Consider the following 72,089-nt stretch of genomic DNA (forward strand, 5'->3'; position numbering starts at 1 on the left):
GAGCTGGGCCCTCTCGGCAAGGCGAATTTGTGGAAGTTAGGCCTCCTAATCCCAGTAACGGCGCGCGCCAACAAAGAAACAGACAATGACTCGCACCGCAGGCAGCTGCGTGCGCCGGCTGGCTCCGAGAAAAATTACATTGACGCTAACCTTGAGCAAAATTCCCGAATTCTTTACAGACGAATACCGCATGATAATTGCATTCAAGTTGAAACTCTGCGTACTGAGAAGAGCAAAAGGTTTACACCACATTTCACATGTAAAACCGTTTATAGAAAGATAATCTGCCTTTTAACTTTGTCTTTGCCATAAAACGTTTCACTTCACGTTACTAGTATGCTTTAGAAACTATTACCATGCAACAATGTTTTGAAGTTAACTATCCAGTCTAGAACCTAGGGTACATATTTAGACAGTAATTACCACTGCATTGTTATTGTGAACAGACGACACAGTGTTATTGTGTGTGTGCATTCTTGCTTGTTAGTTGCACGATTACATAACAAATATACGGCTTACATACTTAGAACATATACCAGCACTGCTAATGAAATTTTCATGCAACATTTTGGTTTGCTTGAGAGTGGATTCTGGATTTAAGGTACTTTCTGTGAGATACCAGATGAGACAATGGTTAGTTTATGTGACAGCTACACTATTTTGTCACGACGCTACTAATGAGCGACAATTTACAATGTTGCTTTTGTGGTGTTTCTGTTTCATATCTGCACAGTTTTTCTGTATTATTCTGGAAAGTAAAACATGTTTTAGTAGTAACTTTTGTGGTATACCCACAATGAGACAGCCTTTTCTGTAGCACAACAATACGTTACAGCACAGTACTTTCTTCATCACGGCAATAAGCGTAATAACTAAGTTATCTATACGCAAAGCATTTCACTTTTGTATATCATGAGGTAAGTACATTGACTTCTGCAGAACTTAGCTTTCGGAGGACAATAACTACGACACTTCCCAGAGATTATCTTACAGCAAGACGCACATTTAGCGCTACAGGACATGTATTTGAGTGATTAATTTTGTACTTAAAACATTTATTTTTAGAGATTTTTGAATTACAAAGAAAGTTTTTCGTGATACATTTCATTCCATTGCTGTAAGCTATAATACCTGAGGGTACAATTACAATAATCCTCAGGGGGGTACACGCCTACTTTGTGTATCATGTGTTTGGCAAGCACAAGGAGCCCTAGCTAATATGGTATTTGCTTATACAACTTTACACATCGGTACCATATTTCTCTAACACATAAATTACACAGCTATCTGATCATTTAACAGAGAAACAAACTTCTTTATTACGTTAGAGACACATGTTTACGTAATCACACCGTTGGGTAACTTCACACTTACGAAATTGTATTTTGTCTGTACTGTGTGAACTCTTCATATTTTTTCTGACCCATTGTGATACTATGAGAGCTTTGAATGATGTATTTGGTATGAGATCATGATTTTTAAAGTACGTTTGAGGCAGATGACACTATTGACATGAGCAGAGAATTTTCTTTAGGTTTTGAAATTATTGCAGAAAGCTACGACGATTTTGAGATTTGACTGAGGTGTTATGATGTTATTTTTACGACGACGATGTGTATTATGCTGTTGAGGTATGTTTATGTCAATAAGATGATGCTACCATATATGAGGAATGTGATTACGTGTTTATATGTATATGAATAATGAAAGAAGTTAAGGACTCTTGACTTGTGAAAAAGGATGTTGGAAACCGAGAATCGTACTTTAAGAGTTATGAAATGTGCGTGTAAATGCGTTAATGTATCACAATGGCGGCGAAAATTTTTTTGGACAATGTTATATTCATAGGATTTTGTTTCTACACATTTGCAACGTAAATTCTCGACCTGTGAAATTTTTATATGAGACTGTCACTGTAGCGGAAACTGCTGTCATAAATATTTCCGTGAGAAAGTTAAGTGACCACCTGCACGTGCGTCGTCGGCACACAGCTGTGTCAAACACCTGGAGAACAAGCCATTAGGGTGTGCCTTTCATCGCTAATGCGACACCCTCATTACTTGAAAACATATGATTACTCGCACTTTGTGCTAATTATTGAAATGCTTATGAATTGATGGGAAATATTCGTACATCTGCACACCTGATTATGACAAGTGTCTTTCTCTGAGAGTTGAGTGCTACTGACTTACGAAATGCCACATGACTATTGAATGATATTTTTATGCTTTGCTTTTCATAGTTGCTTATTTCATTTAATATCTGGTTTCCAGCTGTGTTGCAGCATTAGTTTTATAAAATAAACTTAGATGCATTTGCTAATGTGAACTCTTTCTGTCAACAGATCTATTAAATAATTATTTTATGATCCACATTCTTTAAAAAAGGAGCACTTGGAAAGGAAAGAACAATAAGAAGGAACTAGTAACAGTAACACATAATTTTCTTTTCAAGTACATGGTAATATTTTTTTACAATAAGTTGTTATGGTGCACCACTTTAATTACATAGACATTAAGATGTGAATATACATTTCCCTTGTCTGCATTATCGTCTTTAGTGTAATATTTTTTCTGCTTGCGCTATGTAATGTTTAGATATAAGTTACTGCTGCTGTTTGCCAGGCATAGTGTTACTGAATTTGACTTTGTGTTACTCTTCTAAGCTAGTTTTTCTTGTTTCCTGCACAGTGCCTTACATTAGTTGTAATTTATGCTACTTGCTTTGCCATTTCTATTTTTTGTCATTGCTGTTTGTGTTAATTTGTTATGTGATGCTGCATTGCCTCGTCCCTCGGTATATATATATCTGAGCTCAGTAGATTTAAGTTAGCTTAAGAGGGGGTAGACTATATAAGAAACTGACTATGGAGAATAGGTAAAGAATGCATTGCGAAGTTATATGAAAAAGATTTGGGCCCCAATGAGTATTGTACAATCAGAAATAATTAGTTTGAAAGAAATATGAATAGAATACAGGAAGGAGGTATAAATAGGACTTTTGGGAATAATGATGAACGAAGGGAGATCTCCATGCAAAATACTGCAGTAAAACAAACCCTGTCCTTTCCTTTTGTGTCATCCCTCTATATGTTTGTGTACCCTTGTGTATTTGTGTTTTTCCTGTCTTTATATGTTTAGCTGATGAGAGCTATGTTGTAGAATTTTTCTAATAATATGTTATTTTCTTTGTAAAGATGCTTAGACATTATTTATTCTGTTTTGTTTTAATGCTCATGTGTAAATTTGATGTTTCAATAGTTATTCTGATCGTTTATGTATTTACTTATGTCATTATTTTTGTAACACTGATGTATATGTTTATTTCTATTCTGTTTTAAAGCCTGTATTACTACAAATGTTATCTGTATTATTATGTTTTTAATGACGTATTTTGTATCTTTGTAATTGTATTCTTATGTTATATAATTGTAATTGACACCAGTTCATCATATTAGTAACTTGTAAGCATTCATTTCACTGCACACATTTCTGTTGGTCATAGTATATGGACAATATGTAAGAAGTAGGGACTGATAGTGTTTGCACGTGTGTTTATAATTCAGCAAGGGACTGGATAACAGCATTGCTGGTTCTAAGGACAATTCCAAAAAACTTTGTGCGTGCACAAGTAGTGGTTTATGGACTTGCTATCTTCTCTGCAAGACTCTTCGATGGTGATTGTGCACCTGCACAGTCGCAACAGATGGCTGCTGGCCATCTCTACAAGGACTGCAGTGGGTCTGCACCTCTGGTGGCCCACCAATACCATACTCTCTACCAGGACTACAGTGGGCCTGTCCACAATTTCTACAAGGACTGCAGTGGGTCTGCATCTCAGGTGGCCCACCAATACTCTCTACCAGGACTGCAGTGGGTCTGCTCTGTGATGACCTACCTACCAATATTCATCAACTTCGACTGACCTGTCTGCATGTCAAGAGTCAGCACTGTCTTTCCGTTGGAAGGACAACACTACTTCTTCAAGACTGAATGGAAATCCACTACTTCTGTGTGCAATTTTTTTTACTAATGAGACTTTGTGAAAAAAAAACTGTAATTACTATTGTGATGAACAATCTGGACTGTCTTGATGACTGTGAGAAAATTTTAGCTGTTGACCGACATGGTATTAATAAGTGTGTGCATTTGATATCTTTGTGATTGTAATTATGAAAAATTTTTTCAAATCTGTATTGGCCAGTGCCCAACACCATTTGTAAAATTTTTTGTGGGGAGCATGGGGGCTATGTAAGTAGGCTGTTAAGATTTTTATATGGCTAATGCCACATAGCGCTATATACGAAAATCACTGGCTGTGCTGTGTGCTGCCTGTGGCTAGTTTGCATTGTTGTCTGCCATTGTTGTCATGAACTGCTATAGCTGGATGTGAACAGCGCGTAGCGTTGCGCAGTTGGAGGTGAGCCGCCAGCAGTGGTGGATGTGGGGAGAGAGATGGCGGAGTTCTAAAAAATGTCATGAACTGCTGTATATATTATGAATATTGAGGTAAATACAGTGTTTGTTCTCTATTAATATCTTTCATTTGCTAACTATCCCTATCAGTAGTTAGTGCCTTCAGTAGTTTGAATCTTTTATTTAGCTGGCAGTAGTGGCGCTCGCTGTATTGCAGTAGTTCCAGTAACGAAGATTTTTGTGAGGTAAGTGATTTGTGAAAGGTATAGTTTAATGGTACTCAGGGCCATTCTTTTGCAGGGATTTTTGATAGTCAGATTGCGTTGCACTAAAATTATTGTGTGCCAGGTTAAGCACAGTCGTGTATAATTGTTCTAAGGGGACGTTTCAAAAGTGTGTTATATAAGAAACTTACAAATGGGGAGCTGTTATTACCGCCACCAACAAGACTTGAAGGAATGTGTCAGGAACTACCGTACGTCATTTTGGGAGATGAAGCTTACCCCTTATTAGAGAATTTGATGAGACCTTTTCCTCGCAGAAATTTGGACAACGAGAAGATTCTATACAATGATATGCATTCCAGAGCAAGAAAAGTTGTTGAATGTGCATTTGGTATAATGACCAATAAATGGAGACTACTGAGGAAGGAAATTGAAACATCCGTTGACGTAGCTGATCACATAGTCAAGTGCATTTGTCTACTTCATAATATTGTCATTGACAGAGAAGGATGCAATGTTGAAGCTGAAAAGTTTTGTAACAATGCTGATATGCAGACAGCTGGTGCCACATTCAACAGAAATTCCACATTACATTCGAAAACTGTCAGGAACACTTTTGTTGAATATTTCGTTAAAAATGCAACTTAAATTAATTAAAAAACCTCTCAAATAAATTTTGGAATTGAAATTACTTTGCTATTTACTGTATTTTTTTGTATCTCATTTCACAGTAAATAAAACAAATAAAATTATAAAGGAAAATAATTTATATTTGTGCGTACTATCTGAAACACACTCCTTGGTTACTTTGTTCCATAATCTGGAAACTGCATCATTACTGTCATACTAGCCGAAATTATGATACCAAATTGATGGACACAAGTTAATGTCATGTATATGTTATTCTGCATCCATTATGCAAACTATTCAGTGGCGGCAATGCCGCGAACGCTGGCAAGCTATTGTTGTAAATGCTGTAAGTAGGATGTTTATGTTTTCTTTATGTAAGTTTGCTGTTTATGTTTTCTTATTGGCAACGTTACATAGCGCTCTGTATGAAAATCACTGGCTGTGCTGTGTGCAGTATGTGGCTAGTTTGCATTGTTGCCTGCCATTGTTGTCATGAACTGCTATAGCTGGATGTGAACAGCGCGTAGCGTTGCGCAGTTGGAGGTGAGCCGCCAGCAGTGGTGGATGTGGGGAGAGAGATGGCGGAGTTTTGATGATTTGTGATACTGGATGTTAATTATGAATATTAAGGTAAATACAGTGTTTGTTCTCTATTAAAATCTTTCATTTGCTAACTATCCCTATCAGTAGTTAGTGCCTTCAGTAGTTTGAATCTTTTATTTAGCTGGCAGTAGTGGCGCTCGCTGTATTGCAGTAGTTCCAGTAATGAAGATTTTTGTGAGGAAGTTATTTGTGAAAGGTATAGTTTAATGTTACTCAGGGCCATTCCTTTGCAGGGATCTTTGATAGTCAGATTGCGTTGCACTAAAAACATTGTGTGTCAGGTTAAGCACAGTAGAGTATAATTTGTTCTAAGGGGACGTTTCATATGGCGACCCTGCCAGGATACCTCACTGGAATCTTCTGATTTTTTCTTGTAGTTTGTGTATTTAGTGTAGCTTTTGTTTATTGCTAGTGCGTAATTGTAGAGAGAATCTCCTTTGTAGTTGCAGTCTTTCATTGTTGTACAGTAAAACAGTTGTGGCATGCATGTAGCTTTGCGCCAAGTATTTCGCTGCTGCAATTAACTAGATATTATTTTCAGTGCTATGTTAATGTGTTCTCTTATTTTTGCTATTCAAATTGTGCTTTTCTGTGTTATCGTGTGAAATATTGTGGCAATAATGGCGTGTGAAAAACGTAACACTCGGCTCCAAAGTAAGCTGAGAAATGACAGTGAAGACGAAAGCAGTGTGTTGGCCCCACCATGTAATGAATTAACTAATATTCAAAGTAGTAATTTAGTAACTGTGCATAGGGAAATGGAGCGGGCGTCAAACAATGGCGTAGGCAGTGAAACAGGTAGTGAACAGGGAAGCATTATCGATCGATCGGTCGGCAACAGCTCGCCTCAGGAATCCGAAATGATAGGACACAATTTTGCAAATACTGTAGATTCAGGTTTTGCGTCCTCACCGTTTTCTCAAATGAGTCAAGACACGTTTTCTGCTTGTCAAAATGTGAATGTTGCCGGTGAAAATGCACTGCCAAAAAGCATAGAGAAACAGATTCCAGACACTAATACATTATTATTACAGTTAATGCAACAAATGGGACAAAGGCTACAAAAGTTAGACACAACGCTTGAACAAAATCAGAAACAAATGGGACAAAATCTTCAAAAGTTAGACACAATGCAACAAAATCAGAGACAAACACAGCAAAAGCTTCAAAAGTTAGACACAATGGAACAATACCAGAGACAAACACAGCAAAAGTTAGACACAGTGGAACAAAATCTTAAAAAGTTAGACACAATGGAACAAAATCTTCAAAAGTTAGACACCACACTTGAACAAACACGTGAAGATTTAACTACTGAGTTACATAACATCGAATCGAAATGTCAAAAAATCTGTAATGACGTAAATACACAAATTTGTGAGCATTTCCAACCTATTTTTTCGCGTCATGAAAATGCATTACAGAATCACGAAGCAGCCATAAAAGAACTGCAAACTATTGTTCATGAAAATCATGAGACCTTGCAAGCTAAAATGGACTCAGTTGCATCTACCGATTCGGTTACACAACTTGCAAAAACTCAGGAAAACTTAAAGGACACAGTAGATACTCTGAAAATTGGTTCAGAAAGACACATGGAGGAAATTAGTTCATTATCAGAGAAAGTAGCCGAACTTTCGGATCAGGTCACTAACTTATCTACGAAGGTAGATGATAATCTGAATGACACAAAACCGGTAGTCTTTAATGACACAGAAGAGTGCGAACAAATTAGGAAACTGAAACAAAATCTGAATCAAATTAATACGCAACACCAAAGAGAAATCCGGGAAGTACAAGAACAGCTGACACAGGTAATACAAGAATTACGTATTTCAGAGGACACTCGCGCCCCAGTACTGGAAGAGGGACATAGAAATACGGAAAAGCCACAAAATAATAACACAGGGCATTTCGGAAGTTATGAAAGAAATTGGCAATGGGCACCGAATTTTGAGATCGAGCCGCCGACACGACGTAACAATGACCGATATGCTACTCGCCGACACGATGATTTTGATTATAAGCTGTTCATTACTACACGTAAATTCAAAACGTTTAAGAACTCTGCCAACGACATTCATCCACATGCGTGGCTCCATCAATTCTCTCATTGTTTTCCTCCCAACTGGTCATTGGAGCACAGGTTAGAATTTATGTGTGGCTACTTGGAGAATGAACCAGCTGTAAGAATGCGATCGGTCATTCACGATTGTCACAGTGAAGGAGACTTTTACCACGCCTTCCTCTCAGCATATTGGTCTCAAGCTACACAAGACCGTGTAAAACATAGCATCATGATGATGAAACACTTTGAACAATCTGAATTTTCCAGTCTTGTCAAATATTTTGAAGACATGTTGCACAAGAATCAGTACCTGTCAAACCCATACAGCCCCTCAGAACTCATCTGCATTTGCTTAATCAAATTACCTGAACACTTACGGCATATTATTTTAGCAGGACGTTGCAAAGACGACATTGAAGCTTTTCAGGGACTCTTACAAGAATTAGAAATTGACACAGACAGTCGCGGGATGCGAAAACAGGAAAACAATCACTACAGGTCACATCCGTCACAATTCCGTGACGACAGAAACAATAAATGGCCACGACAAGCCTATTCTTACAACGTAAGTCGTGACCAAAACAGACACCACCCATATGACAACCACTGGCAGAGTAATAGTTACAGGGAAAGATCACCTTTCCGCGGTAATGACTATCACAGAGACAATCAGAGATACAGACAATATGGGAACCAAAACAATTATTATCAAGGGAGACAGAATAACTTTAGACGCAACGGTCCAGCACGCAGTTACGACTCAGGGAGAAATTCTCCACCACGTGACAGACAAGAACGAAACTATGTAAACTACCGACAAAACGACAGACGTGAATTTCATCAGAACTGGCGGGTTCCTAACAGAGCTGGGCCCTCTGGACAACGTGAATTTGTGGAAGTTAGGCCTCCTTATCCCAGTAACGACGCGCGCCAACAAAGAAACAGACAATGACTCGCACCGCCGGCTGCCGCGTGCGCCGGCTGGCTCTGAGAAAAATAACATAGACGCTAACCTAGAGAAAAATTCTTTACGGACTAATACTGCATGATAATTGCGTTGAAGTTGAAACTCTGCGTACTAGGAAGAGTAAAGGTTTACACCACATTTCTCATGTAAAACCATTTATTGGCAGATAATCTGCTTTTTAACTTAGTCTTTGCAATTTTCACTTCACACCACTTGTACAATTTGTCACACTGAGAAACTGTTAACATGCAACTATGTTTTAAAGCTAACTAACCAACCAGTCAAGAACATAGGTAACTTAGACAAGTAATTGCGAATGCATTGTTATTGCGAACAGACGACACAGTGTTGTTATTTATACATTCTTCCTTGTTAGTTGCACGATTATGTAACGAATATATGGCTTACATACTTAGAACATATACCAGCACTGCTAATGAAATTTTCATGCAACATTTTGGTTTGCTTGAGAGTGGATTCTGGATTTGAGGTGCTTTCTGTGAAATGCCAGATGACACAGTGGTTAGTTTATGTGACAGCTACACGATTTTATCACGACGCTGCTAATACGTGACAATTTACAATGTTGCTTTTGCGGTGTATCTGTTTTATATCTGCACAGTTTTTTCTGAATTCTTCTATAAAGTGAGACATGTTTTAGTGGTGACTGTTGTGCTATTGCTACAAGGAGACAGCCTTTTCCGTAGGACAACAATACGTTACAGCACAGTACTTTTCTCATCACGGCAATAAACATAATAACTAAGTTATCTATACGCAAAGCATTTCACTTTTGTGTATCATGAGGTAAGTACATTGACTTCTGCAGAACTTAGCTTTCGGAGGACAATAACTACGACACTTCCCAGAGACAGCAAGACGCATATTTAGCGCTACAGGACACGTATTTGAGTGATTAATTTTGTACTTAAAACATTTATTTTTAAAGATTTTTGAATTACAAAGAAAGTTTTTCGTGATACATTTCATTGCATTGCTGTAATCTGTAACACCTGAGGGTATAATTACAATAAACCTCAGGGGGGTACACGCCTGCTTTGTGTACCATGTGTTTGGCAAGCACAAGGAGCCCAAGCTAATATGGTATTTGCTTATACAACTTTACACATCGGTACCATATTTCTCTAACACATAAATTACACAGCTATCTGATCATTTAACAGAGAAACAAACTTCTTTATTACGTTAGAGACACATGTTTACGTAATCACACCGTTGGGTAACTTCACACTTACGAAATTGTATTTTGTCTGTACTGTGTGAACTCTTCATATTTTTTCTGACCCATTGTGATACTATGAGAGCTTTGAATGATGTATTTGGTATGAGATCATGATTTTTAAAGTACGTTTGAGGCAGATGACACTATTGACATGAGCAGAGAATTTTCTTTAGGTTTTGAAATTATTGCAGAAAGCTACGACGATTTTGAGATTTGACTGAGGTGTTATGATGTTATTATTACGATGACGATGTGTATTATGCTGCTGAGGTATGTTTATGATTAATAGGCTGATGCTATATGAGTTATTTGATTATGCTACTTATCTGTTATGATGCAATATTGAAGAAGTGTCGACGAATAAGGTAAGGAGTAATGAAAGAAGTTAAGGACTCTTGACTTGTAAAAAAGGATGTTGGAAACCGAGAATCGTACTTTAAGAGTTATGAGATGTGTGTAAATGCGTGAATGTATCACAATGCCGACGAAAATTTTTTGGACACTCTTATATTCATAGGATTTTGTTTCTACACATTTGCAAAGCAAATTCTTGACCTGTGAAATATTTTTATATGAGACTGTCACTGTAGCGGAAACTGCTGTCGTAAATATTTCCGTAAGAAAGTTAAGTGACCACCTGCACATAATGCGTCATGGGCACCCAGGTGTGTCAGACACCTGGAGAACAAGCCATTAGTGTGAGTGCCTCGTCAGAAGCACAGGTAGAAAAAAAAGAAAGGGAAGACCATTGTCCGCGCTACTGACATCTCCTTGTTGAAAGCATACTGTGGAGCTCGTAATTTATGATATTTACTGAAATGCCTAATCAAACGATGAGAAACATTTCACAGCTATTGTCTTGCTAGTTAAGAAAAATGCCATATGGCTTGCTTTATGTATTTATTTACACATTTTGTTTAATATCAAGTTTCTAGCTGCACTGCAGCATTGGTTAAAATAAAATTTAATATATGTACTAATATAAATATTTTATGCCTACAGATCCGGTAAATAATTTTATGATCTATCCAAAAAAATGAGGGAGCACAAAAGACATTTCCCTTCACAGGAATTGCATAAATAATTTTTTTACGATTTGGTAACTTATCTACTAGCGTAAGTTTTTGTGATGCATCACTCTAATGTTAAGATGTGACATAGGTATTAGACATGGCCATTTTAGTGTAATATTTTTTCTGCTTGAGCTTTGTCATGTATAGATATAAGTTTTATATTTTTTATATTTTTTATATTTGCTGCTGCTGTTTGCCAGGCATAGTGTTACTGAATTTGACTTTGTGTTACTTTTCTAAGCTAGTTTTACTACTGACTTATATTTATTGTTGCTGCACATTGGTTCATATTAGTTGTAATGTTGCATTGCTTGGTAATTTAGATTTACTGTAGCTTGCTTTGCGATTTTCCATTTTTTTGCATTGCTGTTTGTGTTAATTTGTTATGTAATGCTGCATTGCCTCGTCCCTTAGTTTAGCATCTGAGCTCAGTAGATTTAAGTTAGCTTAAGAGGGGGTAGCCTATAAGACAATGAGTTATGATGAATTGGAAGAAATGTATTGAGAAGCTATATGAAAATGGTTTGGGCAAAACAAAAAAAGGATACTGTACAGTGGAGAAAAACTATTTTGACAGAGGATGTGAACAGGATACAGAAAGCAGGCTTAGATAGGACTTTTGGGAATAATGAAGAATGAAGGGAGATCTCCATGCAAAATACTGCAGTAAAACAAACCCTGTCCTTTCCTTCTATTATTCCGCTATGTGTTTGTGTACCCTTGTGTATTTGTGTTTTTCCTTTCTTTATGTGTTTAGCTGATGAGAGCTATGTTGTAGAATTTTTCTAATACTCTGTTATTTTCTTTGTAAAGATGCTTAGACATTATTTATTCTCTTTTAATGCTCGTGTGTAAAGTTGATGTTTCAAAAGTTATTCTGATCGTTTATGTATTTACTTATGTCATAATTCCTGTAACAATGATGTATATGTTTATTTCTATTCTGTTGTAAAGCCTGTACTACAAATGTTATCTGTATTGTTATGTTTTTAATTATGTATTTTGTATCTTTGTAATTGTATTCTTATGTTATAATATTGTAATTGACACCAGTTCATCTAATTAAGTAACTTGTACATTACATTTCACTGCACACATTGTGTTGGTCATAGTGTATGGACAATATGTGAGAAGTAGGGACTGATAGTGTTTGCATGTGTGTTAATAATTCAGCAAGGGACTGGATAACAGCATTGCTGGTTCGAAGAACATTCCAAAAACTTTGTGAGTTCACAAGTGGTGATTACGGACTTGCTATATCATCCGCAAGACTCTTCAGTGGTGATTGTGCACCTGCACAGTCACAACAGATGGCTGCTGGCCATCTCTGCAAGGACTACAGTGGGTCTGCATCTCCGGTGGCCCACCAATACTCTCTACCAGGACTGCAGTGGGTCTGCTCTGTGATGACCTACCTACCAATATTCATCAGAACTTCGAATGACTCTGCTGTGGGTTTGCTCCATTGCGGCCCACCACCTGTCAGCATGTCAAGAGTCAGCACTGTCTTTCCGTTGGAAGGACACCACTACTTCTTCAAGACTGCATGGAAATCCATTACTTCTGTGTGCAATTTTTTTACTAATGAGACGTTGTGAAAAAAAAACTGTAATTACTATTGTGATGAACAATCTGGACTGTCTTTATGGACTGTGAGAAAATTTTAGCTTTTGACAAATATTGTATTAATCAGTGTGTGCATTTGATATCTTTCTTACTGTAATTATGAAAAAATTTTTCAAATCTGTATTGGCCACTGACCAAAAAAATTTGTAAAATTTTTTGTGGGGAGCATGGGGGCTATGTAAGTAGGCTGTTTATGTTTTCCTTATGTAAGTTTGCTGTTTATGTTTTCTTATTGGCAACGTTACATAGCGCTCTGTATGAAAATCACTGGCTGTGCTGTGTGCAGTATGTGGCTAGTTTGCATTGTTACCTGCCATTGTTGTCATGAACTGCTATAGCTGGATGTGAACAGCACGTAGCGTTGCGCAGTTGGAGGTGAGCCGCCAGCAGTGGTGGATGTGGGGAGAGAGATGGCGGAGTTTTGATGATTTGTGATACTGGATGTTAATTATGAATATTAAGGTAAATACAGTGTTTGTTCTCTATTAAAATCTTTCATTTGCTAACTATCCCTATCAGTAGTTAGTGCCTTCAGTAGTTTGAATCTTTTATTTAGCTGGTAGTAGTGGCGCTCGCTGTATTGCAGTAGTTCCAGTAATGAAGATTTTTGTGAGGTAAGTTATTTGTGAAAGGTATAGTTTAATGTTACTCAGGGCCATTCCTTTGCAGGGATCTTTGATAGTCAGATTGCGTTGCGCTAAAAACATTGTGTGTCAGGTTAAGCACAGTAGAGTATAATTTGTTCTAAGGGGACGTTTCAATGCATGTAGATTAAATAAATGAAATAAAAGTAATTTCGCATGTATCATTATAAAAAACGTAATTTTTCCTCACTTATTGTGAAATGTGAGGTAACATCTTAAAATAAAAGACGTGTGCAGTCACACTTGTGATGAAAGCAGAAGGGAGACGTGTGATGCGTGTACTGCAGAAGCTGTAGTGCTGCTCCACAGGCTCGCGCCTGCGGTCGGCTCGCGCCGGCAATATTAAACACTCGGGATGTCGCCGGCTCGGCTCCGGGAGGCTCACGCCGTGTCGGCGCGGCCCGGCCGCCAGTGTGAACACCGCAATTCAAAACCATGTGTTTGATATCGAAGCGGGCGGCGGCCCGGCCAGGCTCGGCTCGGCCCGGCCGGCAGTGTGAACGCAGCCTTAACGTCCCCAGACAGATCACGGCTTTTAACCCACTTTCATTGTCAATTAGCACCGATTTCAGCATACCAAATTAAAGTTACAATCTTACAATGGCAAAAACGCAAATATGGCAAAAACGCAAATATGGCAAAAACGCAAATCAGGCAAAAACGCAAATATGGCAAAAACACAAATATGGCAAAAACGGCAATATGGCAAAAAGGCAAATATGGCAAAAAGGCAAATATGGCAAAAAGGCAAATTTGGCAAAAAGGCAAACTAGGCAAAAAGGTAAATTAGGCAAAAACGCATATTAGACAAAAACGCACATTAGGCAAATATGCAATTTAGAAAAAACGCAAATTTGGCAATAACACAAATTTGGCAATAACGCAAATTTGGCAAAAAACGCAAATTGGGCAAAACGCAAATTTGGCAATAACGCAAATTTGGCAAAAACGCAAATTTGCCAAAAACGCAAATTTGGCAGAAACGCAAATTTGGCAAATACGCAAATTTGGAAATACGCAAATTTGGCAAAAACGCAAATATTACAAAATGCAAATATGGCAAATACGCAAATATGGCAAAAACGCAAAAATGGCAAAAACGCAAATATGGCAAAATCGCAAATATGGGATAAACGTAAACATGAGATAAATGCAAAAATGGGATAAACGAAAATATTTGATAAATGCAAATATGGGATAAACGCTAATATGGGATAAACGCTAATATGGGATAAACGCAAATATGGGATAAACGCAAATATGGCAAAAACGCAAGTATGGGAAAAACGCAAGTATGAGAAAAACGAAAGTATGGGAAAAACGCAAATATGGGATAAACGCAAATATGGGAAAAACGCAAATATGGGAAAAACGCAAATATGGGAAAAACGCAAATATGGGAAAAACGCAAATATGGGATAAACGCAAACATGGGATAAACGCAAACATGGGATAAACGCAAATATGGGATAAATTCAAATATGGGAAAACGCAAATATGGGAAAAAGCAAATATGGGAAAAAGCAAATATGGGAAAAACGGAAATATTGGAAAACCGCAAATATGGGAAAACGCAAATATGGGAAAAACGCAGATATGGGAAAAACGCAAATATGGGAAAAACGCAAATATGGGAAAATCGCAAATATAGGAAAAACGCAAAAATGGGAAAAACGCAAATATGGGAAAATCGCAAATATAGGAAAAATGCTAATATGGGAAAATCGCAGATATTGGAAGAACGCAGATGTGGGAAAAACACAGATATGTGAAAAACACAGATATGGGAAAAATCGTTAAAGATTCACGAATAATATGAGAAAGGTAAGTATGCCAAAAACCCAAGTATGGCAAAAACCCAAGTATGGCATAAACCCAAGTATGGCAAAAACCCAAGTATGGCAAAAACCCAAGTATGGCAAAAACCCAAGTATGGCAAAAACCCAAGTATGGCAAAAACGCAAATATGGCAAAAACGCAAATACGGCAAAAACGCCAATATGGCAAAAACGCAAATGCGGCAATAACGCAATGTTGTTGTTGTGGTCTTCAGTCCTGAGACTGGTTTGATGCAGCTCTCCATGCTACTCTATCCTGTGCAAGCTTCTTCATCTCCCAGTACCTACTGCAACCTACATCCTTCTGAATCTGCTTAGTGTATTGATCTCTTGGTCTCCCTCTACGATTTTTACCGTCCACGCTGCCCTCCAATGCTAAATTTGTGATCCCTCGATGCCTCAGAACATGTCCTACCAACCGATCCCTTCTTCTAGTCAAGTTGTGCCACAAACTTCTCTTCTCCCCAATCCTATTCAATACCTCCTCATTAGTTACGTGATCTACCCACCTTATCTTCAGCATTCTTCTGTAGCACCACATTTCGAAAGCTTCTATTCTCTTCTTGTCCAAACTAGTTATCGTCCATGTCTCACTTCCATACATGGCTACACTCCATACAAATACTTTCAGAAACGACTTCCTGACACCTAAATCTATACTCGATGTTAACAAATTTCTCTTCTTGAGAAACGCTTTCCTTGCCATTGCCAGTCTACATTTTATATCCTCTCTACTTCGACCATCATCGGTTATTTTACTTCCTAAATAGCAAAACTCCTTTACTACTTTAAGTGTCTCATTTCCTAATCTAATTCCCTCAGCATCACCCGACTTAAATTGACTACATTCCATTATCCTCGTTTTGCTTTTGTTGATGTTCATCTTATATCCTCCTTTCAAGACACTGTCCATTCCGTTCAACTGCTCTTCCAAGTCCTTTGCTGTCTCTGACAGAATTACAATGTCATCGGCGAACCTCAAAGTTTTTACTTCTTCTCCATGAATTTTAATACCTACTCCGAATTTTTCTTTTGTTTCCTTTACTGATTGCTCAATATACAGATTGAATAACATCGGGGAGAGGCTACAACCCTGTCTCACTCCTTTCCCAACCACTGCTTCCCTTTCATGCCCCTCGACTCTTATAACTGCCATCTGGTTTCTGTACAAATTGTAAATAGCCTTTCGCTCCCTGTATTTTACCCCTGCCACCTTTAGAATTTGAAAGAGAGTATTCCAGTCAACATTGTCAAAAGCTTTCTCTAAGTCTACAAATGCTAGAAACGTAGGTTTGCCTTTTCTTAATCTTTCTTCCAAGATAAGTCGTAAGGTCAGTATTGCCTCACGTGTTCCAACATTTCTACGGAATCCAAACTGATCCTCCCCGAGGTCGGCTTCTACCAGTTTTTCCATTCGTCTGTAAAGAATTCGCGTTAGTATTTTGCAGCTGTGACTTATTAAACTGATAGTTCGGTAACTTTCACATCTGTCAACACCTGCTTTCTTTGGGATTGGAATTATTATATTCTTCTTAAAGTCTGAGGGTATTTCGCCTGTCTCATACCAAGTGTTAGCTACGGCAAAAATGCAAATACGCAAAAATCGGAAATACGGCAAAAACGCAAATATGGCAAAAACGCAAATATGGCAAAAACGCAAATATGGCAAAATCGCAAATATGGGATAAACGCAAATATGGGGTAAATGCAAACATGAGATAAATGCAAACATGGGAAAAACACAGATATGGGAAACACGCAGATACAGGAAAAACGCAGATATGGGAAAAACGCAAATATGGGAAAATTGCTAATATGGGAAAAATGCAAATATGGGAAAAACGCTAATATGGGAAAAACGCACATATGGGAAAAACGCACATATGGGAAAAACGCAGATATGGGAAAAACGCAGATATGGGAAAAACGCATATATGGGAAAGACGCAGTTATGGGAAAGACGCAGATATTGGAAAAACGCAGATATGGGAAAAACGCAAATATGGGAAAACGCAAATATGGGAAAATTGCAAATATGGGAAAATTGCAATTATGGGAAAATTGCAAATATGGGAAAATCGCAAATATGGGAAAAACGCAAATATGGGAAAAACTCAAAATATGGGAAAAACACAAATATGGCAAAAACGCAAATATGGCAAAAACACAAATATGGGAAAAACGCAAATATGGTAAAAACGGAAAAATTAGAAAAACCGCAAATGTTGGAAAAACGCAAATGTTGGAAAAACGGAAATATTGGGAAAACGCAAAAATGGGAAAAACGTAAATATGGGAGAAGATAAACTTATGGCACAACTTGACAAGAGGAAAGAATCGGTTGGTAGGACAGTCTGAATAGACAAAAGTTCACGAAATATATGAGAAACGCAAATATGGCAAAAACGCAAATACGGCAGAAACACAAATACGGCAGAAACGCAAATACGGCAAAAACGCAAATACGGCAAAAACGCAAATACGGCAAAAACGCAAATACGACAAAAATGCAAATACGGCAGAAACGCATATACGGCAGAAACGCAAATACGGCAGAAACGCAAATACGGCAGAAACGCAAATATGGAAAAAAACGAAAAAGGCAAAAACGCAAAAAAGCGAAAACGCAAAAAAGGCAAAGACGCAAAAAAGGCAAAAACGAAAAAAAGGCAAAAAACCAAAAAAAGCAAAAACGCAATAAAGGCAAAACCGCAATAAAGGCAAAAACGCAAAAAAGGCAAAAACACAAAAAAGATAAAAACGCAAAAATGACAAAAACGCAAAAATGACAGAAACGCAAAAATGGCAAAAACGCAAAGATGGCAAAAACGCAAATAAGGCAAAAACGCAAATATGGCAAAGTCACAAATCTCGCAAAAACGTAAATATGGCAAAAACACAAATATGGAAAAAAAGCAAAAAAGGCAAAATCGCAAAAACGCAAAAGTGGCAAAAACGCAAAAAAGGCAAAAACACAAAAAAGGCAAAAACGCAAAAGTGGTAAAAACGCAATAATAGCAAAAACGCAAAAATGGCAAAAACGAAAAAATTGCAAAAACGCAATGAAGGCAAAAACGCAAAAAAGGAAAGAACGCAAAATGGCAAGAACGCAAAAAAGGCAAGAATGCAAAAAAGGCAAGAACGCAAAAATGACAAAAACGCAAAGATGGCGAAAACACAAATATGGCAAAAACACAAATAGGGCAAAAACACAAATTTGGCAAAAACGCAAATATGGAAAAAACGCAAATATGGCAAAAACAAAAATATGGCAAGTCACAAATATGGGAAAAACGCAAATATGGCAAAAACAAAAATATGGAAAAAAACGCAGATATCGGAAACACGCAGATATGGGAAAATGCACATATGGGAAAAACGCAGATATGGGAAAAACGCAGATATGGGAAAAACGCAGATATGGGAGAAATGCAGATATGGGAGAAACGCAGATATGGCAAGAACGCAGCTTTGGGAAAACCGAAATATGGAAAAACGCAAATATGGGAAAAATGCAAATATGGGAAAAACGCAAGTATGGGATTAACGCAAATATGGGAAAAACGCAAATTTGGGAGAGGATCAACTTGTATCACAACTTGGCAAGAGGCAAAAATCGGTTGGTAGGACATAATCTGAAGCATCAAAGGTTCACGAAATATTAGAGAAATGCAAATGTGGGAAAAACGCAAATGTGGGAAACGCAAATGATTGAAAAACGCAAACATGGCAAAAAAGCTAACATGGCAAAAACGCAAACATGGCAAAAACGCAAACATGGCAAAAACGAAAATATGGCAAAAACGAAATTATGGCAAAAACGAAATTATGGCAAGAACGAAATTATGGCAAAAACGAAATTATGGCAAAAACGAAATTATGGCAAAAACGAAAATATTGCATAAACGAAAATATGGCAAAAACGATAATATGGAAAAAACGAAAATATTACAAAAACGGAAATATGGCAAAAAAAAATATGGCAAAAACGAAAACATGGCAAGAACAAAAACATTGCAAAAACGAAAACATGGCAATATCGAAAATATGGCATAATCGAACATATGGCAAAACAAAATATGGCAAAAACGCAATATGCCACAAATGCAATATGGCAAAAACGCAATATGGCAAAAACGCAGTATGGCAAAAACACAAAAATGGCAAAAACTAAGATATCGGAAAAACGCGAATGTGGGAAAAACGCAGATATGGGAAAAACGCAAATATGGGAAAAACGAAGATATGGGAAAAACGCAAATATGGGAAAAACGCAGATATGGGAAACGCAGATATGGGAAAAACGCAGATATGGGAAAAACGCAGATATGGAAAAACGCAGATATGGGAAATACGCAAGTATTAGAGAAGATCAACTTGTGGCACAACATGGCAAGAGGCATGAATCTGATGGTGGGACATAATCTGAAGCATCATAGGTTCACGAAATATTAGAGAATCGCAAATGAGGGAAAGACGTAAACGAGGAAAGATGTAAACGAGGGAAAGACGTAAACGAAGGAAAGACGAAAACGATGGAAAGACGTAAACGATGGAAAGACGTAAACGAGGGAAAGACGTAAACGAGGGAAAGTCGTAAACGAGGGACAGACGTAAACGAGGGAAAGACGTAAACGAGGGAAAGTCGTAAACGACGGAAAGACGTAAACGAGGGAAAGAGGTAAACGAGGGAAAGACGTAAACCAGGGGAAGACGTAAACGAGGGAAAGACGTAAACGAGTGAAAGACGCAAATGAGGGAAAGACGCAAATGAGGGAAAGACGCAAATGTGGGAAAGACGCAAATGAGGGAAAGACGCAAATGAGGAAAAGAAGCGAATGAGGGAAAGACGCAAATGAGTGAAAGACGCAAATGAGGGAAAGACGCATATGAGGGAAAGACGCAAATTTGGGAAGGACGCAAATGTGGGAAGGACGCAAATGTGGGGAGGACGCAAATGTTGGGAAAGACGCAAATGTTGGGAAAGACGCATATGTTGGGAAAGACGCAAATGTTGGGAAAGACGTAAATGTTGGGAAAGACACAAGTGTTGGGAAAGACGCTAATGTTGGGAAAGACACAAATGTGGGAGAAGGTAAACCTTTGGCACAACTTGACAACAGGAAAGAATTGGTTGGTAGGACATAGTCTGAAACGTTAAAGGTTCACGAATTATATGAGAAAGGTAAATATGGCAAAAACCCAAGTATGGCAAAAACCCAAGCATGGCAAAAACCCAAGTATGGCAAAAACACAAGTATGGCAAAAACCCAAGTATGGCAAATACCCAAGTATGGCAAAAACCCAAGAATGGCAAAAACCCAAGAATGGCAAAAATGCAAATATGGCAAAAACGAAAATATGGCAAAAACGAAAATATGGCAAAAACGAAAATATGGCAAAAACGAAAATATGGCAAAAACGGAAATAAGGCAAAAACGGAAAATGGCAAAAACGGAAATATGGCAAAGACGCAAATATGGCAGAAACACAATTATGGCAGAAATGCAAATATGGCAAAGACGCAAATATGACAGAAACGCAAATATGGCAAAAACGCAAATACGGCAAAAACACAAATATGGCAAATCGCAAATATGACAAATCGCAAATATGGGAAAAACGCAAATATGCGAAAAAATATGGCAAAACCGGAAATATTGGAAAAACGCAAATATGGGAAAACGCCAATTTGGGAAAAATGCAAATATGGGAGAAGATAAACTTGTGGTACAACTTGACAAGAGGAAAGAATCGGTTGGTAGGACATTGTCTGAATAGTCAAAGGTTCACGAAATATATGAGAAACGCAAATTTGGGAAAAACGCAAATATGGGAAAAACGCAAATATGGCAAACCCGCAAATATGGCAGAGACACAAATATGATAAAGACAGAAATATGGCAAAGTCACAAATATGGCAAAGAGGCAAATATGGGAAAGACGCAAATATGGGAAAAACGCAAATATGGGAAAAACGCAAATATGGGAAAAACGCAAATATGGGAAAAACGCAAATATGGGAAAAACCAAATATGGGGAAAAACGCAAATATGGGAAAAACGCAAATATCGGAAATATGCAAATATCGGAAAACGCAAATATGGAAAAACGCAAATATGGCAAAAACGGAAATATGAAAGAAATGGAAATATGGCAAAAATAGAAATATGGCAAAAACTAAAAAATGGCAAAAACGGAAATATGGCAAATACGGAAATAAGGCAAAATCGGAAATATGGCAAAAACGGAAATATGGTAAAGACGCAAATATGGCAGATACGCGAATATGGCAGAAATGCAAATATGGCGAAAACGCAAATATGGCAGTAACGAAAATATGGCAAAAACCCAAATATGGCAAATCGCAAATATGACAAATCGCAAATATGGGAAAAAAATATGGCAAAACCGCAATATTTGGAAAAACGCAAATATGGCAAAAATGCAAATATGACAAAAACGCAAATATAGCAATAACGCAAATATGGCAAAGACACAAATATGGCAAAGACACAAATATGGCAAAGACATAAATATGGCAAAGATGCAAATATGGGAAAGACGCAAATATGGGATAAACACAAATATGGGAAAAACGCAAATATGGGGAAAACGCAAATATGGGAAAAACACAAAAATGGGAAAAACCAAATATGGGAAAAACGCAAATAGGGGAAAGACGCAAATATGGGAAAAACGCAAATATGGGGAAAACGCAAATATGGGAAAAACGCAAATAGGGGAGAAACGCAGATATGGGAAAAACGCAAATATGGGAAACACGCAGATATGGGAAAAACGCAAATATGGGATAAACATAATATGGGAAAAACGCAGATATGGGAAAAACGCAGATATGGGAAAAACGCAGATATGGGAAAAACGCAGATATGGGAAAAACGCAAATGTGGAAAAAACGCAAATATGGGAAAAACGCAAATATGGGAAAAATGCAAATATGGGAAAAACACAAATAAGGGAAGAGCGCAAATATGGGAAAAATGCAAATATGGGAAAAACGCAAATATGGGAGAACGCAAATATGGGAAAAACGTAGATATGGGAAAATGCAGATATGGGAAAGACTCAGATATGGGAAAGACACATATATTGGAAAAACGCACACATGGGAAAATTGCAAATATTGGAAAATTGCAAATATGGGAAAAACGCAATTATGGGAGACGATCAACTTGTGGCACAACTTGGCAAGAGGCAAGAATCGTTTGGTAGGACATAATCCGAAGCGTCATAGGTTCACGAAATATTAGACAATCGCAAATGTGAGAAAGACGCAAACATGGGAAAGACGCAAACATGGGAAAGACGCAAACATGGGAAAACGCAAACATGGGAAAAACGCAAATATGGGAAAAACGCAAACATGGGAAAAACGCAAATATGGGAAAAACCAAATATGGGGAAAAACGCAAATATGGGAAAAACGCAAATATCGGAAATACGCAAATATCGGAAAATGCAAAAATGGGATAAACGCAAATATGGGAAAAACGCAAATATGGGAAAAACCAAATATGGGGAAAAACGCAGATATGGAAAAACGCAAATATCGGAAATATGCAAATATCGGAATACGCAAATATGGCAAAAACGGAAATATGAAAAAAACGGAAATATGGCAAAAATAGAAATATGGCAAAAACGAAAAAATGGCAAAAACGGAAATATGGCAAAAACGGAAATAAGGCAAAATCGGAAATATGGCAAAAACGGAAATATGGCAAAGACGCAAATATGGCAGATACACGAATATGGCAGAATTGCAAATATGGCGAAAACGCAAATATGGCAGTAATGAAAATATGGCAAAAACCCAAATATGGCAAATCGCAAATATGACAAATCGCAAATATGGGAAAACCGCAAAAATGGGAAAAAAATATGGCAAAACCGCAATGTTTGGAAAAACGCAAATATGGAAAAAATGCAAATATGACAAAAACGCAAATATAGCAAAAACGCAAATATGGGAAAGACACAAATATGGCAAAGACACAAATATGGCAAAGACATAAATATGGCAAAGATGCAAATATGGGAAAGACGCAAATATGGGATAAACACAAATATGGGAAAAACGCAAATATGGGGAAAACGCAAATATGGGAAAAACGCAAATATGGGCGGAACGCAGATATGGGAAAAACGCAAATATGGGAAACACGCAGATATGGGAAAAACGCAAATATGGGATAAACATAATATGGGAAAAACGCAGATATGGGAAAAGCGCAGATATGGGAAAAACGCAGATATGGGAAAAACGCAGATATGGGAAAAACGCAAATGTGGAAAAAACGCAAATATGGGAAAAACGCAAATATGGGAAAACGCAAATATGGGAGAGGATCAACTTGTGGCACAACTTGGCAAGAGGCAAGAATCGTTTGGTAGGACATAATCCGAAGCATCATAGGTTCACGAAATATTAGACAATCGCAAATGTGAGAAAGACGCAAACATGGGAAAGACGCAAACATGGGAAAGACGCAAACATGGGAAAGACGCAAACATGGGAAAACGCAAACATGGGAAAAACGCAAGTATGGGAAAAACGCAAATATCGGAAACACGCAAATATCGGAAAACGCAAAAATGGGATAAACGCAAATATGGGAAAAACGCAAATATGGCAAAGACGCAAATATCGGCAAACGCAAAAATGGGATAAACGCAAATACGGGAAAAACGCAAATATGGGAAAAACGCAAATATGGGAAAAATGCAAATATGGGAGAAGATAAACTTGTGGTACAACTTGACAAGAGGAATGGATCAGTTGGTAGGACATAGTCTGAATAGTCAAAGGTTCACGAAATATATGAGAAACGCAAATATGGGAAAACTCAAATATGGGAAAGACGCAAATATGGGAAAAACCAAAATATGGGAAAAACGCAAACATGGGAAAAATGCAAATATGGGAAAAACGCAAATATGGGAAAACGCAAATATGGGAGAGGATCAACTTGTATCACAACTTGGCAAGAGGCAAAAATCGGTTGGTAGGACATAATCTGAAGCATCAAAGGTTCACGAAATATTAGAGAAATGCAAATGTGGGAAAGACGCAAATGTGTGAAACGCAAATGTTTGAAAAACGCAAACATGGCAAAATCGCTAACATGGCAAAAACGCAAACATGGCGAAAACGCAAACATGGCAAAAACGAAAATATCGCAAAAACGAAATTATGGGAAAAACGAAATTATGGCAAGAACGAAATTATGGCGAAAACGAAATTATGGCAAAAACGAAATTATGGCAAAAACGAAAATATTGAATAAACGAAAACATGGCAAAAACGAAAATATGGAAAAAAAGAAAATATTACAAAAACGAAAATATGGCAAAAACAAAAATATGGCAAAAACGAAAACATGGCAAGAACAAAAACATTGCAAAAAAGAAAACATGGCAATATCGAAAATATGGCATAATCGAACATATGGCAAAACAAAATATGGCAAAAACGCAATATGCCACAAATGCAATATGGCAAAAACGCAATATTGCAAAAACGCAGTATGGCACAAACACAAAAATGGCAAAAACTAAGATATCGGAAAAACGCGAATGTGGGAAAAACGCAGATATGGGAAAAACGAAACATATGGGAAAAACGAAGATATGGGAAAAACGCAAATATGGGAAAAACGCGGATATGGGAAAAACGCAGATATGGGAAAAACGCAGATATGGGAAAAACGCAGATATGGGAAATACGCAAGTATGGGAGAAGATCAACTTGTGGCACAACATGGCAAGAGGCATGAATCTGTTGGTGGGACATAATCTGAAGCATCATAGGTTCACGAAATATTAGAGAATCGCAAACGAGGGAAAGAGTAAACGAGGTAAAGGCGTAAACGATGGAAAGAGGTAAACGATGGAAAGACGTAAACGATGCAAAGACGTAAACGAGGGAAAGACGTAAACGGGGGAAAGACGTAAACGAGGGAAAGTCGTAAACGAGGGAAAGACGTAAACGAGGGAAAGTCGTAAACGACGGAAAGACGTAAACGAGGGAAAGAGGTAAACGAGGGAAAGACGTAAACGAGGGAAAGACGTAAACGAGGGAAAGACGTAAACGAGTGAAACACGCAAATGAGGGAAAGACGCAAATGAGGGAAAGACGCAAATGTGGGAAAGACGCAAATGAGGGAAAGACGCAAATGAGGGAAAGAAGCGAATGAGGGAAAGACGCAAATGAGTGAAAGACGCAAATGAGGGAAAGACGCAAAAGAGGGAAAGACGCAAATTTGGGAAGGACGCAAATGTGGGAAGGACGCAAATGTTGGGAAAGACGCAAATGTTGGGAAAGACGCATATGTTGGGAAAGACGCAAATGTTGGGAAAGACGTAAATGTTGGGAAAGACACAAGTGTTGGGAAAGACGCTAATGTTGGGAAAGACACAAATGTGGGAGAAGATAAACCTTTGGCACAACATGACAACAGGAAAGAATTGGTTGGTAGAACATAGTCTGAAACGTTAAAGGTTCACGAATTATATGCGAAAGGTAAATAAGGCAAAAACCCAAGTATGGCAAAAACCCAAGTATGGCAAAAACCCAAGTCTGGCAAAAACCCAAGTATGGCAAAAACCCAAGTATGGCAAAAACCAAAGTATGGCAAAAACCCAAGAATGGTAAAAATGCAAATATGGCAAAAACGCAAATATGGCAAAAACACAAATATGGCAAAAACGGAAATATGAAAAAAACGGAAATATGGCAAAAACGGAAATATGGCAAAAACGAAAATATGGCAAAAACGAAAATATGTCAAAAACGAAAATATGGCAAACACGGAAATAAGGCAAAAACGGAAAATGGCAAAAACGGAAATATGGCAAAGACGCAAATATGGCAGAAACACAAATATGGCAGAAACGCAAATATGGCAAAAACCCAAATATGACAGAAACGCAAATATGGGAAAAACGCAACCATGCGAAAAAGTATGGCAAAACCGGAAATATTGGAAAAACGCAAATATGGGAAAAACGCAGATATGGGAAAAACGCAAATATGGGAAAAACATAATATGGGAAAAACGCAGATATCGGAAAATCGCAGATATGGGAAAAACGCAGATATGGGAAAAACGCAAATATGAAAAAAACGCAAATATGGGAAAAACGCAAATATGGGAAAATTGCAAATATGGGAAAAACGCAAATAAGGGATAAGCGCAAATATGGGTAAAATGCAAATATGGGAAAAACGCAAATATGGGAAGAACGCAAATATGGGAAAAATGCAGATATGGGAAAATGCAGATATGGGAAAGACTCAGATATGGGAAAGACACATATATTGGAAAAACGCACACATGGGAAAATTGCAAATATGGGAAAATTGCAAATATGGGAAAAACGCAAATATGGGAAAAACGCAAATATGGGAAAAACGCAAACATGGGGAAAATGCAAACATGGGGAAACGCAAACATGGGAAAAACGCAAACATGGGAAAAACGCAAACATGCGAAAAACGCAAATATGGGAAAAACCAAATATGGGGAAAAACGCAAATATGGGAAAAACGCAAATATCGGAAATACGCAAATATCGGAAAACGCTAAAATGGGATAAACGCAAATATGGGAAAAACGCAAATGTGGCAAAGACGCAAATGTCGGAAAACGCAAAAATGGGATAAACGCAAATATGGGAAAAACGCAAATATGGGAAAAACGCAAATATGGGAAAAATGCAAATATGGGAGAAGATAAACTTGTGGTACAACTTGACAAGAGGAATGGATCAGTTGGTAGGACATAGTCTGAATAGTCAATGGCTCACGAAATATATGAGAAACGCAAAGATGGGAAAACTCAAAAATGGGAAAGACGCAAATATAGGAAAAACGCAAATATGGGAAAAACGCAAATATGGGAAAAACGCAAATATGGGAAAAACCCAAATATGGGAAAAACGCAAATAGGGCAAAAACGCAATTATGTCAAAGACGCAAATATGGCAAAAACGCAAATATGGCAAAAACGGAAATATGAAAAAAACGGAAATATGGCAAAAACGGAAATATGGCAAAATCGAAAATATGGCAAAAACGAAAAAATGGCAAAAACGGAAATATGGCAAAAACGGAAATATGGCAAAGACGCAAATATGGCAGAAACGCAAATATGGCAGAAATGCAAATATGGCGAAAACGCAAATATGGCAATAATGCAAATATGGCAAAAACGCAAATATGGCAAATCGCAAATATGACAAATCGCAAATATGGGAAAACCGCAAATATGGGAAAAAAAGATGGCAAAACCGCAATATTTGGAAAAACGCAATTATGGCAAAAATGCAAATATGACAAAAACGAAAATATAGCAAAAATGCAATTATGGCAAAGGCACAAATATGGAAAAGACACAAATATGGCAAAGACATAAATATGGCAAAAATGCAAATATGGGAAAGACACAAATATGGGATAAACGCAAATATGGGAAAAACGCAAATATGGGAAAAACGCAAATACGGGAAAAACGCAAATATGGGAAAACTCAAATAAGGGAAAAACACAAATGTGGGAAAAACCAAATATGGGAAAAACGCAAATATGGGAAAGACCCAAATATGGGAAAAACGCAAATATGGGAAAAACGCAAATATGGGAGAAACGCAGATATGGAAAAAACGCAAATATGGGAAAAACATAACATGGGAAAAACGCAGATATGGGAAAAACGCAGATATGGGAAAAACGCAAATATGGAAAAAACGCAAATATGGGAAAAACGCAAATATGGGAAAAATGCAAATATGGGAAAAACGCAAATAAAGGAAGAGCGCAAATATGGGAAAAATCCAAATATGGGAAAAACGCAAATATGGGAAGAACGCAAATATGGGAAAAACGCAGATATGGGAAAACGCAGATATGGGAAAGACTCAGATATGGTTAAGACACATAAATTGGAATAACGCACACATGGGAACATTGCAAATATGGGAAAATTGCAAATATGGGAAAAACGCAAATATGGGAAAATTGCAAATATGGGAGAAGATCAACTTGTGGCACAACTTGGCAAGAGGCAAGAATCGTTTGGTAGGACATAATCCGAAGCATCATACGTTCACGAAATATTAGACAATCGCAAATGTGAGAAAGACGCAAACATGGGAAAGACGCAAACATGGGAAAGACGCAAACATGGGAAAGACGCAAACATGGGAAAGACGCAAACATGGGAAAAACGCAAGCATGGGAAAAACGCAAATATGGGAAAAACGCAAATATTGGAAAAACGCAAACATGGGAAAAACGCAAACATGGGGAAAACGCAAACATGGGAAAAACGCAAACATGGGAAAAACGCAAACATGGGAAAAACGCAAACATGGGAAAAACGCAAACATGGGAAAAACGCAAACATAGGAAAAACGCAAACATGGGAAAAACGCAAACCTGGGAAAAACGCAAACAGGGGAAAAACGCATATACGGGAAAAACGCAAACAGGGGAAAAACTCACATATGGGAAAAACGCACATTCGGCAAAAAACGCATATGTGGGAAATACGCATGCCGCTACGGTCACAGGTTCGAATCCTGCCTGGAGCATGGATGTGTGTGATGTCATTAGGTTAGTTAGGTTTAATTAGTTCTAAGTTCTAAGCGACTGATGACCTCAAAAGTTAAGTCACATAGTGCTCAGAGCCGTTTGAACCGTTTTTGGAAAACGCACATGTGGGAAAAACGCACATGCGGAAAAAACGCACATGCGGTAAAAACGCACATACGGGGAAAACGCACATACGGGGAAAACGCTGATATGGGAAAAACGCAAATATGGGAAAAACGCAAATATGGAATAAATTCAAATATGGGATAAACGCACATATGGGGTAATCGCAAATATGGGAAAAACGCTAATATGGGAAAAACGCAGGTAGGGGAAAAACGCAAATATGGGAAAAACGCAGGTAGGGGAAAAACGCAAATATGGGAAAAACGCAAATATTTGAAAAACGCAAATATGGGAAAAACGCAAATATTTGAAAAACGCCAATATGGGAAAAACGTAAATCTGAGAAAATCGCAAAAAGGAAAAACGAAAATTTGGGAGAAGATCAATTTGCATCACAACTTGCCAAGAGGCAAAAATAGGTTGGTAGGACATAATCAGAAGCATTGAAGGTTCACGTAATATTAGAGAAACGCAAATATGGGAAAGATGCAATTATTGGGAAAGACGCAATTATTGGGAAAGATGCAATTATGGGGAAAGACGCAAATATGGGGAAAGACGCAAATATGGGGAAAGACGCAAATATGGGAAAAACGCAAATATGGGAAAAACGCAAATAAGGCAAAAACGGAAAAATGGCAAAAACGCAAATATGGCAAAAACGCAAATATGGCAAAAATGCAAATATGGCACAAATGCAAATATGGCAAAAACGCAAGTACAGCAACAACGCAAATATGGCAAAAACGTAAATATGGCAAAAACGGAAATATGACAATACGCAAATACGGCAAAAACGCAAATTTGGCAAAAATGCAAATTTCGCAAAAACGCAAATATGGCAATGTCGCAAATATGGCAAAAACGCAAATATGGCAAAAACGCAAATATGGCAAAAACGCAGTTATGGCAAAAACGCAGATATGGCAAAATCGCAAATATGGGATGAACACAAATATGGGATAAATGCAAATATGGGATAAACGCAAATATGGGATAAACGCAAATATGGGATAAACGCTAATATGGGAAAATCGCAAATATAGGAAAAACGCAAATATGGGAAAAACGCAAATATGGGAAAAACGCAAATATGGGAAAATCGCAAATTTAGGAAAAATGCAAATATGGGAAAATCGCAGATATGGGAAAAACGCAATTATGGGAAAAACGCAAGTATGGGAAAATCGCAAGTATGGGAAAAACGCAAGTATGGGATAAACGCAAATATGGGAAGACACAGATATGGGAAATATCGTTAAACGTTCACGAATTAAATGAGAAAGGTAAGTATGGCAAAAACCCAAGTATGGCAAAAACCTAAGTATGGCAAAAACCCAAGGATGGCAAAAACCCAAGTATGGCAAAAACCCAAGTATGGCAAAAACAAAAGTATGGTAAAAACCCAAGTATGGCAAAAACCCAAGTGTGGCAAAAACGCAAGTATGGCAAAAACCCAAGTTTGGCAGAAACCCAAGTATGGCAAAAACCCAAGTATGACAAAAATCCAAGTATGGCAAAAACCCTAGTAAGGCAAATACATAAGTATGGCAAAAACCCAACTATGGCAAAAATCCAAGTATGGCACAAAATCAAACATGGCACAAAAGCAAATATGGCAAAAACGCAAATATGGCAAAAACGCAAATATGGCAAAAACGCAAATATGGCAAAAACTCAAATATGGCAAAATCGCAAATATGGGATAAACGCAAATATGGGATAAACGCAAATATGGGATAAACGCAAAAATGGGATAAACGCAAATATGGAATAAACGCAAATATGTGATAAACGCAAATATGGGATAAACACAAACATGGGATAAACGCAAACATGGGATAAACACAAATATGAGATAAACGCAAATATGGGATAAACGCAAATGTGGGATAAACGCTAATATGGGATAAACACAAATATGGGATAAACTCAAATATGGGATAAACGCAAATATGGGATAAACGCAAATATGGCAAAAACGCAAGTATGGGAAAAACGCAAGTATGGGAAAAACGCAAGTATGGGAAAAACGCAAGTATGGGAAAAACGCAATTATGGGAAAAACGCAATTATGGGAAAAACGCAAGTATGGGAAAATCGCAAGTATGGGAAAAACGCAAGTATGGGATAAACGCAAATATGGGATAAACGCAAAAATGGGATAAACGCAAATATGGGATAAACGCAAGTATGGGAAAAACGCAAATATGGGAAAAACGCAAATATGGGAAAATCGCAGATGTGGGAAAACGCAGACATGGGAAAAACGCAGATATGCGAAATACGCATATGTGGGAAAGACGCAGATATGGGAAAGACACAGATATGGGAAAAACGCACATATGGGAAAATTGCAAATATGGGAGGAGATAAACTTGTGGTACAACTTGACAAGAGGAAAGAATCGGTTGGTAGGACAGTCTAAATAGTCAAAAGTTCACGAAATATATGAGAAACGCAAATATGACAAAAACACAAATACGGCAGAAACGCAAATACGGCAGAAACGCAAATACGGCAGAAACGCAAATATGTCAACAACGCAAATACGGCAAAAACGCAAATACGGCAAAACCGCAAATACGGCAGAAACGCAAATACGGCACAAACACAAATACGGCACAAACGCAAATACGGCAGAAACGCAAATACGGCACAAACGCAAATACGGCAGAAACGCAAATACGGCAGGAATGCAAATACGGCAGAAACGCAAATATGGAAAAAACGAAAAAGGCAAAAACGCAAAAAAAGGAAAAACCCAAAAAAGGCAAAAACGCAAAAACGCAAAAAAGGCAAAAACGCAAAAAAGGCAAAAACGCAAAAAGGCAAAAACGCAAAAAAGACAAAAATGCAAAAAAGACAAAAACGCAAAAAAGACAAAAACCCAAAAATGACAAAAACGCAAAAAAGGCAAAAAAGTAAAAATGGCAAAAACGCAAAAATGGCAAAAACGCAAAGATAGCAAAATCACAAATATGGCAAAAACGCAAGTATGGCAAAATCACAAATCTGGCAAAAACGCAAATATGGCAAAAACGCAAAAAAGGCAAAAACGCAAAAGTGGCAAAAATGCAAAAAAAGGCAAAAACGCAAAAAATGCAAAAACGCAAAAATGGCAAAAACGCAAAGTGGCAAAAACGTAAAAATGGCAAAAACGCAGATATGGCAGAAACGCAAATATGGAAAACACGAAAAAGGCAAAAACACAAAAAGGCAAAAACGCAAAAAAGGCAAAAACGCAAAATGGTAAAAACGCAAAATGCCAAAAACGCAAAAAAGGGAAAAACGCAAAAAAGGCAAGAACGCAAAATACGCAAGAACGCAAAAAAGGCAAGAATGTAAAAAAGGCAAGAACGCAAAAAGGCAAGAACGCGAAAATGACAAAAACGCAAAGATGGCGATAACACGACTATGGCAAAAACACAAATATGGCAAAAACGCAAATATGGCAAAAACGCAAATATGGCAAAAACACAAATATGGAAAAAACGCAGATATCGGAAACACGCAGATATGGGAAAACGCACATATGGGAAAAACGCTGATATCGGAAAAACGCAGATATGGGAGAAATGCAGATATGGGAGAAACGCAGATATGGGGGAAACGCAGATATGGGAAAAACGCAGATATGGGAAGAACGCAGCTTTGGGAAAAAACGCAAATATGGAAAAACGGAAATATGGGAAAAAATGCAAATATGGGAAAAACGCAAATATGGGAATAACGCAAATTTGGGAAAACGCAAATTTGGGAGACGATCAACTTGTGGCACAACATGGCAAGAGGCATGAATCGGTTGATGGGATAATCTGAAGCATAATAGGCTCACGAAATATTAGAGAATCGCAAATGAGGGAAAGACGTAAACGAGGGAAAGACGCAAACGAGGGAAAGACGTAAACGAGGGAAAGACGTAAACTAGGGAAAGACGTAAACGAGGGAAAGACGTAAACGAGGGAAAGACGTAAACGAGGGAAAGACGTAAACGAGGGAAAGACGTAAACGAGGGAAAGACGTAAACGAGGGAATGACGTAAACGAGCGAAAGACGTAAACGAGGGAAAGACGTAAACGAGGGAAAGACGTAAACGAGGGAAAGACGTAAACGAGGGAAAGACGTAAACGAGTGAAAGATGCAAATGAGGGAAAGACGCAAATAGGGAAAGACGCAAATGAGGGAAAGACGCAAATGAGGCAGAAGATAAACCTCTGGCACAACTTGACAACAGGAAAGAATTGGTTGGTAGGACATAGTCTGTATAGTCATAGGTTCACGAAATATATGAGAAACACAAATATGGGAAAAACGCAAATATGGGAAAAACGCAAATATAGGAAAAAAGCAAATATGGGAAAAACGCAAATATGGCAAAATCGCAAATATGGCAAAAACGAAAATATGGCAAAACGCAAATATGGGAAGAATGCAAATATGGGAAAAACGCAAATATAGGAAAAACCCAAATATGGGAAAAACCAAAATATGGCAAAAACGCAAATATGGCAAAAACGCAAATATGGCCAAATATGAGAAAAACGCAAATATGGGAAAAAAGCAAATATGGGAAAAACCAAAATATGGAAAAAACCAAAATATGGAAAAAACGCAAACATGGCAAAAACGCAACTATGGCAAAAACGAAAATATGGCAAAACGCAAATATGGGAAGAATGCAAATATGGGAGAAACGAAAAAAAAATTTAGGAAAAACCCAAAAATGGGAAAAACCAAAATATGGCAAAAACGCAAATATGGCAAAAACGCAAATATGAACAATTATGAGAAAAACGCAAATATGGGAAAAACGCAAATATGGTTAAAACGCAAATATGGGAAAAACCAAAATATGGGAAAAACCAAAATATGGAAAAAACCAAAATATGGAAAAAACGCAAACATGGCAAAAACGCAAATATGGCAAAAACGCAAATATGGCAAAAACGGAAATATGGCAAAAACGCAAATATGGCAAAAACGCAAATATGGCAAAAGCGCAAATATGGCAAAAACGCAAATATGGGAAAAACGCAAAAATGGGAAAAACGCAAGTATGGGAAAAACTCAAATATGAGAAAAACTCAAATATAAGGAAAGGGCAAATATGGGAAAAATGCAAATGTGGGAATAACGCAAATATGGGAAAAACGCAAATATGCCAAAAACGCAAATATGGCAAAAACACAAATATGGGAAAATCGCAAATATGGCAAAAACGCAACTATGGCAAAATCGCAACTATGGCAAAAAACGCAACAATGGAAAAAAACGCAAATATGGCAAAAACGCAAATATGGCAAAAACGCAAATATGGGAAAAACGCAAATATGGGAAAAACACAATTACGGGAAAAACGCACTTACGGGAAAAACGCAAATCTGTGAAAAACGCAAATATGGGAAAACGTAAATATGGGAAAGACGGAAATATGGGAAAAACGCAAATATGGTTAAGACGCAAATATGGTTAAAATGCAAATATGGGAAAAACCCAAATACGGGAAAAGCCACAATATGGAAAAAACGCAAACATGGCAAAAACGCAAATATGGCAAAAACGCAAATATGGCAAAATCGCAAATATGGAAAAATCGCAAATATGGCAAAACGCAAATATGGCAAAAACGCAAATATGGCAAAAACGCAAATATGGCAAAATCGCAAATATGGCAAAATCGCAAATATGGCAAAACGCAAATATGGCAAAAACGCAAATATGGCAAAAACGCAAGTATGGCATAAACGAAAATATGACAAAAACGTAAATATGGGAAGAACGCAAATATGGGAAAAACGCAAATATGGGAAAACTGCAAATATGGCAAAACCGCAAATATGGGAAAACCGCAAATATGGGAAAATCGGAAATATGGGAAAAACGCAAATATGAGCAAAACGCAAATATCGGCTAAACGCAAATATAGGCAAAACGCAAATATGGTTAAGACGCAAATATGGTTAAAATGCAAATATGGGAAAAACCCAAATACGGGAAAAGCCACAACATGGAAAAAACGCAAACATGGCAAAAACGCAAATATGGCAAAAACGCAAATATGGCAAAATCGCAAATATGGCAAAACGCAAATATGGCAAAAACGCAAGTATGGCATAAACGCAAATATGACAAAAACGTAAATATGGGACAAACGCAAATATGGGAAAAACGCAAATGTGGGAAAAACGCAAATATGGGAAAAACTCAAATATGGCAAAAACGCAAATATGACAAAAAAGCAAATATGGCAAAGACGGAAATATGGCAAAAACCCAAATATGGGAAAAACGCAAATATGGGAAAGACGCAAATATGGGAAAAACGCAAATATGGGAAAAACGCAAATATGGGAAAAACTCAAATATGGGAAAAACTCAAATATGGGAAAAGCGCAAATATGGGAAAAACACAAATATGGCAAAAACGCAACTATGGCAAAAAACGCAACTATGGCAAAAAACGCAAATATGGGTAAAACGCAAATATGGCAAAAACGCAAATATGGGAAAAACGCAAATATGGGAAAAACGCAAATATGGGAAAGACGCAAATATGGGAAAAACGCAAATATGTGAAAAACGCAAATATGGGAAAATTGCAAATATTGGAGAAGATAAACTTGTGGTACAACTTCACAAGAGCAAAGAATCGGTTGGTAGGACATATTCTGAACAGTCAAGGGTTCACGAAATATATGAGAAACGCAAATATGGGAAAAACGCAAATATGGGAAAAACGCAAATATGGGAAAAACGCAAATATGGGAAGAACGCAAATATGGGAAAAACGCAAATATGGGAAAAACGCAAATATGGGAAAAACGCAAATATGGGAAAAACGCAAATATGGGAAAAACGCAAATATGGCAAAAATGTAAATATGGGAAAACGCAAATATGCCAAAAACGCAAATATGGGGAAAACGCAGATATCGGAAACACGCAGATATGGGAAAACGCACATATGAGAAAAACGCATATATCGGAAATACGCAGATATGGGAGAACTGCAGATATGGGAGAAACGCAGATATGGGAGAAACGCAGATATGGGAAAAACGCAGATATGTTAAGAACGCAGCTTTGGGAAAAATGCAAATATGGAAAAACGGAAATATGGGAAAAAATGCAAATATGGGAAAAACGCAAATATGGAAATAACGCAAATATGGGAAAAACGCAAATTTGGGAGACGATCAACTTGTATCACAACTTGGCATGAGGCAAAAATCGGTTGGTAGAACAAAATCTGAAGCATCAAAGTTTCACGAAATATTAGAGAAATGCAAATGTGGGAAAGACGCAACTGCGGGAAATGCAAATGTTTGAAAGACGCAAACATGGCAAAAACGCTAACATGGCAAAAACGAAAACATGGCAAAAACGCAAACATGGCAGAAACGCAAACATGGCGAAAAGGAAATAATGGCAGAAACGAAAATATGGCAAAAACGAAAATATGGCAAAAATGAAAATATGGCAAAAACGAAAATATGGCAAAAACGGAAATATGGCAAAAACGAAAACATGGCAAAATCGAAAATATGGCGTAATCGAACATATGGCAAAACAAAATATGGCAAAATCGCAATATGCCACAAATGCAATATGGCAAAAACACAATATGGCAAAAACGCAGTATGGCAAAAAAAAACTGGCAAAAACGAAGATATCGGAAAAACGTGAATGTGGGAAAAACGCAGATATGGGAAAAACGCAAATATGGGAAAAACGCAGATATGGGAAAGTCGCAAATATGGGAAAAACGCAGATATTTGAAAAACGCAGATATGTGAAAAACGCAGATATGGGAAAAATGGAGATAGTGGAAAAATGCAGATATGGGAAAAACGCAGATATGGGAAAAACGCAGATATGGGAAAAACGCAGATTTGGGAAAAACGCAAATATGGGAGAAGATCAACTTGTGGCACAACATGGCAAGAGGCATGAATCGGTTGATGGGACTTAATCTGAAGCATCATAGGTTCACGAAATATTAGAGTATTGCAAATGAGGGAAAGACGTAAACGAGGGAAAGACGTAATCGAGGGAAAGACGTAAACTAGGGAAAGACGTAAACGAGGGAAAGACGTAAACGAGGGAAAGACGTAAACGAGGGAAAGACGTAAACGAGGGAAAGACATAAACGAGGGAAAGACGTAAACGAGGGAAAGACGTAAACGAGGGAAAGACGTAAACGAGGGAAAGACGTAAACGAGGGAAAGACGTAAACGAGGGGAAGACGTAAACGAGGGAAAGACGTAAACGAGGGAAAGACGTAAACGAGGGAAAGACGTAAACGAGGGAAAGACGTAAACGAGTGAAAGATGCAAATGAGGGAAAGACGCAAATGAGGGAAAGACACAAATGAGGGAAAGACGCAAATGAGGGAAAGACGCAAATGAGGGAAAGACGCAAATTTGGGAAGGACGAAAATGCGGGAAGGACGCAAATTGTGGGAAGGACGCAAATGTGGGAAGGTCGCAAATGTTGGGAAATACGCAAATGTTGGGAAAGACGCATATGTTGGGAAAGACGCAAATGTTTGGAAAGACGCAAATGTTGGGAAAGACGCAAATGTTGGGAAACACGCAAATGTTGCTAAAGACGCAAATGTTGGGAAAGACACAATTGTGGGAGAAGATAAACCTCGGGGACAACTTGACAACAGGAAAGAATTGGTTGGTAGGACATAGCCTGAATAGTCAAAGGTTCACGAAATATATGAGAAACGCAAATATGGGAAAAACGGAAATATGGGAAAAACGCAAATATGGGAAAAAAGCAAATATGGGAAAAACGCAAATATGGCAAAATCGCAAATATGGCAAAAACGGAAATATGGCAAAACGGAAATATGGCCAAATATGAGAAAAACGCAAATATGGGAAAAACGCAAATATGGGAAAAACGCAGATATGGGAAAGTCGCAAATATGGGAAAAACGCAGAAATTTGAAAAACGCAGATATGTGAAAAACGCAGATATGGGAAAAATGGAGATAGTGGAAAAATGCAGATATGGGAAAAACGCAGATATGGGAAAAACGCAGATATGGGAAAAACGCAGATATGGGAAAAACGCAAATATGGGAGAAGATCAACTTGTGGCACAACATGGCAAGAGGCATGAATCGGTTGATGGGACTTAATCTGAAGCATCATAGGTTCACGAAATATTAGAGTATTGCAAATGAGGGAAAGACGTAAACGAGGGAAAGACGTAATCGAGGGAAAGACGTAAACTAGGGAAAGACGTAAACGAGGGAAAGACGTAAACGAGGGAAAGACGTAAACGAGGGAAAGACGTAAACGAGGGAAAGACATAAACGAGGGAAAGACGTAAACGAGGGAAAGACGTAAACGAGGGAAAGACGTAAACGAGGGAAAGACGTAAACGAGGGAAAGACGTAAATGAGGGGAAGACGTAAACGAGGGAAAGACGTAAACGAGGGAAAGACGTAAACGAGGGAAAGACGTAAACGAGGGAAAGACGTAAACGAGTGAAAGATGCAAATGAGGGAAAGACGCAAATGAGGGAAAGACACAAATGAGGGAAAGACGCAAATGAGGGAAAGACGCAAATGAGGGAAAGACGCAAATTTGGGAAGGACGAAAATGCGGGAAGGACGCAAATTGTGGGAAGGACGCAAATGTGGGAAGGTCGCAAATGTTGGGAAATACGCAAATGTTGGGAAAGACGCATATGTTGGGAAAGACGCAAATGTTTGGAAAGACGCAAATGTTGGGAAAGACGCAAATGTTGGGAAACACGCAAATGTTGCTAAAGACGCAAATGTTGGGAAAGACACAATTGTGGGAGAAGATAAACCTCGGGGACAACTTGACAACAGGAAAGAATTGGTTGGTAGGACATAGTCTGAATAGTCAAAGGTTCACGAAATATATGAGAAACGCAAATATGGGAAAAACGGAAATATGGGAAAAACGCAAATATGGGAAAAAAGCAAATATGGGAAAAACGCAAATATGGCAAAATCGCAAATATGGCAAAAACGGAAATATGGCAAAACGGAAATATGGCCAAATATGAGAAAAACGCAAATATGGGAAAAACGCAAATATGGGAAAAACGCAAATATGGGAAAATCGCAAATATGGGAAAAACGCAAATATGGAAAAAACGCAAATATGGTTAAAACGCAAATATGGGAAAAACCCAAATATGGGAAAAACCAAAATATCGAAAAAACCAAAATATGGAAAAAACGCAAACATGGCAAAAACGCAAATATGGCAAAAACGCAAATATGGCAAAAACGAAAAATATGGCAAAAACGCAAATATGGCAAAAACGCAAATACGGGAAAAACGGAAAAATGGGAAAAACGCAAATATGGGAAAAACTCAAATATGAGAAAAACTCAAATATGGGAAAAGCGCATATATGGGAAAAACGCAAATATGGGAAAAACGCAAATATGGGAAAAACACAAATATGGCAAAAACGCAAATATGGCAAAAACACAAATATGGGAAAATCGCAAATATGGCAAAAACGCAACTATGGCAAAAACGCAACTATGGCAAAAAACGCAACTATGGCAAAAAACGAAAATATGGCAAAAACGCAAATAAGGCAAAATCGCAAATATTGGAAAAACGCAAATATGGGAAAAACGCAAATATGGGAAGAATGGAAATATTGGAAACACGCAAATATGGGAAAAACGCAAATATCGGAAAATTGCAAATATGGCAGAAGATAAACTTGTGGTACAACTTGAAAAGAGAAAAGAATCGGTTGGTAGGACAGATTCTGAACAGTCAAAGGTTCACGAAATATATGAGAAACGCAAATATGGGAAAAACGCAAATATGGGAAAAACACAAATATGGCAAAAACGCAAATATGGCAAAAACACAAATATGGGAAAATCGCAAATATGGCAAAAACGCAACTATGGCAAAAACGCAACTATGGCAAAAAACGCAACTATGGCAAAAAACGAAAATATGGCAAAAACGCAAATAAGGCAAAATCGCAAATATTGGAAGAACGCAAATATGTGAAAAACGCAAATATGGGAAAAACGCAAATATGGGAAAAACGGAAATATGGGAAAAACGCAAATATGGCAAAATTGCAAATATGGCAAAAACGCAAATATGGCAAAAACGCAAATATGGGAAAGACGCAAATATGGCAAAAACGCAAATATGGCAAAAACGAAAATATGGGAAAAACGCAAATATGGGAAAACACAATTACGGGAAAAACGCAATTACAGGAAAAACGCAAATCTGTGAAAAACGCAAATATGGGAAAACGCAAATATGGGAAATATGTAACTATCGGAAAAACGCAAATATGGGAAAAACGCAAATATGGGAAAACCGCAAATATGGGAAAAACGGAAATATGGGAAAAACGCAAATATGTGAAAAACGCAAATATGGGAAAATCGTAAATATGGGAAGAACGAGAATATGGGAAGAACACGAATATGGGAAAATCGCAAATATGGGAAGAACGCAAATATGGGAAAAACGCAAATATGGGAAAAACGCAAATATGGGAAAAACGCAAATATGGGAAAAACGCAAATATGGGATAAACGCAAATATGGCAAAAACGCAAATATGGCAAAAACGTAAATATGGGAAAACGCAAATATGCCAAAATGCAAATATGTGGAAAACGCAAATATGGGGAAAACGCAAATATGGGAAAACCGCAAATATGGGAAAACCGCAAATATGGGAAAAACGCAAATATGGTTAAAATGCAAATATAGGAAAAACCCAAATATGGGAAAAACCAAAATATGGCAAAAACGCAAATATGGCAAAAACGCATATATGGCAAAAAAGCAAATATGGCAAAAACGCAAATCTGGCATAAAAGCAAATATGCCAAAAACCCAAATATGGCAAAAACGCAAATATGGCAAATCGCAAATATGGCAAATCACAAATATGGCAAATCGCAAATATGGGAAAAACGCAAATACGGGAAAAACGCAAATACGGGAAAAACGCAAATATGGCAAAGACGCAAATATGGGAAGACACGAATATGGCAAAATCGCAAATATGGCAAAAACGCAAATATGGGAAAAACGCAAATATGGGAAAAACGCTAATTAGGGAAAAACGCAGTATGGGAAAAACTCAAATATGGGAAAAACGCAAATATGGCAAAAACGCAAATACAGCAAAAACGCAAATATGGCAAAACGCAAATATGGCAAAAACGCAAATATGTCAAAAACGCCGATAAGACAAAAAAGGAAATATTGCAAAAACGGGAATATGGCAAAAACGGAAGAATGGCAAATTCGCAAATCTGTCAAAAGCGGAAATATGGCAAATGCGGAAATATGGCAAAGTCGGAAATATGGCAATGACGCAAATATGGCAGAAACGCAAATATGGGAAAAACGCAAAATGGGAAAATCGCAAAACGGAAAAATCGCAAAATTGGGAAAAACGCAATTATGGGCAAACGCAAACATGGGCAAAACGCAAATATAGTTAATTCGCAAATATGGTTAAAACGCAAATATGGGAAAAACCCAAATATGGAGAAAACCAAAATATGGAAAACACGCAAACATGGCAAAAACGCAAATATGGCAAAAACGCTAATATGGCAAAATGCAAATATGTCAAAAACGCAAATATGACAAAAACGCAAATATGGCAAAAACGCAAATATGGCAAAAACGATAATATGGCGAAAACGCAAATATGGCAAAAACGCAAATATGGCAAAATCGCAAATATGGCAAAAACGCAAATATGGAAAAAACGCAAATATGGAAAAAACGCAAATATGGGAAAAACACAAATATGGGAAAAACGCAAATATGGGAAAATCGCAAATATGGGAAGACCGCAAATTTGGGAAGAACACAAATATGGGAAGAACGCAAATATGGGAAGAACACAAATATGGGAAGAACGCAAATATGGGAAAAACGCAAATATGGGATAACGCAAATATAGGAAAAACGCAAACATGGCAAAACGCAAATATGGGAAAAACGCAAATATGGCAAAATCGCAAATATGGGAAAAACGCAAATATGGCAAAAACGCAAACATGGGAGAAACGCAAATATGGCAAAAACGCAAATATGGGAAAAACGCAAATATGGCAAAAACGCAAATATTGCAAAAACGCAAAATGGGAAAAACGTAAATATGGGAAAAACGCAAATATGGGAAAACGCAATTACGGGATAAACGCAAATCAGGGAAAAACGCAAATATGGCAAAAACGCAAATATGGGAAAACACAAATATGGGAAAAACGCAAATATGGGAAAAACGCAAATATGGGAAAAACAAAATTATGGGAAAACCGCAAATTTGGGAAAAACGCAAATATGGGCAAAACGCAAATATGGTTAAGACGCAAATATGGTTAAAACGCAAATATGGCAAAAACCCAAATATGGGAATAACCAAAATATGGAAAAAACGCAAACATGGCAAAAACTCAAATATGGCAAAAACGCAAATATGGCAAAACGCAAATATGGCATAAACGCAAATATGGCAAAAACGCAAATATGACAAAAAAGCAAATATGGCAAAGACGGAAATATGGCAAAAACCCAAATATGGGAAAAACGCAAATATGGGAAAGACGCAAATATGGGAAAAACGCAAATATGGGAAAAACGCAAATATGGGAAAAACTCAAATATGGGAAAAACTCAAATATGGGAAAAGCGCAAATATGGGAAAAACACAAATATGGCAAAAACACAACTATGGCAAAAACGCAACTATGGCAAAAAACGCAACTATGGCAAAAAACGCAAATATGGCAAAAACGCAAATATGGCAAAAACGCAAATATGGCAAAAACGCAAATATGGGAAAAACGCAAATATAAGAAAAACGCAAATATGGATAAAACGGAAATATGGGAAAAACGCAAAAATGGGAAAATTGCAAATATGGGAGAAGATAAACTTGTGGTACAACTTGACAAGAGGAAAGAATCGGTTGGTAGCACATATTCTGAACAGTCAAGGGTTCACGAAATATATGACAAACGCAAATATGTGAAAAACGCAAATATGGGAAAAACGCAAATATGGGAAAGACTCAAATATGGGAAAGACGCAAATATGGGAAAAACGCAAATATGGGAAAAACGTAAATATGGGAATAACGGAAATATGGGAAAAACGCAAATATGGGAAAAACGCAAATATGGCAAAATCGAAAATATTGCAAAGACGGAATATGGCAATGACGCAAATATGGGAAAAACGCAAATATGGGAAAAACGCAAACATGGGAAAAACGCATATATGGGAAAAACGCAAAGATGGGAAAATCGCAAATATGGGAAGAATGCAAATATGGGAAGAACGCAAATATGGGAAAAATGCAAATATGGGAAAAACGCAAATATGGGAAAAACGCAAATATGGGAAAAACCCAAATAATGGAAAAACGGAAATATGGGAAGAACGCAAATATAGCAAAAACGCAAATATGGCAAAAACGCAAGTATGGCAAAAACGCAAATATGGCAAAAACGCAAACATGGCAAAAACGCAAATATGGCAAAAACGCAAATATGGCAAAAGCTCATATATGGCAAAAACCCAAATATGGGAAAAACCCAAATATGGGAAAAACGCAAATATGGTAAAAACGTAAATATGGGAATAACGCAAATATGGGAAAAACGCAAATATGGGAAAAACGCAAATATGGCAAAATCGCAAATATTGCAAAGGCAGAAATATGGCAGTGACGCAAATATTGGAAAGACGCAAATATGGGAAAGACGCAAATATGGGAAAGACTCAAATATGGGAAAGACGCAAATATGGGAAAAACGCAAATATGGGAAAAACGCAAATATGGGAAAAACGCAAATATGGGAAAAACGCAAGTATGGGAAAAACGCAAATATGGGAAAACGCAAATATGGGAAAACCTCAAATATGGGAAAAACGCAAATATGGGAAAAACGCAAATATGGGAAAAACGCAAACATGGGAAAAACGCAAATATGGCAAAAACGAAAAATATGGCAAAAACGCAAATATGGCAAAAACGCAAATACGGGAAAAACGGAAAAATGGGAAAAACGCAAATATGGGAAAAACTCAAATATGAGAAAAACTCAAATATGGGAAAAGCGCATATATGGGAAAAACGCAAATATGGGAAAAACGCAAATATGGGAAAAACACAAATATGGGAAGAACGGAAATATTGGAAACACGCAAATATGGGAAAAACGCAAATATCGGAAAATTGCAAATATGGCAGAAGATAAACTTGTGGTACAACTTGAAAAGAGGAAAGAATCGGTTGGTAGGACAGATTCTGAACAGTCAAAGGTTCACGAAATATATGAGAAACGCAAATATGGGATAAGCGCAATTATGGGAAAAACGCAAATATGGGAAAAACGCAAATATGGGAAAAAGGCAAATATGGGAAAAACGCAAATAGAAGAAAAACGCAAATATGGATAAAACGGAAATATGGGAAAAACGCAAAAATGGGAAAATTGCAAATATGGGAGAAGATAAACTTGTGGTACAACTTGACAAGAGGAAAGAATCGGTTGGTAGCACATATTCTGAACAGTCAAGGGTTCACGAAATATATGACAAACGCAAATATGTGAAAAACGCAAATATGGGAAAAACGCAAATATGGGAAAGACTCAAATATGGGAAAGACGCAAATATGGGAAAAACGCAAATATGGGAAAAACGTAAATATGGGAATAACGGAAATATGGGAAAAACGCAAATATGGGAAAAACGCAAATATGGCAAAATCGAAAATATTGCAAAGACGGAATATGGCAATGACGCAAATATGGGAAAAACGCAAATATGGGAAAAACGCAAACATGGGAAAAACGCATATATGGGAAAAACGCAAAGATGGGAAAATCGCAAATATGGGAAGAATGCAAATATGGGAAGAACGCAAATATGGGAAAAATGCAAATATGGGAAAAACGCAAATATGGGAAAAACGCAAATATGGGAAAAACGCAAATAATGGAAAAACGGAAATATGGGAAGAACGCAAATATGGCAAAAACGCAAATATGGCAAAATCGCAAATATGGCAAAAACGCAAATATGGAAAAAACGCAAATATGGAAAAAACGCAAATATGGGAAAAACACAAATATGGGAAAAACGCAAATATGGGAAAATCGCAAATATGGGAAGACCGCAAATTTGGGAAGAACACAAATATGGGAAGAACGCAAATATGGGAAGAACACAAATATGGGAAGAACGCAAATATGGGAAAAACGCAAATATGGGATAACGCAAATATAGGAAAAACGCAAACATGGCAAAACGCAAATATGGGAAAAACGCAAATATGGCAAAATCGCAAATATGGGAAAAACGCAAATATGGCAAAAACGCAAACATGGGAGAAACGCAAATATGGCAAAAACGCAAATATGGGAAAAACGCAAATATGGCAAAAACGCAAATATTGCAAAAACGCAAAATGGGAAAAACGTAAATATGGGAAAAACGCAAATATGGGAAAACGCAATTACGGGATAAACGCAAATCTGGGAAAAACGCAAATATGGGAAAAACGCAAATATGGGAAAACACAAATATGGGAAAAACGCAAATATGGGAAAAACGCAAATATGGGAAAAACAAAATTATGGGAAAACCGCAAATTTGGGAAAAACGCAAATATGGGCAAAACGCAAATATGGTTAAGACGCAAATATGGTTAAAAAGCAAATATGGCAAAAACCCAAATATGGGAATAACCAAAATATGGAAAAAACGCAAACATGGCAAAAACTCAAATATGGCAAAAACGCAAATATGGCAAAACGCAAATATGGCAAAAACGCGAATATGGCAAAAACGAAAATATGACAAAAAAGCAAATATGGCAAAGACGGAAATATGGCAAAAACCCAAATATGGGAAAAACGCAAATATGGGAAAGACGCAAATATGGGAAAAACGCAAATATGGGAAAAACGCAAATATGGGAAAAACTCAAATATGGGAAAAACTCAAATATGGGAAAAGCGCAAATATGGGAAAAACACAAATATGGCAAAAACGCAACTATGGCAAAAACGCAACTATGGCAAAAAACGCAACTATGGCAAAAAACGCAAATATGGCAAAAACGCAAATATGGCAAAAACGCAAATATGGCAAAAACGCAAATATGGGAAAAACGCAAATATAAGAAAAACGCAAATATGGATAAAACGGAAATATGGGAAAAACGCAAAAATGGGAAAATTGCAAATATGGGAGAAGATAAACTTGTGGACAACTTGACAAGAGGAAAGAATCGGTTGGTAGCACATATTCTGAACAGTCAAGGGTTCACGAAATATATGACAAACGCAAATATGTGAAAAACGCAAATATGGGAAAAACGCAAATATGGGAAAGACTCAAATATGGGAAAGACGCAAATATGGGAAAAACGCAAATATGGGAAAAACGTAAATATGGGAATAACGGAAATATGGGAAAAACGCAAATATGGGAAAAACGCAAATATGGCAAAATCGAAAATATTGCAAATACGGAATATGGCAATGACGCAAATATGGCAAAAACGATAATATGGCGAAAACGCAAATATGGCAAAAACGCAAATATGGCAAAATCGCAAATATGGCAAAAACGCAAATATGGAAAAAACGCAAATATGGGAAGGACGCAAATATGGGAAAAATGCAAATATGGGAAAAACGCAAATATGGGAAAAACGCAAATATGGGAAAAACGCAAATATCGGAAAATTGCAAATATGGCAGAAGATCAACTTGTGGTACAACTTGAAAAGAGGAAAGAATCGGTTGGTAGGACAGATTCTGAACAGTCAAAGGTTCACGAAATATATGAGAAACGCAAATATGGGATAAGCGCAATTATGGGAAAAACGCAAATATGGGAAAAACGCAAATATGGGAAAAAGGCAAATATGGGAAAAACGCAAATATGGGAAGACCGCAAATATGGGAAGAACGCAAATATGTGAAAAACGCAAATATGGGAAAAACGCAAATATGGGAAAAACGGAAATATGGGAAAAACGCAAATATGGGAAAAACGCAAATATGGGAAAAATTCAAATATGGGAAAAACTCAAATATGGGAAAAACGCAAATATGGCAAAAACGCAAATATGGCAAAAACGCAAATATGGCAAAAACGCAAATATGGGAAAAACGCAAATATAAGAAAAACGCAAATATGGATAAAACGGAAATATGGGAAAAACGCAAAAATGGGAAAATTGCAAATATGGGAGAAGATAAACTTGTGGTACAACTTGACAAGAGGAAAGAATCGGTTGGTAGCACATATTCTGAACAGTCAAGGGTTCACGAAATATATGACAAACGCAAATATGTGAAAAACGCAAATATGGGAAAGACGCAAATATGGGAAAGACTCAAATATGGGAAAGACGCAAATATGGGAAAAACGCAAATATGGGAAAAACGTAAATATGGGAATAACGGAAATATGGGAAAAACGCAAATATGGGAAAAACGCAAATATGGCAAAATCGAAAATATTGCAAAGACGGAATATGGCAATGACGCAAATATGGGAAAAACGCAAATATGGGAAAAACGCAAACATGGGAAAAACGCATATATGGGAAAAACGCAAAGATGGGAAAATCGCAAATATGGGAAGAATGCAAATATGGGAAGAACGCAAATATGGGAAAAATGCAAATATGGGAAAAACGCAAATATGGGAAAAACGCAAATATGGGAAAAACGCAAATAATGGAAAAACGGAAATATGGGAAGAACGCAAATATGGCAAAAACGCAAATATGGCAAAATCGCAAATATGGCAAAAACGCAAATATGGAAAAAACGCAAATATGGAAAAAACGCAAATATGGGAAAAACACAAATATGGGAAAAACGCAAATATGGGAAAATCGCAAATATGGGAAGACCGCAAATTTGGGAAGAACACAAATATGGGAAGAACGCAAATATGGGAAGAACACAAATATGGGAAGAACGCAAATATGGGAAAAACGCAAATATGGGATAACGCAAATATAGGAAAAACGCAAACATGGCAAAACGCAAATATGGGAAAAACGCAAATATGGCAAAATCGCAAATATGGGAAAAACGCAAATATGGCAAAAACGCAAACATGGGAGAAACGCAAATATGGCAAAAACGCAAATATGGGAAAAACGCAAATATGGCAAAAACGCAAATATTGCAAAAACGCAAAATGGGAAAAACGTAAATATGGGAAAAACGCAAATATGGGAAAACGCAATTACGGGATAAACGCAAATCTGGGAAAAACGCAAATATGGGAAAAACGCAAATATGGGAAAACACAAATATGGGAAAAACGCAAATATGGGAAAAACGCAAATATGGGAAAAACAAAATTATGGGAAAACCGCAAATTTGGGAAAAACGCAAATATGGGCAAAACGCAAATATGGTTAAGACGCAAATATGGTTAAAACGCAAATATGGCAAAAACCCAAATATGGGAATAACCAAAATATGGAAAAAACGCAAACATAGCAAAAACTCAAATATGGCAAAAACGCAAATATGGCAAAACGCAAATATGGCAAAAACGCAAATATGGCAAAAACGAAAATATGACAAAAAAGCAAATATGGCAAAGACGGAAATATGGCAAAAACCCAAATATGGGAAAAACGCAAATATGGGAAAGACGCAAATATGGGAAAAACGCAAATATGGGAAAAACGCAAATATGGGAAAAACTCAAATATGGGAAAAACTCAAATATGGGAAAAGCGCAAATATGGGAAAAACACAAATATGGCAAAAACGCAACTATGGCAAAAACGCAACTATGGCAAAAAACGCAACTATGGCAAAAAACGCAAATATGGCAAAAACGCAAATATGGCAAAAACGCAAATATGGCAAAAACGCAAATATGGGAAAAACGCAAATATAAGAAAAACGCAAATATGGATAAAACGGAAATATGGGAAAAACGCAAAAATGGGAAAATTGCAAATATGGGAGAAGATAAACTTGTGGTACAACTTGACAAGAGGAAAGAATCGGTTGGTAGCACATATTCTGAACAGTCAAGGGTTCACGAAATATATGACAAACGCAAATATGTGAAAAACGCAAATATGGGAAAAACGCAAATATGGGAAAGACTCAAATATGGGAAAGACGCAAATATGGGAAAAACGCAAATATGGGGAAAACGTAAATATGGGAATAACGGAAATATGGGAAAAACGCAAATATGGGAAAAACGCAAATATGGCAAAATCGAAAATATTGCAAATACGGAATATGGCAATGACGCAAATATGGCAAAAACGATAATATGGCGAAAACGCAAATATGGCAAAAACGCAAATATGGCAAAATCGCAAATATGGCAAAAACGCAAATATGGAAAAAACGCAAATATGGGAAGGACGCAAATATGGGAAAAATGCAAATATGGGAAAAACGCAAATATGGGAAAAACGCAAATATGGGAAAAACGCAAATATCGGAAAATTGCAAATATGGCAGAAGATCAACTTGTGGTACAACTTGAAAAGAGGAAAGAATCGGTTGGTAGGACAGATTCTGAACAGTCAAAGGTTCACGAAATATATGAGAAACGCAAATATGGGATAAGCGCAATTATGGGAAAAACGCAAATATGGGAAAAACGCAAATATGGGAAAAAGGCAAATATGGGAAAAACGCAAATATGGGAAGACCGCAAATATGGGAAGAACGCAAATATGTGAAAAACGCAAATATGGGAAAAACGCAAATATGGGAAAAACGGAAATATGGGAAAAACGCAAATATGGGAAAAACGCAAATATGGGAAAAATTCAAATATGGGAAAAACTCAAATATGGGAAAAACGCAAATATGGCAAAAACGCAAATATGGCAAAAACGCAAATATGGCAAAAACGCAAATATGGGAAAAACGCAAATATAAGAAAAACGCAAATATGGATAAAACGGAAATATGGGAAAAACGCAAAAATGGGAAAATTGCAAATATGGGAGAAGATAAACTTGTGGTACAACTTGACAAGAGGAAAGAATCGGTTGGTAGCACATATTCTGAACAGTCAAGGGTTCACGAAATATATGACAAACGCAAATATGTGAAAAACGCAAATATGGGAAAAACGCAAATATGGGAAAGACTCAAATATGGGAAAGACGCAAATATGGGAAAAACGCAAATATGGGAAAAACGTAAATATGGGATTAACGGAAATATGGGAAAAACGCAAATATGGGAAAAACGCAAATATGGCAAAATCGAAAATATTGCAAAGACGGAATATGGCAATGACGCAAATATGGGAAAAACGCAAATATGGGAAAAACGCAAACATGGGAAAAACGCATATATGGGAAAAACGCAAAGATGGGAAAATCGCAAATATGGGAAGAATGCAAATATGGGAAGAACGCAAATATGGGAAAAATGCAAATATGGGAAAAACGCAAATATGGGAAAAACGCAAATATGGGAAAAACGCAAATAATGGAAAAACGGAAATATGGGAAGAACGCAAATATGGCAAAAACGCAAATATGGCAAAATCGCAAATATGGCAAAAACGCAAATATGGAAAAAACGCAAATATGGAAAAAACGCAAATATGGGAAAAACACAAATATGGGAAAAACGCAAATATGGGAAAATCGCAAATATGGGAAGACCGCAAATTTGGGAAGAACACAAATATGGGAAGAACGCAAATATGGGAAGAACACAAATATGGGAAGAACGCAAATATGGCAAAAACGCAAATATGGCAAAAACGCAAATATGGCAAAAACGCAAATATGGGAAAAACGCAAATATAAGAAAAACGCAAATATGGATAAAACGGAAATATGGGAAAAACGCAAAAATGGGAAAATTGCAAATATGGGAGAAGATAAACTTGTGGTACAACTTGACAAGAGGAAAGAATCGGTTGGTAGCACATATTCTGAACAGTCAAGGGTTCACGAAATATATGACAAACGCAAATATGTGAAAAACGCAAATATGGGAAAAACGCAAATATGGGAAAGACTCAAATATGGGAAAGACGCAAATATGGGAAAAACGCAAATATGGGAAAAACGTAAATATGGGAATAACGGAAATATGGGAAAAACGCAAATATGGGAAAAACGCAAATATGGCAAAATCGAAAATATTGCAAAGACGGAATATGGCAATGACGCAAATATGGGAAAAACGCAAATATGGGAAAAACGCAAACATGGGAAAAACGCATATATGGGAAAAACGCAAAGATGGGAAAATCGCAAATATGGGAAGAATGCAAATATGGGAAGAACGCAAATATGGGAAAAATGCAAATATGGGAAAAACGCAAATATGGGAAAAACGCAAATATGGGAAAAACCCAAATAATGGAAAAACGGAAATATGGGAAGAACGCAAATATAGCAAAAACGCAAATATGGCAAAAACGCAAGTATGGCAAAAACGCAAATATGGCAAAAACGCAAACATGGCAAAAACGCAAATATGGCAAAAACGCAAATATGGCAAAAGCTCATATATGGCAAAAACCCAAATATGGGAAAAACCCAAATATGGGAAAAACGCAAATATGGTAAAAACGGAAATATGGGAATAACGCAAATATGGGAAAAACGCAAATATGGGAAAAACGCAAATATGGCAAAATCGCAAATATTGCAAAGGCAGAAATATGGCAGTGACGCAAATATTGGAAAGACGCAAATATGGGAAAGACGCAAATATGGGAAAGACTCAAATATGGGAAAGACGCAAATATGGGAAAAACGCAAAGATGGGAAAAACGCAAATATGGGAAAAACGCAAATATGGGAAAAACGCAAGTATGGGAAAAACGCAAATATGGGAAAACGCAAATATGGGAAAACCTCAAATATGGGAAAAACGCAAATATGGGAAAAACGCAAATATGGGAAAAACGCAAACATGGGAAAAACGCAAATATGGCAAAAACGAAAAATATGGCAAAAACGCAAATATGGCAAAAACGCAAATACGGGAAAAACGGAAAAATGGGAAAAACGCAAATATGGGAAAAACTCAAATATGAGAAAAACTCAAATATGGGAAAAGCGCATATATGGGAAAAACGCAAATATGGGAAAAACGCAAATATGGGAAAAACACAAATATGGGAAAAAGGCAAATATGGGAAAAACGCAAATATGGCAAAAACGCAAATATGGATAAAACGGAAATATGGGAAAAACGCAAAAATGGGAAAATTGCAAATATGGGAGAAGATAAACTTGTGGTACAACTTGACAAGAGGAAAGAATCGGTTGGTAGCACATATTCTGAACAGTCAAGGGTTCACGAAATATATGACAAACGCAAATATGTGAAAAACGCAAATATGGGAAAAACGCAAATATGGGAAAGACTCAAATATGGGAAAGACGCAAATATGGGAAAAACGCAAATATGGGAAAAACGTAAATATGGGAATAACGGAAATATGGGAAAAACGCAAATATGGGAAAAACGCAAATATGGCAAAATCGAAAATATTGCAAAGACGGAATATGGCAATGACGCAAATATGGGAAAAACGCAAATATGGGAAAAACGCAAACATGGGAAAAACGCATATATGGGAAAAACGCAAAGATGGGAAAATCGCAAATATGGGAAGAATGCAAATATGGGAAGAACGCAAATATGGGAAAAATGCAAATATGGGAAAAACGCAAATATGGGAAAAACGCAAATATGGGAAAAACGCAAATAATGGAAAAACGGAAATATGGGAAGAACGCAAATATGGCAAAAACGCAAATATGGCAAAATCGCAAATATGGCAAAAACGCAAATATGGAAAAAACGCAAATATGGAAAAAACGCAAATATGGGAAAAACACAAATATGGGAAAAACGCAAATATGGGAAAATCGCAAATATGGGAAGACCGCAAATTTGGGAAGAACACAAATATGGGAAGAACGCAAATATGGGAAGAACACAAATATGGGAAGAACGCAAATATGGGAAAAACGCAAATATGGGATAACGCAAATATAGGAAAAACGCAAACATGGCAAAACGCAAATATGGGAAAAACGCAAATATGGCAAAATCGCAAATATGGGAAAAACGCAAATATGGCAAAAACGCAAACATGGGAGAAACGCAAATATGGCAAAAACGCAAATATGGGAAAAACGCAAATATGGCAAAAACGCAAATATTGCAAAAACGCAAAATGGGAAAAACGTAAATATGGGAAAAACGCAAATATGGGAAAACGCAATTACGGGATAAACGCAAATCTGGGAAAAACGCAAATATGGGAAAAACGCAAATATGGGAAAACACAAATATGGGAAAAACGCAAATATGGGAAAAACGCAAATATGGGAAAAACAAAATTATGGGAAAACCGCAAATTTGGGAAAAACGCAAATATGGGCAAAACGCAAATATGGTTAAGACGCAAATATGGTTAAAACGCAAATATGGCAAAAACCCAAATATGGGAATAACCAAAATATGGAAAAAACGCAAACATGGCAAAAACTCAAATATGGCAAAAACGCAAATATGGCAAATCGCAAATATGGCAAAAACGCAAATATGGCAAAAACGAAAATATGACAAAAAAGCAAATATGGCAAAGACGGAAATATGGCAAAAACCCAAATATGGGAAAAACGCAAATATGGGAAAGACGCAAATATGGGAAAAACGCAAATATGGGAAAAACGCAAATATGGGAAAAACTCAAATATGGGAAAAACTCAAATATGGGAAAAGCGCAAATATGGGAAAAACACAAATATGGCAAAAACGCAACTATGGCAAAAACGCAACTATGGCAAAAAACGCAACTATGGCAAAAAACGCAAATATGGCAAAAACGCAAATATGGCAAAAACGCAAATATGGCAAAAACGCAAATATGGGAAAAACGCAAATATAAGAAAAACGCAAATATGGATAAAACGGAAATATGGGAAAAACGCAAAAATGGGAAAATTGCAAATATGGGAGAAGATAAACTTGTGGTACAACTTGACAAGAGGAAAGAATCGGTTGGTAGCACATATTCTGAACAGTCAAGGGTTCACGAAATATATGACAAACGCAAATATGTGAAAAACGCAAATATGGGAAAAACGCAAATATGGGAAAGACTCAAATATGGGAAAGACGCAAATATGGGAAAAACGCAAATATGGGAAAAACGTAAATATGGGAATAACGGAAATATGGGAAAAACGCAAACATGGGAAAAACGCAAATATGGCAAAATCGAAAATATTGCAAATACGGAATATGGCAATGACGCAAATATGGCAAAAACGATAATATGGCGAAAACGCAAATATGGCAAAAACGCAAATATGGCAAAATCGCAAATATGGCAAAAACGCAAATATGGAAAAAACGCAAATATGGGAAGGACGCAAATATGGGAAAAATGCAAATATGGGAAAAACGCAAATATGGGAAAAACGCAAATATGGGAAAAACGCAAATATCGGAAAATTGCAAATATGGCAGAAGATAAACTTGTGGTACAACTTGAAAAGAGGAAAGAATCGGTTGGTAGGACAGATTCTGAACAGTCAAAGGTTCACGAAATATATGAGAAACGCAAATATGGGATAAGCGCAATTATGGGAAAAACGCAAATATGGGAAAAACGCAAATATGGGAAAAAGGCAAATATGGGAAAAACGCAAATATGGGAAGACCGCAAATATGGGAAGAACGCAAATATGTGAAAAACGCAAATATGGGAAAAACGCAAATATGGGAAAAACGGAAATATGGGAAAAACGCAAATATGGGAAAAACGCAAATATGGGAAAAACTCAAATATGGGAAAAACTCAAATATGGGAAAAGCGCAAATATGGGAAAAACACAAATATGGCAAAAACGCAACTATGGCAAAAACGCAACTATGGCAAAAAACGAAACTATGGCAAAAAACGCAAATATGGCAAAAACGCAAATATGGCAAAAACGCAAATATGGCAAAAACGCAAATATGGGAAAAACGCAAATATAAGAAAAACGCAAATATGGATAAAACGGAAATATGGGAAAAACGCAAAAATGGGAAAATTGCAAATATGGGAGAAGATAAACTTGTGGTACAACTTGACAAGAGGAAAGAATCGGTTGGTAGCACATATTCTGAACAGTCAAGGGTTCACGAAATATATGACAAACGCAAATATGTGAAAAACGCAAATATGGGAAAAACGCAAATATGGGAAAGACTCAAATATGGGAAAGACGCAAATATTGGAAAAACGCAAATATGGGAAAAACGTAAATATGGGAATAACGGAAATATGGGAAAAACGCAAATATGGGAAAAACGCAAATATGGCAAAATCGAAAATATTGCAAAGACGGAATATGGCAATGACGCAAATATGGGAAAAACGCAAATATGGGAAAAACGCAAACATGGGAAAAACGCATATATGGGAAAAACGCAAAGATGGGAAAATCGCAAATATGGGAAGAATGCAAATATGGGAAGAACGCAAATATGGGAAAAATGCAAATATGGGAAAAACGCAAATATGGGAAAAACGCAAATATGGGAAAAACGCAAATAATGGAAAAACGGAAATATGGGAAGAACGCAAATATGGCAAAAACGCAAATATGGCAAAATCGCAAATATGGCAAAAACGCAAATATGGAAAAAACGCAAATATGGAAAAAACGCAAATATGGGAAAAACACAAATATGGGAAAAACGCAAATATGGGAAAATCGCAAATATGGGAAGACCGCAAATTTGGGAAGAACACAAATATGGGAAGAACGCAAATATGGGAATAACACAAATATGGGAAGAACGCAAATATGGGAAAAACGCAAATATGGGATAACACAAATATAGGAAAAACGCAAACATGGCAAAACGCAAATATGGGAAAAACGCAAATATGGCAAAATCGCAAACATGGGAGAAACGCAAATATGGCAAAAACGCAAATATGGGAAAAACGCAAATATGGCAAAAACGCAAATATTGCAAAAACGCAAAATGGGAAAAACGTAAATATGGGAAAAACGCAAATATGGGAAAACGCAATTACGGGATAAACGCAAATCTGGGAAAAACGCAAATATGGGAAAAACGCAAATATGGGAAAACACAAATATGGGAAAAACGCAAATATGGGAAAAACGCAAATATGGGAAAAACAAAATTATGGGAAAACCGCAAATTTGGGAAAAACGCAAATATGGGCAAAACGCAAATATGGTTAAGACGCAAATATGGTTAAAACGCAAATATGGCAAAAACCCAAATATGGGAATAACCAAAATATGGAAAAAACGCAAACATGGCAAAAACTCAAATATGGCAAAAACGCAAATATGGCAAAACGCAAATATGGCAAAAACGCAAATATGGCAAAAACGAAAATATGACAAAAAAGCAAATATGGCAAAGACGGAAATATGGCAAAAACCCAAATATGGGAAAAACGCAAATATGGGAAAGACGCAAATATGGGAAAAACGCAAATATGGGAAAAACTCAAATATGGGAAAAACTCAAATATGGGAAAAGCGCAAATATGGGAAAAACACAAATATGGCAAAAACGCAACTATGGCAAAAACGCAACTATGGCAAAAAACGCAACTATGGCAAAAAACGCAAATATGGCAAAAACGCAAATATGGCAAAAACGCAAATATGGCAAAAACGCAAATATGGGAAAAACGCAAATATAAGAAAAACGCAAATATGGATAAAACGGAAATATGGGAAAAACGCAAAAATGGGAAAATTGCAAATATGGGAGAAGATAAACTTGTGGTACAACTTGACAAGAGGAAAGAATCGGTTGGTAGCACATATTCTGAACAGTCAAGGGTTCACGAAATATATGACAAACGCAAATATGTGAAAAACGCAAATATGGGAAAAACGCAAATATGGGAAAGACTCAAATATGGGAAAGACGCAAATATGGGAAAAACGCAAATATGGGAAAAACGTAAATATGGGAATAACGGAAATATGGGAAAAACGCAAATATGGGAAAAACGCAAATATGGCAAAATCGAAAATATTGCAAAGACGGAATATGGCAATGACGCAAATATGGCAAAAACGATAATATGGCGAAAACGCAAATATGGCAAAAACGCAAATATGGCAAAATCGCAAATATGGCAAAAACGCAAATATGGAAAAAACGCAAATATGGAAAAAACGCAAATATGGGAAAAACACAAATATGGGAAAAACGCAAATATGGGAAAATCGCAAATATGGGAAGACCGCAAATTTGGGAAGAACACAAATATGGGAAGAACGCAAATATGGGAAGAACACAAATATGGGAAGAACGCAAATATGGGAAAAACGCAAATATGGGATAACGCAAATATAGGAAAAACGCAAACATGGCAAAACGCAAATATGGGAAAAACGCAAATATGGCAAAATCGCAAATATGGGAAAAACGCAAATATGGCAAAAACGCAAACATGGGAGAAACGCAAATATGGCAAAAACGCAAATATGGGAAAAACGCAAAAATGGCAAAAACGCAAATATTGCAAAAACGCAAAATGGGAAAAACGTAAATATGGGAAAAACGCAAATATGGGAAAACGCAATTACGGGATAAACGCAAATCTGGGAAAAACGCAAATATGGGAAAAACGCAAATATGGGAAAACACAAATATGGGAAAAACGCAAATATGGGAAAAACGCAAATATGGGAAAAACAAAATTATGGGAAAACCGCAAATTTGGGAAAAACGCAAATATGGGCAAAACGCAAATATGGTTAAGATGCAAATATGGTTAAAACGCAAATATGGCAAAAACCCAAATATGGGAATAACCAAAATATGGAAAAAACGCAAACATGGCAAAAACTCAAATATGGCAAAAACGCAAATATGGCAAAACGCAAATATGGCAAAAACGCAAATATGGCAAAAACGAAAATATGACAAAAAAGCAAATATGGCAAAGACGGAAATATGGCAAAAACCCAAATATGGGAAAAACGCAAATATGGGAAAGACGCAAATATGGGAAAAACGCAAATATGGGAAAAACGCAAATATGGGAAAAACTCAAATATGGGAAAAACTCAAATATGGGAAAAGCGCAAATATGGGAAAAACACAAATATGGCAAAAACGCAACTATGGCAAAAACGCAACTATGGCAAAAAACGCAACTATGGCAAAAAACGCAAATATGGCAAAAACGCAAATATGGCAAAAACGCAAATATGGCAAAAACGCAAATATGGGAAAAACGCAAATATAAGAAAAACGCAAATATGGATAAAACGGAAATATGGGAAAAACGCAAAAATGGGAAAATTGCAAATATGGGAGAAGATAAACTTGTGGTACAACTTGACAAGAGGAAAGAATCGGTTGGTAGCACATATTCTGAACAGTCAAGGGTTCACGAAATATATGACAAACGCAAATATGTGAAAAACGCAAATATGGGAAAAACGCAAATATGGGAAAGACTCAAATATGGGAAAGACGCAAATATGGGAAAAACGCAAATATGGGAAAAACGTAAATATGGGAATAACGGAAATATGGGAAAAACGCAAATATGGGAAAAACGCAAATATGGCAAAATCGAAAATATTGCAAAGACGGAATATGGCAATGACGCAAATATGGGAAAAACGCAAATATGGGAAAAACGCAAACATGGGAAAAACGCATATATGGGAAAAACGCAAAGATGGGAAAATCGCAAATATGGGAAGAATGCAAATATGGGAAGAACGCAAATATGGGAAAAATGCAAATATGGGAAAAACGCAAATATGGGAAAAACGCAAATATGGGAAAAACGCAAATAATGGAAAAACGGAAATATGGGAAGAACGCAAATATAGCAAAAACGCAAATATGGCAAAAACGCAAGTATGGCAAAAACGCAAATATGGCAAAAACGCAAACATGGCAAAAACGCAAATATGGCAAAAACGCAAATATGGCAAAAGCTCATATATGGCAAAAACCCAAATATGGGAAAAACCCAAATATGGGAAAAACGCAAATATGGTAAAAACGTAAATATGGGAATAACGCAAATATGGGAAAAACGCAAATATGGGAAAAACGCAAATATGGCAAAATCGCAAATATTGCAAAGGCAGAAATATGGCAGTGACGCAAATATTGGAAAGATGCAAATATGGGAAAGACGCAAATATGGGAAAGACTCAAATATGGGAAAGACGCAAATATGGGAAAAACGCAAATATGGGAAAAACGCAAATATGGGAAAAACGCAAATATGGGAAAAACGCAAGTATGGGAAAAACGCAAATATGGGAAAACGCAAATATGGGAAAACCTCAAATATGGGAAAAACGCAAATATGGGAAAAACGCAAATATGGGAAAAACGCAAACATGGGAAAAACGCAAATATGGCAAAAACGAAAAATATGGCAAAAACGCAAATATGGCAAAAACGCAAATACGGGAAAAACGGAAAAATGGGAAAAACGCAAATATGGGAAAAACTCAAATATGAGAAAAACTCAAATATGGGAAAAGCGCATATATGGGAAAAACGCAAATATGGGAAAAACGCAAATATGGGAAAAACACAAATATGGCAAAAACGCAAATATGGCAAAAACACAAATATGGGAAAATCGCAAAAATGGCAAAAACGCAACTATGGCAAAAACGCAACTATGGCAAAAAACGCAACTATGGCAAAAAACGAAAATATGGCAAAAACGCAAATAAGGCAAAATCGCAAATATTGGAAAAACGCAAATATGGGAAAAACGCAAATATGGGAAGAACGGAAATATTGGAAACACGCAAATATGGGAAAAACGCAAATATCGGAAAATTGCAAATATGGCAGAAGATAAACTTGTGGTACAACTTCAAAAGAGGAAAGAATCGGTTGGTAGGACAGATTCTGAACAGTCAAAGGTTCACGAAATATATGAGAAACGCAAATATGGGATAAGCGCAATTATGGGAAAAACGCAAATATGGGAAAAACGCAAATATGGGAAAAAGGCAAATATGGGAAAAACGCAAATATGGGAAGACCGCAAATATGGGAAGAACGCAAATATGTGAAAAACGCAAATATGGGAAAAACGCAAATATGGGAAAAACGGAAATATGGGAAAAACGCAAATATGGGAAAAACTCAAATATGGGAAAAACTCAAATATGGGAAAAGCGCAAATATGGGAAAAACACAAATATGGCAAAAACGCAACTATGGCAAAAACGCAACTATGGCAAAAAACGCAACTATGGCAAAAAACGCAAATATGGCAAAAACGCAAATATGGCAAAAACGCAAATATGGCAAAAACGCAAATATGGGAAAAACGCAAATATAAGAAAAACGCAAATATGGATAAAACGGAAATATGGGAAAAACGCAAAAATGGGAAAATTGCAAATATGGGAGAAGATAAACTTGTGGTACAACTTGACAAGAGGAAAGAATCGGTTGGTAGCACATATTCTGAACAGTCAAGGGTTCACGAAATATATGACAAACGCAAATATGTGAAAAACGCAAATATGGGAAAAACGCAAATATGGGAAAGACTCAAATATGGGAAAGACGCAAATATGGGAAAAACGCAAATATGGGAAAAACGTAAATATGGGAATAACGGAAATATGGGAAAAACGCAAATATGGGAAAAACGCAAATATGGCAAAATCGAAAATATTGCAAAGACGGAATATGGCAATGACGCAAATATGGGAAAAACGCAAATATGGGAAAAACGCAAACATGGGAAAAACGCATATATGGGAAAAACGCAAAGATGGGAAAATCGCAAATATGGGAAGAATGCAAATATGGGAAGAACGCAAATATGGGAAAAATGCAAATATGGGAAAAACGCAAATATGGGAAAAACGCAAATATGGGAAAAACGCAAATAATGGAAAAACGGAAATATGGGAAGAACGCAAATATAGCAAAAACGCAAATATGGCAAAAACGCAAGTATGGCAAAAACGCAAATATGGCAAAAACGCAAACATGGCAAAAACGCAAATATGGCAAAAACGCAAATATGGCAAAAGCTCATATATGGCAAAAACCCAAATATGGGAAAAACCCAAATATGGGAAAAACGCAAATATGGTAAAAACGTAAATATGGGAATAACGCAAATATGGGAAAAACGCAAATATGGGAAAAACGCAAATATGGCAAAATCGCAAATATTGCAAAGGCAGAAATATGGCAGTGACGCAAATATTGGAAAGACGCAAATATGGGAAAGACGCAAATATGGGAAAGACTCAAATATGGGAAAGACGCAAATATGGGAAAAACGCAAATATGGGAAAAACGCAAATATGGGAAAAACGCAAATATGGGAAAAACGCAAGTATGGGAAAAACGCAAATATGGGAAAACGCAAATATGGGAAAACCTCAAATATGGGAAAAACGCAAATATGGGAAAAACGCAAATATGTGAAAAACGCAAATATGGGAAAAACGCAAATATGGGAAAGACTCAAATATGGGAAAGACGCAAATATGGGAAAAACGCAAATATGGGAAAAACGTAAATATGGGAATAACGGAAATATGGGAAAAACGCAAATATGGGAAAAACGCAAATATGGCAAAATCGAAAATATTGCAAATACGGAATATGGCAATGACGCAAATATGGCAAAAACGATAATATGGCGAAAACGCAAATATGGCAAAAACGCAAATATGGCAAAATCGCAAATATGGCAAAAACGCAAATATGGAAAAAACGCAAATATGGGAAGGACGCAAATATGGGAAAAATGCAAATATGGGAAAAACGCAAATATGGGAAAAACGCAAATATGGGAAAAACGCAAATATCGGAAAATTGCAAATATGGCAGAAGATAAACTTGTGGTACAACTTGAAAAGAGGAAAGAATCGGTTGGTAGGACAGATTCTGAACAGTCAAAGGTTCACGAAATATATGAGAAACGCAAATATGGGATAAGCGCAATTATGGGAAAAACGCAAATATGGGAAAAACGCAAATATGGGAAAAAGGCAAATATGGGAAAAACGCAAATATGGGAAGACCACAAATATGGGAAGAACGCAAATATGTGAAAAACGCAAATATGGGAAAAACGCAAATATGGGAAAAACGGAAATATGGGAAAAACGCAAATATGGGAAAAACGCAAATATGGGAAAAACTCAAATATGGGAAAAACTCAAATATGGGAAAAGCGCAAATATGGGAAAAACACAAATATGGCAAAAACGCAACTATGGCAAAAACGCAACTATGGCAAAAAACGAAACTATGGCAAAAAACGCAAATATGGCAAAAACGCAAATATGGCAAAAACGCAAATATGGCAAAAACGCAAATATGGGAAAAACGCAAATATAAGAAAAACGCAAATATGGATAAAACGGAAATATGGGAAAAACGCAAAAATGGGAAAATTGCAAATATGGGAGAAGATAAACTTGTGGTACAACTTGACGAGAGGAAAGAATCGGTTGGTAGCACATATTCTGAACAGTCAAGGGTTCACGAAATATATGACAAACGCAAATATGTGAAAAACGCAAATATGGGAAAAACGCAAATATGGGAAAGACTCAAATATGGGAAAGACGCAAATATGGGAAAAACGCAAATATGGGAAAAACGTAAATATGGGAATAACGGAAATATGGGAAAAACGCAAATATGGGAAAAACGCAAATATGGCAAAATCGAAAATATTGCAAAGACGGAATATGGCAATGACGCAAATATGGGAAAAACGCAAATATGGGAAAAACGCAAACATGGGAAAAACGCATATATGGGAAAAACGCAAAGATGGGAAAATCGCAAATATGGGAAGAATGCAAATATGGGAAGAACGCAAATATGGGAAAAATGCAAATATGGGAAAAACGCAAATATGGGAAAAACGCAAATATGGGAAAAACGCAAATAATGGAAAAACGGAAATATGGGAAGAACGCAAATATGGCAAAAACGCAAATATGGCAAAATCGCAAATATGGCAAAAACGCAAATATGGAAAAAACGCAAATATGGAAAAAACGCAAATATGGGAAAAACACAAATATGGGAAAAACGCAAATATGGGAAAATCGCAAATATGGGAAGACCGCAAATTTGGGAAGAACACAAATATGGGAAGAACGCAAATATGGGAAGAACACAAATATGGGAAGAACGCAAATATGGGAAAAACGCAAATATGGGATAACGCAAATATAGGAAAAACGCAAACATGGCAAAACGCAAATATGGGAAAAACGCAAATATGGCAAAATCGCAAATATGGGAAAAACGCAAATATGGCAAAAACGCAAACATGGGAGAAACGCAAATATGGCAAAAACGCAAATATGGGAAAAACGCAAAAATGGCAAAAACGCAAATATTGCAAAAACGCAAAATGGGAAAAACGTAAATATGGGAAAAACGCAAATATGGGAAAACGCAATTACGGGATAAACGCAAATCTGGGAAAAACGCAAATATGGGAAAAACGCAAATATGGGAAAACACAAATATGGGAAAAACGCAAATATGGGAAAAACGCAAATATGGGAAAAACAAAATTATGGGAAAACCGCAAATTTGGGAAAAACGCAAATATGGGCAAAACGCAAATATGGTTAAGATGCAAATATGGTTAAAACGCAAATATGGCAAAAACCCAAATATGGGAATAACCAAAATATGGAAAAAACGCAAACATGGCAAAAACTCAAATATGGCAAAAACGCAAATATGGCAAAACGCAAATATGGCAAAAACGCAAATATGGCAAAAACGAAAATATGACAAAAAAGCAAATATGGCAAAGACGGAAATATGGCAAAAACCCAAATATGGGAAAAACGCAAATATGGGAAAGACGCAAATATGGGAAAAACGCAAATATGGGAAAAACGCAAATATGGGAAAAACTCAAATATGGGAAAAACTCAAATATGGGAAAAGCGCAAATATGGGAAAAACACAAATATGGCAAAAACGCAACTATGGCAAAAACGCAACTATGGCAAAAAACGCAACTACGGCAAAAAACGCAAATATGGCAAAAACGCAAATATGGCAAAAACGCAAACATGGCAAAAACGCAAATATGGGAAAAACGCAAATATAAGAAAAACGCAAATATGGATAAAACGGAAATATGGGAAAAACGCAAAAATGGGAAAATTGCAAATATGGGAGAAGATAAACTTGTGGTACAACTTGACAAGAGGAAAGAATCGGTTGGTAGCACATATTCTGAACAGTCAAGGGTTCACGAAATATATGACAAACGCAAATATGTGAAAAACGCAAATATGGGAAAAACGCAAATATGGGAAAGACTCAAATATGGGAAAGACGCAAATATGGGAAAAACGCAAATATGGGAAAAACGTAAATATGGGAATAACGGAAATATGGGAAAAACGCAAATATGGGAAAAACGCAAATATGGCAAAATCGAAAATATTGCAAAGACGGAATATGGCAATGACGCAAATATGGGAAAAACGCAAATATGGGAAAAACGCAAACATGGGAAAAACGCATATATGGGAAAAACGCAAAGATGGGAAAATCGCAAATATGGGAAGAATGCAAATATGGGAAGAACGCAAATATGGGAAAAATGCAAATATGGGAAAAACGCAAATATGGGAAAAACGCAAATATGGGAAAAACGCAAATAATGGAAAAACGGAAATATGGGAAGAACGCAAATATAGCAAAAACGCAAATATGGCAAAAACGCAAGTATGGCAAAAACGCAAATATGGCAAAAACGCAAACATGGCAAAAACGCAAATATGGCAAAAACGCAAATATGGCAAAAGCTCATATATGGCAAAAACCCAAATATGGGAAAAACCCAAATATGGGAAAAACGCAAATATGGTAAAAACGTAAATATGGGAATAACGCAAATATGGGAAAAACGCAAATATGGGAAAAACGCAAATATGGCAAAATCGCAAATATTGCAAAGGCAGAAATATGGCAGTGACGCAAATATTGGAAAGATGCAAATATGGGAAAGACGCAAATATGGGAAAGACTCAAATATGGGAAAGACGCAAATATGGGAAAAACGCAAATATGGGAAAAACGCAAATATGGGAAAAACGCAAATATGGGAAAAACGCAAGTATGGGAAAAACGCAAATATGGGAAAACGCAAATATGGGAAAACCTCAAATATGGGAAAAACGCAAATATGGGAAAAACGCAAATATGGGAAAAACGCAAACATGGGAAAAACGCAAATATGGCAAAAACGAAAAATATGGCAAAAACGCAAATATGGCAAAAACGCAAATACGGGAAAAACGGAAAAATGGGAAAAACGCAAATATGGGAAAAACTCAAATATGAGAAAAACTCAAATATGGGAAAAGCGCATATATGGGAAAAACGCAAATATGGGAAAAACGCAAATATGGGAAAAACACAAATATGGCAAAAACGCAAATATGGCAAAAACACAAATATGGGAAAATCGCAAATATGGCAAAAACGCAACTATGGCAAAAACGCAACTATGGCAAAAAACGCAACTATGGCAAAAAACGAAAATATGGCAAAAACGCAAATAAGGCAAAATCGCAAATATTGGAAAAACGCAAATATGGGAAAAACGCAAATATGGGAAGAACGGAAATATTGGAAACACGCAAATATGGGAAAAACGCAAATATCGGAAAATTGCAAATATGGCAGAAGATAAACTTGTGGTACAACTTGAAAAGAGGAAAGAATCGGTTGGTAGGACAGATTCTGAACAGTCAAGGGTTCACGAAATATATGACAAACGCAAATATGTGAAAAACGCAAATATGGGAAAGACTCAAATATGGGAAAGACGCAAATATGGGAAAAAGGCAAATATGGGAAAAACGCAAATATGGGATGACCGCAAATATGGGAAGAACGCAAATATGTGAAAAACGCAAATATGGGAAAAACGGAAATATGGGAAAAACGCAAATATGGGAAAAACGCAAATATGGGAAAAACTCAAATATGGGAAAAACTCAAATATGGGAAAAGCGCAAATATGGGAAAAACACAAATATGGCAAAAACGCAACTATGGCAAAAACGCAACTATGGCAAAAAACGCAACTATGGCAAAAAACGCAAATATGGCAAAAACGCAAATATGGCAAAAACGCAAATATGGCAAAAACGCAAATATGGGAAAAACGCAAATATAAGAAAAACGCAAATATGGATAAAACGGAAATATGGGAAAAACGCAAAAATGGGAAAATTGCAAATATGGGAGAAGATAAACTTGTGGTACAACTTGACAAGAGGAAAGAATCGGTTGGTAGCACATATTCTGAACAGTCAAGGGTTCACGAAATATATGACAAACGCAAATATGTGAAAAACGCAAATATGGGAAAGACTCAAATATGGGAAAGACGCAAATATGGGAAAAACGCAAATATGGGAAAAACGTAAATATGGGAATAACGGAAATATGGGAAAAACGCAAATATGGGAAAAACGCAAATATGGCAAAATCGAAAATATTGCAAAGACGGAATATGGCAATGACGCAAATATGGGAAAAACGCAAATATGGGAAAAACGCAAACATGGGAAAAACGCATATATGGGAAAAACGCAAAGATGGGAAAATCGCAAATATGGGAAGAATGCAAATATGGGAAGAACGCAAATATGGGAAAAATGCAAATATGGGAAAAACGCAAATATGGGAAAAACGCAAATATGGAAAAAACGCAAATAATGGAAAAACGGAAATATGGGAAGAACGCAAATATAGCAAAAACGCAAATATGGCAAAAACGCAAGTATGGCAAAAACGCAAATATGGCAAAAACGCAAACATGGCAAAAACGCAAATATGGCAAAAACGCAAATATGGCAAAAGCTCATATATGGCAAAAACCCAAATATGGGAAAAACCCAAATATGGGAAAAACGCAAATATGGTAAAAACGTAAATATGGGAATAACGCAAATATGGGAAAAACGCAAATATGGGAAAAACGCAAATATGGCAAAATCGCAAATATTGCAAAGGCAGAAATATGGCAGTGACGCAAATATTGGAAAGACGCAAATATGGGAAAGACGCAAATATGGGAAAGACTCAAATATGGGAAAGACGCAAATATGGGAAAAACGCAAATATGGGAAAAACGCAAATATGGGAAAAACGCAAATATGGGAAAAACGCAAGTATGGGAAAAACGCAAATATGGGAAAACGCAAATATGGGAAAACCTCAAATATGGGAAAAACGCAAATATGGGAAAAACGCAAATATGTGAAAAACGCAAATATGGGAAAAACGCAAATATGGGAAAGACTCAAATATGGGAAAGACGCAAATATGGGAAAAACGCAAATATGGGAAAAACGTAAATATGGGAATAACGGAAATATGGGAAAAACGCAAATATGGGAGAAACGCAAATATGGCAAAATCGAAAATATTGCAAATACGGAATATGGCAATGACGCAAATATGGCAAAAACGATAATATGGCGAAAACGCAAATATGGCAAAAACGCAAATATGGCAAAATCGCAAATATGGCAAAAACGCAAATATGGAAAAAACGCAAATATGGGAAGGACGCAAATATGGGAAAAATGCAAATATGGGAAAAACGCAAATATGGGAAAAACGCAAATATGGGAAAAACGCAAATATCGGAAAATTGCAAATATGGCAGAAGATAAACTTGTGGTACAACTTGAAAAGAGGAAAGAATCGGTTGGTAGGACAGATTCTGAACAGTCAAAGGTTCACGAAATATATGAGAAACGCAAATATGGGATAAGCGCAATTATGGGAAAAACGCAAATATGGGAAAAACGCAAATATGGGAAAAAGGCAAATATGGGAAAAACGCAAATATGGGAAGACCGCAAATATGGGAAGAACGCAAATATGTGAAAAACGCAAATATGGGAAAAACGCAAATATGGGAAAAACGGAAATATGGGAAAAACGCAAATATGGGAAAAACGCAAATATGGGAAAAACTCAAATATGGGAAAAACTCAAATATGGGAAAAGCGCAAATATGGGAAAAACACAAATATGGCAAAAACGCAACTATGGCAAAAACGCAACTATGGCAAAAAACGAAACTATGGCAAAAAACGCAAATATGGCAAAAACGCAAATATGGCAAAAACGCAAATATGGCAAAAACGCAAATATGGGAAAAACGCAAATATAAGAAAAACGCAAATATGGATAAAACGGAAATATGGGAAAAACGCAAAAATGGGAAAATTGCAAATATGGGAGAAGATAAACTTGTGGTACAACTTGACAAGAGGAAAGAATCGGTTGGTAGCACATATTCTGAACAGTCAAGGGTTCACGAAATATATGACAAACGCAAATATGTGAAAAACGCAAATATGGGAAAAACGCAAATATGGGAAAGACTCAAATATGGGAAAGACGCAAATATTGGAAAAACGCAAATATGGGAAAAACGTAAATATGGGAATAACGGAAATATGGGAAAAACGCAAATATGGGAAAAACGCAAATATGGCAAAATCGAAAATATTGCAAAGACGGAATATGGCAATGACGCAAATATGGGAAAAACGCAAATATGGGAAAAACGCAAACATGGGAAAAACGCATATATGGGAAAAACGCAAAGATGGGAAAATCGCAAATATGGGAAGAATGCAAATATGGGAAGAACGCAAATATGGGAAAAATGCAAATATGGGAAAAACGCAAATATGGGAAAAACGCAAATATGGGAAAAACGCAAATATTGGAAAAACGGAAATATGGGAAGAACGCAAATATGGCAAAAACGCAAATATGGCAAAATCGCAAATATGGCAAAAACGCAAATATGGAAAAAACGCAAATATGGAAAAAACGCAAATATGGGAAAAACACAAATATGGGAAAAACGCAAATATGGGAAAATCGCAAATATGGGAAGACCGCAAATTTGGGAAGAACACAAATATGGGAAGAACGCAAATATGGGAAGAACACAAATATGGGAAGAACGCAAATATGGGAAAAACGCAAATATGGGATAACGCAAATATAGGAAAAACGCAAACATGGCAAAACGCAAATATGGGAAAAACGCAAATATGGCAAAATCGCAAATATGGGAAAAACGCAAATATGGCAAAAACGCAAACATGGGAGAAACGCAAATATGGCAAAAACGCAAATATGGGAAAAACGCAAAAATGGCAAAAACGCAAATATTGCAAAAACGCAAAATGGGAAAAACGTAAATATGGGAAAAACGCAAATATGGGAAAACGCAATTACGGGATAAACGCAAATCTGGGAAAAACGCAAATATGGGAAAAACGCAAATATGGGAAAACACAAATATGGGAAAAACGCAAATATGGGAAAAACGCAAATATGGGAAAAACAAAATTATGGGAAAACCGCAAATTTGGGAAAAACGCAAATATGGGCAAAACGCAAATATGGTTAAGATGCAAATATGGTTAAAACGCAAATATGGCAAAAACCCAAATATGGGAATAACCAAAATATGGAAAAAACGCAAACATGGCAAAAACTCAAATATGGCAAAAACGCAAATATGGCAAAACGCAAATATGGCAAAAACGCAAATATGGCAAAAACGAAAATATGACAAAAAAGCAAATATGGCAAAGACGGAAATATGGCAAAAACCCAAATATGGGAAAAACGCAAATATGGGAAAGACGCAAATATGGGAAAAACGCAAATATGGGAAAAACGCAAATATGGGAAAAACTCAAATATGGGAAAAACTCAAATATGGGAAAAGCGCAAATATGGGAAAAACACAAATATGGCAAAAACGCAACTATGGCAAAAACGCAACTATGGCAAAAAACGCAACTATGGCAAAAAACGCAAATATGGCAAAAACGCAAATATGGCAAAAACGCAAACATGGCAAAAACGCAAATATGGGAAAAACGCAAATATAAGAAAAACGCAAATATGGATAAAACGGAAAAATTGGAAAAACGCAAAAATGGGGAAAATTGCAAATATGGGAGAAGATAAACTTGTGGTACAACTTGACAAGAGGAAAGAATCGGTTGGTAGCACATATTCTGAACAGTCAAGGGTTCACGAAATATATGACAAACGCAAATATGTGAAAAACGCAAATATGGGAAAAACGCAAATATGGGAAAGACTCAAATATGGGAAAGACGCAAATATGGGAAAAACGCAAATATGGGAAAAACGTAAATATGGGAATAACGGAAATATGGGAAAAACGCAAATATGGGAAAAACGCAAATATGGCAAAATCGAAAATATTGCAAAGACGGAATATGGCAATGACGCAAATATGGGAAAAACGCAAATATGGGAAAAACGCAAACATGGGAAAAACGCATATATGGGAAAAACGCAAAGATGGGAAAATCGCAAATATGGGAAGAATGCAAATATGGGAAGAACGCAAATATGGGAAAAATGCAAATATGGGAAAAACGCAAATATGGGAAAAACGCAAATATGGGAAAAACGCAAATAATGGAAAAACGGAAATATGGGAAGAACGCAAATATAGCAAAAACGCAAATATGGCAAAAACGCAAGTATGGCAAAAACGCAAATATGGCAAAAACGCAAACATGGCAAAAACGCAAATATGGCAAAAACGCAAATATGGCAAAAGCTCATATATGGCAAAAACCCAAATATGGGAAAAACCCAAATATGGGAAAAACGCAAATATGGTAAAAACGTAAATATGGGAATAACGCAAATATGGGAAAAACGCAAATATGGGAAAAACGCAAATATGGCAAAATCGCAAATATTGCAAAGGCAGAAATATGGCAGTGACGCAAATATTGGAAAGATGCAAATATGGGAAAGACGCAAATATGGGAAAGACTCAAATATGGGAAAGACGCAAATATGGGAAAAACGCAAATATGGGAAAAACGCAAATATGGGAAAAACGCAAATATGGGAAAAACGCAAGTATGGGAAAAACGCAAATATGGGAAAACGCAAATATGGGAAAACCTCAAATATGGGAAAAACGCAAATATGGGAAAAACGCAAATATGGGAAAAACGCAAACATGGGAAAAACGCAAATATGGCAAAAACGAAAAATATGGCAAAAACGCAAATATGGCAAAAACGCAAATACGGGAAAAACGGAAAAATGGGAAAAACGCAAATATAGGAAAAACTCAAATATGAGAAAAACTCAAATATGGGAAAAGCGCATATATGGGAAAAACGCAAATATGGGAAAAACGCAAATATGGGAAAAACACAAATATGGCAAAAACGCAAATATGGCAAAAACACAAATATGGGAAAATCGCAAATATGGCAAAAACGCAACTATGGCAAAAACGCAACTATGGCAAAAAACGCAACTATGGCAAAAAACGAAAATATGGCAAAAACGCAAATAAGGCAAAATCGAAAATATTGGAAAAACGCAAATATGGGAAAAACGCAAATATGGGAAGAACGGAAATATTGGAAACACGCAAATATGGGAAAAACGCAAATATCGGAAAATTGCAAATATGGCAGAAGATAAACTTGTGGTACAACTTGAAAAGAGGAAAGAATCGGTTGGTAGGACAGATTCTGAACAGTCAAAGGTTCACGAAATATATGAGAAACGCAAATATGGGATAAGCGCAATTATGGGAAAAACGCAAATATGGGAAAAACGCAAATATGGGAAAAAGGCAAATATGGGAAAAACGCAAATATGGGAAGACCGCAAATATGGGAAGAACGCAAATATGTGAAAAACGCAAATATGGGAAAAACGCAAATATGGGAAAAACGGAAATATGGGAAAAACGCAAATATGGGAAAAACGCAAATATGGGAAAAACTCAAATATGGGAAAAACTCAAATATGGGAAAAGCGCAAATATGGGAAAAAGACAAATA

General features: G+C 36.7%; 5 protein-coding genes across 5 annotated transcripts; all 5 read left to right on the top strand.

Annotated features, from left to right (window-relative positions):
• Positions 1-17,727: 17,727 nt before the first annotated feature.
• LOC126184133 (uncharacterized) lies at positions 17,728-18,120 on the top strand. The gene has a single exon (XM_049926500.1). It carries the CDS (start codon positions 17,728-17,730, stop codon positions 18,118-18,120), a length of 393 nt encoding a protein of 130 aa, XP_049782457.1.
• Positions 18,121-21,818: 3,698 nt separating this feature from the next.
• LOC126184134 (LWamide neuropeptides-like) lies at positions 21,819-22,391 on the top strand. The gene has a single exon (XM_049926501.1). The coding sequence runs from the start codon at positions 21,819-21,821 to the stop codon at positions 22,389-22,391; it is 573 nt and encodes a 190-aa protein (XP_049782458.1).
• A 5,348-nt stretch (positions 22,392-27,739) lies between these two features.
• On the top strand, positions 27,740-28,306 carry LOC126184135 (uncharacterized). The gene has a single exon (XM_049926502.1). The coding sequence runs from the start codon at positions 27,740-27,742 to the stop codon at positions 28,304-28,306; it is 567 nt and encodes a 188-aa protein (XP_049782459.1).
• A 3,235-nt stretch (positions 28,307-31,541) lies between these two features.
• LOC126184136 (uncharacterized) lies at positions 31,542-32,003 on the top strand. Its single transcript, XM_049926504.1, has one exon. The coding sequence runs from the start codon at positions 31,542-31,544 to the stop codon at positions 32,001-32,003; it is 462 nt and encodes a 153-aa protein (XP_049782461.1).
• A 1,462-nt stretch (positions 32,004-33,465) lies between these two features.
• LOC126184137 (LWamide neuropeptides-like) lies at positions 33,466-34,490 on the top strand. The gene is made up of 2 exons (XM_049926505.1): positions 33,466-34,132; positions 34,174-34,490. The coding sequence occupies exons 1-2, from the start codon at positions 33,466-33,468 to the stop codon at positions 34,488-34,490; spliced, it is 984 nt and encodes a 327-aa protein (XP_049782462.1).
• Positions 34,491-72,089: the final 37,599 nt, after the last annotated feature.

The sequence above is a fragment of the Schistocerca cancellata genome, chromosome 4, assembly GCF_023864275.1.
Source record: "Schistocerca cancellata isolate TAMUIC-IGC-003103 chromosome 4, iqSchCanc2.1, whole genome shotgun sequence".
NCBI lineage: Eukaryota > Metazoa > Arthropoda > Insecta > Orthoptera > Acrididae > Schistocerca > Schistocerca cancellata.

Excerpts from the sequence above, each read along its gene's own strand:
- LOC126184133 (XM_049926500.1), top strand. The coding sequence starts at position 17,728 with ATGGCAAAAACGCAAATACGGCAGAAACACAAATACGGCAGAAACGCA.
- LOC126184134 (XM_049926501.1), top strand. The coding sequence starts at position 21,819 with ATGGCAAAGACACAAATATGGCAAAGACACAAATATGGCAAAGACATA.
- LOC126184135 (XM_049926502.1), top strand. The coding sequence starts at position 27,740 with ATGGAAAAGACACAAATATGGCAAAGACATAAATATGGCAAAAATGCA.
- LOC126184136 (XM_049926504.1), top strand. The coding sequence starts at position 31,542 with ATGACAAAAACACAAATACGGCAGAAACGCAAATACGGCAGAAACGCA.
- LOC126184137 (XM_049926505.1), top strand. The coding sequence starts at position 33,466 with ATGGCAAAAACGAAAATATGGCAAAACGCAAATATGGGAAGAATGCAA. Across the intron at positions 34,133-34,173 it reads CAAAAATGGGAAAAACGCAA|GAAAGGGCAAATATGGGAAA; the intron begins GTATGGGAAAAA and ends CTCAAATATAAG.